We start from the raw sequence: 72089 nt of genomic DNA on the forward strand, positions 1-72089 counted from the left end.
AGCATCGGAGAGCTCCAGCTTCATTTTGACTCTCCTCTCATTCCCATGAACGCAAATACCTATCGAGCAGTGAACGATGGGTTTAGAAACTCACTCTATAGACGAAACTCCAAGTTAAAAACTATAGACAAGAAGCAATGTCATAAACCAGATTACCAAACATTTGAACAAAAAAATCCTAAAGAAAATATCAAAGGATTTGAATTTCTATGGAACACTTAATTTTGATCAGAAACATCAAATTTTGGAAAAAACAAAGAAAGCAATTTATACCAATCTATAATAATAGTCCGAAAGTCAAAATAAGCAAATAAATAAGTAAAAGGACAAAACAATACCTTAGAAGAAACCAAAAGCAACAAGATCTGACAAAATTTCTTGATGATATTAATGCAAATAATCCATGAGCATCTTCACACTTCAAGTGCACGAGAGGTAATTTTAATGTTTCTAAACAAAAGAAAAGGAACATATCTCAGGAACCGAAAAAGCAACAAAGACAATCTTAACCAAAACCAGTAAGAATAATTAAACCCAACAGGATAATGCATCATCAGTGGAACAGTTCAATCAAATAAAACTTAGATCTTCAGACATATTCAAAGTGTAATACATTTGAAATTATTCTACCTAAAGCAATAGTAAGCTTAACCTATGATGTTCCTTATTCCTCCTTGTTTTGATTCTAAAATCATCTAACTAATGCCTTGAATTTTTGTGGCACTATACTTTTATTATTACTTTAAGCTTTGAATTGCATTACTTTAAGCTTTAAATGTACACCACAAACGCTAATTTTAGCAAATCCAATGATAATTAACATTGATAACCCAAAATATAGCTCTTCTTGTACCTAATTCCCACAAATTGAAATGAAACCCCAAACCAAAAAGTATAAGTGATTCTACTATCTACCTTATCATTTGAAAGCTATTAGAATCCTCACACAATCTTATCAAAATCAAATCTTATTGTCAGTATAATAAATAATTGCACAATGAATAAAACAACAAAAAATGAAAACTCAAAGCAAAAACAATTTGATGTGATCCTAAGCATTATCTGATCAATTACTTTCAAGCTCTTACCATCTACAATGAATCGATCAAAATCCAATTTTTCAATCATTCAAATAACTAATTCTACAACCATAGATGCAACTCACACAAATTTTTTTTCAAAAAAAAATTGCTTAGGACTATGAAATTTTATTATTTCTTCTTTCTTTTTTGCTTCAGATTCAATAATAGAAAGTTAGGAATAAAAAAAAAGGCAAACAAGAAAGAAACTCAAAAAACTGCTCAAGTTACAAAGAAAAAGTAACAGAAAAAACTTACAGCATTCAATCAAACCAAAGATCTGTTCTTTCCCTTCATCTGTTTCACCTCATTTTCATTTCAAAAACTCAGACAAAAATGTATTTTGAACTAAAATAAAACCTTACAAAAACTGCTTAAATTAAAGAGACTTATAGACCTGATTAGGCTGAAGATCCATACTTTTCTCTTCATTAGCTTATTCTTCTTCTCATCTTCTCCTTCTAATCAGGGGAAAAATTAAGCAAAAAATACTTACAGAACCAGCTTAAATTTCACAAAAAAAGTGAAAACAAAAGCATACATGTTCTGATGAAGATCCATTTTTCCCTCCCTGCTTCTATTCATGGCCTTCTTTTTTTTTGTCCCATTTCTCTTGCTGTTTAAAATGGGAACTTGAACATAATCAAAGCAAGGCCATTAGATATTTGTTGCAATTGTGAGAAGCTAATACAAAGAAAAATCAAAGATTCCTTAATCTTGCCTTCAAACCAAATTGTTCCATTTTCACCAAAATTATGCACGAATCTAGTTTCTTGTTTTCATGAAGCTCTATTTGTACTCTCAAAAGTTTCCATTTAACCATTTAATGGTGAGATGAGGAATAAAACCCGTAAAGTAAATTTCACAAATTTAAATATGTAAACAAATCGTTATAATTAACAAAATAAGCAATCTTGGCAATGGTTATTCAATGCACACCACAAATGTCCACTACCTAAGGCATGACAATGTGTATGTCAGACGCATCCAAACTTGGCAACAAAATATCCTAAAATAAAAACTCATATGCTATCTTACCCAAACAATACAGACAGTCTAAATGAGCAAGAAATATAGAGTAAACCTCTTGAATGGCAATAATTCTTAAAAGTTTTCTTACAATAACAGCATAATGGTCAACAACAAATTCAATAAGTATTAAGTTTCGCGTAGTTGTATAAGCCCATAATGCTTAAAAGTAAGAATTGACCACCATTTTTTCTTTCTTCCCTCTCTTGACAAAAATCTGAGCAGAAAATCATAGAGCAAATCATTACATATATGACGAGTAAAGCCAACAAAAAATTGCCCACTTAAACATTTTTTTCCTCAGTAAAATTTGAATAATTGTTCACGTTTCTTGCTGTAATAAAAGATAATTAAATAAAATAAGAGACCAAAAAAAACCTTCTATATCAAACAAAGTAGTATTATGATTCCAATACAATGAATTAATGGTGTGCAATCGTTCCCTAAAAAAATCAAATCTGTGGTTAAATAAAAAAAAAAAAAAAGTTCCCTGCAGAGAGCACGTGGTTAAGTTGGAGGGTTATTAATTCACATGAGCAACTGCACCAAGAAAGAAATTTGAAAATTCACACGAGCAAGACAATCCCTTCAATTAACGACGGGCATTCACATGAGCAGACGACTATCAATCGGCCAATGACAGCGTGCCACATCAGCAATTGGAACCCAATTGAAAACTCCCCCATTCCCCAATAGACTAGATATGTTAATGATGTTAATCGAAATGCGCGTTCAGATGCTTTGTTGTTCTCTATCTTTGTTCTTTTATTCATTCGTTTACCGAGTTGGTAGCGTGATTTATTCTTTAGTTGGGAAATTATACTCATTTTTGTTGTCTGATTCAAGAAATGAGTCTGATTCTTTATAAATTTCATGAAATTACTCTAAAGTTTTCTTATTCTTTAGTGGATAAATCAATAATTGTAAACTTTCTGTAGAAGTCTTTTTTTTTTTTTTTTTTGAAAAATGTAGAACCTTTTCCAGATTAGAACTTTCCGGGTCTATTTTGCGTAGTTCTACGTTACCAACTATTTTTGAATTCTAAAGAAGACAAAATAAAATAAAAAAACAGTGACCCGGCCGGTTTAACCGTTAAAAACCAGAACAAACTGCCAGCCGGTTGACTTACCCGTCCATGTTTTAAAACATTGCTTGCCACATCTAGGTTGATGAAATACTGCAATGTCATGTGCACAAGCTCAACTGGCTCCTGCAATCTCATGCATACAACTATACAAGCTCAGCTAGCCCTCCAGGTAGTGATGGTTTGGGTTTGTATGTGGAAGTAGCATGTGACATTCCATTGCCAGATTGATTTATCCCTATTTTGAACAAAGCAAACCACCGGCATTGACTTTTGCTACATTAAAGGAATTTGTCTCTATATATAGACGGTATCTATATGTTTCACGGCAATGCAATTGCATTTATAAATGACTTTTGCTAAATTAAAGGAATTGGTCTTCAGTATTAGTATAGCAAAGTATTCTTGGTTCTCATACTCCCTTTTATTTTTTCCAACTCAACGCAATTGACTTTTGTCAAATGAAATAAACCTAATCCCAAAGCTAATACCAAAAGCCGACAACTCTTGGTACAGCCCCAGGCACTTATCTACCCAACTATCTCATACTCCCTTTTATGGAAGATTACCAAATGCATATCATGTTTCACTGCGCTCAAGAGGCCATTTGGTATGTAAGGATGTCAATCTTAGTCTGGAAGTAGATGACCTACCAAAAGTTCAATAAGCTATAACAAGATCCACAGAAAACTTTCAGAGTTTACATAAGCACAAGTAGAATTAGAAACTAAAGTAGCTGAAATGTCCAAGAGATCCCAAGCTTCTGCTTGCTAACTGCTAGCATATGCTTTTGTTTGATGTCTTCAAGTGGTTACACGTGTAATAGACCAATCACAGAGAAGAATGAAATTATATTGCACTTTGTGAAAAAAATTAAATCACAAAGGATTGAGACCAGAAGTTGCAGGCAAACGAATTTAGATCTGATCATTTTTAACTTCTGGCATCAGTTTGAGGGACTATTATAGGACCTTGTATGTGCTAATCTGCCAAAAACAAGGCAGGTGATACCAAAGTCACAGAAAAAAGGCTAGAATCCCTTAAAAATCATGTTACCATAGCATAGAGCATGGGCTAAGCTGGATTCGGATACTCAGACCCAAAAGTAAGACAGAGCAGGCTAATTTCTCAAAACCTGCAAGCTGATTTGAGGAACTACAGAGGACTCCAACCAAAATGACCGTCTTTTTAAACTGCTGCTGAGCTACCATGGAATCATCAGAGTTCAGGTATCTACACCTGCAGTGTTCCTACTTTCTAAGTAGACTTCAAAACTTCATCGCAGATAGAGATGTCATCCATCCAAAGAGACACGGTTTAAAGGCACCTCAACTCAAGAAAGTGCAACTTATAGCTAATTCTGAGCTGATCAAGAAGCAAAAATTGTTAACCCAAGCTACCATTTAATGCGCATTTAGCATCTTCAAGAGCAATGTTAGAATGTCAATTCATTGGCAAATGCACAAATATAACAAGATCCAAACTATTCTTCAGTAAGGATGAGTAACAGGAATGCAGAATTTCGTTCAAATTAAGCAGTAAGCCAAAGAAGATAGATATTGAGTTGCCTTCTATCGACAGAACATGTCAATAAAAAGAAACGAAAACAACTAAAGAAATTTGTACAAGAAGAAAATGGTAAGTAGCAAAATTCATTCAGCTACAAGAAACAAATCTTGAACCTTTCCCCTCTAAAATCATAAATAACCAATAGCTCCCATATAAATTCACTAATCCAAAAGATCCAAAATTTGATTTTTCTCGTTGATCTTGGTAAGTTCGAATCAAATCAAGAATCTAAGCAAAAAAATAGCTATAAATTATGCATCAAACAGTAGAAGAAGAGCAGTACAACAACATCTAACTACTATTAAATCTAATATCAGGGCCAAAGGAAATGATCATCTAAGATCAGAAAAGAACAAAAATTTCTAGTACCCACAAAAAATTAACTAGCTCAAGAACACATTTCATCACCAATCTTGATAGATCTCTGCCTCCGATTTTTCAGCATCCACGTCTGAAGAACAGAATCTTGATGCTTAGATGGAAATCCCACTGCTCTGCTTTGCCTTCTGGACATTGATCTTGTCCTAGATTTCACTTGATTCATCATCTCTTCTTCCTCTGGTTCCCGATTAAGAACTTGAAATTTGCTCAAAATAAGTCCATGATTGAATTTCACAGCTGCTTTTCTTCTTCTGACAACTCTTCTTTGAATATAAGGGACTCCCACAACAGAGCCCGCTGTAACAAGGTGGATTGCCTTGACAAGCAGATCAAGGCCTTGGCAGCGTTTAGAACTGGAAGAAGCACTTATACCTGATGAAATTGGACAGAAATTTGGTGGGGTGGAGGAGGATGATGAATCTATGGAAGAAGCTAAGGAGTTGGTGGTGATTGATGAACTTGAACAATTTGAAGATGCTGATGTAGGTGATGATGAAGAATAGGAAGGGGATGATGATGGAGAAGCAGAGATTAATGATGATTTTCTTCTAATCCTCATAGGAAAAGCTGTTTTAAGAGGCAAAATTTGGGTTCAGAGGAAGACAGATATGAAGAAGAGAGGAGGAGCAAGGGAGGAATGGGGAGGCAGGGGAAGGTCTGTTGGGGGAATTTTGGGAAATAGTGTGTTAATATTTGGATCTGTACTTCTGTAAATTGTACTGTTTCTTTTATTATTATTTTTTTCATTTCCCTGATGTTAAATTTATAACAGCAGCATTAGAGAGAGAGAGATGATAGTATGATACATTCTTTTATGGGTTAATTCCACTTTGTCCCCCCAAACTTTGGACGATTATCCACTTAAGTCCCTAAACTTCAAAATGGGACACTTAAGTCACTAAACTTATAAATACGTCCCACTTAAGTCCCTGAACTTATAAAATGGGACACTTTAATCCCTAAACCCTCATAAAATGGGACACTTCGACCACCAACGGCATTCAGGATTTGTTAACAATTTTCCTTAAGTGGGAGGTATTTATAAGTTTAGGGACTTAAGTGTCCCATTTTGAAGTTTAGGGACTTAAGTGGGTAATCGTCCAAAGTTTGGGGGGACAAAGTGGAATTAACCCTTCTTTTATCTTTCCCTCCTTTTTCTTTAACCACCTCGTTTTTAACTGCCATTGTTTACTCAAGAGGCTGAACTAACTCGTGCGAGGCAATTTGGCCCCCAAGTTGCAAGACAAGTTGAGGATTCAATATCCCCTCTTTGAAATTAAAATTTTTCTGAAAGATGTATTGGTGCATTCCTTTGGTTTGATAAACCTTTCCCTATAACTCGTGTATGTAGAAAAACTCAATTCAATTCCTTTGATTAGAGAAAAAAATAATAGAGGTTTTGCCCTTTGACAGATAACTTAAAAAGAAAAAATGTTCATTGAAGAGGAAGAGGAATAGAAACCCTTTATTGATTTAAGTGGAAAGTAACTTTTACACTTCCAACAATTAAAGGGTTCGAACATGCTAATCAGAATTTGCAACTCGTAATCGTGGTGATTACATATTATTACTTGTTAATTAAAACTTTATTAGGGTTAAAAAAGAGAAAGAAAGGGAGGGTTTTAGATCACCTAACCAATGTTTTTATCATATAAATTATGCTTTTGGGACAAAAAATGAAGAGTGACCAAAAAAACAAAAGTGTTGGGTTTCGTGAATTGGCAAAGACTTGGGGGAATGTCAAGAATCAAGCTTTAAGCGACACAGTCTAGATCAATAATTTAGTATATTAGTAGAACGGTGTAATTTTGGTGTAATTTTGAAATAAGAATTTAGTTAGAAGTGGTGTAATAGAAGTGGTTATGAGATGCTTTGTATTATCAATGAATAACATAATTGTTTCCTTCTCATTCTCTCATGTCCTCCTCAATTCTCATATATTTTCTATTCTTCCTTTCCTAATTCGTCTCCCTAATTCATCTTCCCAACTTCACTCAAATCTCTGACAAATTGGTATTAGAGCTCTGCAATCCTTGGAGATGGAATAATGGCGAAAAGTACACGTTTTAAATCAATGGACGAACAGGTTAAAAGACAAGAAACAAGGTTGCAAGAATCCATGGAGTTCTTCCAAAATTCCCAGTAGCAGATTCATCTGGAGTTTGGAAATGGCACTAGGGCGGAAATGGCACTAGAGCAGAAATGGAGAATTCCAACAAGAGAATGGAGCCAATGGAAGCTACCGTGGCCAGTCTGGAACAAAAAATTCAACTCTTTTCTGAAGCTGATGTTGAACAAAGAGAGGACGGCCAATGAAGAAGGGATTATGCCTACTCCACCAACACCTTAGAGGATACAAAATTTGGAAGAAATTTCTGGAATAGTTAAGAAGGATGAAGGTAAGGTAGCTACCAAGTTACGAAACCCTCCTAAGATAGAATTGCCCCTTTTCTATGGAGAAAAACCTCAAGATTTACGAAAATGTAATAAATATTTCCTGAGCTATCAAGTTCCTAAAATCCAAAAATTAGAAGTCGTGGAGATGTTTCTAGAAAGGAAGGCTATCCAGTGGTTTCAAGGAATTAAGTTGGAAAAACAAAAATTATCTTGAGAGTTTTGAACATTGTTGTGCAAAAGGTTTGATGACAAGATATGCAGAGATATAGTGGAAGAATTTAACAAACTTTAGCAAATAAGGAATGTGGAAGAATACCAGGGGAAATTTGAAGAATTGAAACCCTTAATGTTGATGAGGAATTCCAATTTGAGTGAAGAGTATTTCATATCTAGCTTTGTTAGTAGTTTTTAAAGAAGAAATCAAGCCTATGATTAAAATGTTAAATCCAGAAAAGCTATATATTGGGTCAATTGCAAGAATATTCTCTCAAGATTCAAGAAAAATCTGTAAAGGTTACTTCCACTAGTAGGAAGTAACAATTACTACAAAATTCCCCCAAGAATTTCAAAGAAAACCACTTCAGAGAATGGTGGAACCAAGAAAATATCAGTGCAGAAAATACAATTCAAAAGAAATATCGGATTATGTTTCGGGTGTGGAGAGAAGTTTGGGATAGGGCATCAGTACAAAATGAGACATTTGAATTTTTTGTTTAGTACAGAAGATGATGAAGAATCTGAATTTGAAGATGCTGTGGGAGAGCAAGATGAACACATAGGAAATCCAAGTCAAGTTATAGATATGTCATTGCATGCTTTGTCAGATGCAATTTAAAGAAAAAAATATTACCTAGGTTGGCAATTTAGCTGGTGAAGAAGTGCTAATATTAGTTGATACGGGGAGTTCTGATAGCTATATAAGCAGTGAGTTAGTGATTGCCTTGGATGTACCATATTAGATGATTTAGTCATTTGCAGCAATCATGGGAAATAGATCTTGTGTTACCAGTAATGCAATTTGTCCAAGGGTGACCTGGAACATTAAACAGTACATATTTAATTTTGATTTGAGAGTTATGAATCTTGGTGGATGGGATATTATTTTAGGTGTGGACTAGATGACTCATTTTTTTTTTCAACAAACTAGATGACTCATTTCATTCCTATTATTTTTTACTTCCATCAACTATCCATTTCCATGTTCAATCAAGGAGAGTCAATTCATTTACAAGAAAGGAAAATTGCAGAAACCTCCCCTGGAACTACTGACACTTGCACTGACCTCCCCTCTAAGTTCAGAAATGGCATACAGCACCCCTGAACCGGAACAATATGTTGCAGAATCAGTCCAGGCAGCTTGATGTTCCATTAAAAAATGGGTTAATTCCACTTTGTCCCCCCAAACTTTGGACGATTACCCACTTCAGTTCCTAAACTTCAAAATGGGACACTTAAATCCCTAAACTTATAAATACCTCCCACTTAAGTCCCTAAACTTATAAAATGGGACACTTAAATCCCTAAATCCTTATAAAATGAGACACTTCGACCACCAACAGCATTCAGGATTTGTTAACAATTTTCCTTAAGTGGGAGGTATTTATAAATTTAGGAACTTAAGTGTCCCATTTTAAAGTTTAGGGACTGAAGTGGGTAATCATCAAAAGTTTGGGAGGGCAAAGTGGAATTAACCCTTAAAAAATTATTTGTAGAATTGAGATAAGAAATTTCTTCCAAATTTGCCCTGATCTTGTTTGACAAGTAGTATTAACAAGGGAGGGGCATAAACATTAATCATCAAGTAAGTTCAGGGGGTATAAATGCAACATCATGCTTCCAGATGCAGACCTGCAACAACTTCATTTGCTGAGAAACCAACGGCTACTTAACGGCTAATTCTGCAGTTCCTTGCACTAGCTTATAAATGATGGTTAGTCATGCATGAACACCAGGATTACTACAAAATAATGAGCAGCAATTTTCCAACTCAAAACACAGCTTGCTTGATACTCAGTTTGGCAGCTTCAAGTCATATTGCAGTCCCTAGAGAATGGCTTCTTCCAGTCACAGGAGAGTATCATGGAACTCCCCAACATCCTTCACAATACAAAGCAAATATTACTGGTGCAATCGAAAGGCAACATTGAAGATTTCTGAGACTGAAAACAACCCCAACAAGTTATATTTTTTTTTGTGCAAAATGCAAGTACTTCCAGTGGTATGAGGGTCCTGAAGAAGAAGAGGTTAACAGTAGAAATTATGACACCAATTCAGTGCTACAATCTCAACAACAGCTACAAAGGTCTACAGCAATGCAAAGGAAAATGCCAATTGTTCTGACAAGTGCAGCGGCTATAAATGTAGCAGTCAACATACTTTTCATCATCAATCTCATACTTGTTGCTGTTTATGTTTTCATCCATATTGTGAAGTCAATAGGCTGATGCTATCCAGAAATGTACATTAGTGAATATGTAGATATAGCTGCAGTTCGAATTGAGGTTGTAAGACATAGGAGAAGAACAAGTTATTCATCATGTATGCAGTAGCATTTGTAGTTTACATTATAAATGCAAGCAGTTAAGTTTATATCTACTGTCATCAATACAAAATTCACTTCATCCAACAATACAAAACAAAACAGTCACGAATCATACTTGCATTACAAGACTAATCCATTAATACAATAAGTCTGATCAGAATTGTGATTGAATTACTGCAAAAGGGCATCACAACATTCCATTAATACAAAAGCACTGAGTAATCCACTTCAGTTCAAAACACCATCATTAAAGGACTTAGTACAGATGGTGAGGATTGCAAAGACCTGAGATGCAGAAACATATAAATCTGCAACAGTAGAGTACAAAATATTCTTTTATGTACCTAATTAATGGCATACTACTAAGTTGATACTTTTAGCAGTAAGCATTCACCTCCCAAAACTACAGAGTATGCATCAGAATTGCATACTGAAACTGATGTTGTTGCTAACATTTGTTGAGTGCAGTGTTGTAGCTGCATTTATTGATTCAGATGCAGCTGTAGCAACTTGAGATGTAGCAATTTGCTGAACTGCAGCTTGTTCCACAATTTGAGTGATCTGAATAGTATTTGAGTTGTTTCTCTTGCTGCTCCCTCTAGCAGATGCTCCAGTATTGCTTAAAGACCTTCCTCTCTGTACAATCACAGAGATTGAACATTACACTCAAGCATTTTATTGAAGCATGTATAAAATGCAATCATTTGAATGAACCTTTTTCTTTGAAGTGGTTGTTGTGCTCTGAATCTGCACATGCATATTCACAGTTACAGGTTGGCTTGAAGGAGAAGGATTGCTTTCTTGGCTTGAGTGTACAACTGGAACATCGCCAGAGGCATGATCCTAGCAGTAAACATGGACAAGTAGTATTAGCATCGACAAGGCTAAGGCTGTAAATGTTACAATCAGAAGCTTAAATAAAAAAAAAAAATCTTACCCAAAGAGTTGCTCCTGACAGGCCTGTGTTTGTAGTCCCTCTTCCTCGTTTGCCTCTTCTATAGCTCTGTTGTTAAGCAATAAGCTAATATTAAGTAATGAATTGAGTATAAAATAATCAGATTCAGTAGCAAATTCAGCACATATAACACCTGTTGGCCAGAAGTTCTATTGCCATTCTTCTTATTCTGGACAGGTGCTCCTTGGCATGACTTCTTGTTGTGACCAAAAGAGCCACAATTTCCACACTTGAACCTGCTCCATCTTTTTGGTTGTGATGCAGACTGTCCTTCATCATGTTCCCTTCTCCTTTTCACCTTTGGTCTACCTGGAGCTCTCCTCAATGGAGGAGGCAGGACTGTTGCAGGGGTAACATGTGGCATAGGTGGCCACATTTTTTCATCAGGAATTAGATGAATCATACTTGCATATGTCTTTAAGTACATATCTCTTGAGAACCAATGCTCACAGTAGGATTCCAGCTTTTGTACAAGGAAGTCTTGAAATTTGAAGTGCTCCACAATCACAACTTTTAACTGGTAAATTGACTATGTAAGACCTGTTCATATCCTGCACTTCAAATACGTCATCAGAAGCCATAGTGAGTTCACATTGTCTTGATGCTTGTCCTATTTTTTTGTAGTTTACCAACTATCTTTGGTGTGATGGCAGTGGTGAGCATGCACCCTTTCTGATATCACTTATGCATTTTGTTCATGAACTTCTTCCTCAGCCCATTAACTAGTGTCAAGATAGGTTTCCCTCTTAGCTCACCTATCTATGCATTGAAGGACTTAGTGCAGTTATTTGTGACATGATCACATTTTAGTCCAATATTAAAGGTTTATCTACACCATGTTGTTTTGGGAATTTTGTCCAAATATTTCCATACTTCTATGTTTAACTCCTTTATGCTGGCCATGGCTTCATTATGTCCTGCAACATCAAAGCTTTTTGCGGCTCTCCAGAACAAGTTACTAAGCAGAATACCAGGAAATTGAGCTTTAAAATTGCTGCAGATATGCCTACAGCAATGCCTTTCACTAGCAACAGGCACTATCTCATCATAAGTTATATTCAAGCCCTGAAATGAAAACCAAAACATGCAAATAAGTTACACTGATGCCTAACAAAATCAAAATTAAGTACAAAACTATTCTAGAATCTGCAACTGTTGCATACCTTTTGCCTGTCACTCATGAAGGTTAGAGGACCATTTTCTCTAAATGGCCCAAAAACCTCCTCAAAGGAATGAAAAAACCAACTCCAGGTTTCTTTATTTTCAACTTCAGCCACAACAAATGCAATAGGAAAAATGCTATTGTTAGCATCTAAAGTGACTGCTGTGAGAAGCACACCACCAAAGGGACCTTTTAAAAAACATCCATCAAAACCAATAAAAGGTCTACAGCCTTCAACAAATCCACTTCTTTAAGATTTGAAATTAATAAACATTCTTAGAAATCTAGGTTCAACAAGAAGAGTAGGCCTATCATAATGTATTTTGCAGATATTTTGTGGATTGTATTTCCTGATGAGCTTTACATGCTTTGGCAATTTGGTGTACGATTCACTGTAATTGCCTTCAATCTCATTTCTTGCTTTAGTTAGTGCTCTATACATCTGCCATTTGCTTGGATGCACACCATATTTAATCATCTCTGCTTCTACCCCTTTGGTGGACATGTTAGGGTGAATTCTCATGACTGGTACTAGTTTCTTAGCAATCCAGTCAGCTGTAGCTTCTGTGTTCTTCCTATCCATCACACATGTGTGTTTGATAAGTTTTAATCATAAAGGTCATGGAATCTATAACTGGTGATGCATGGATTCTCCATTTGCATCCTTCAACACCACAAATAGCAGTGACTCTGCTCTTCTTATTCTTCAGTCTCATAATTGGAAATCCTTTCTGAATTACATAGTCCTTTAAAGCTGCTCTAAATGCATCGACATTAGTAAACAGTAGACCTTTCTTAAACTCTATGTCTGCTTTTGGGTTATACGTCCACATTTTTTATTTCAAAGCTTGCTGAACAGGGTCAGTTTCTTCTTCATTTTCAGAATCAGGAACTATATCACCCTTTCTCATTGTCATCAAAATCAGAAAAGGACATATCAGTTTGATCACTACCTGCCACAAAGGCACTATCAACATCTTATATCCTTCTCATTGTCACTATCCATGCTGTGCAACCAGCTTGAATCAGAGCTGGAATCACTATATTCACCCTCAGAATCATCAATGGCAACAACAGGTACATTGTCCTTTCCTTTTTTTTTCTAAGTTCAAATCAGTGTTATGACCATTTTCATTCATCTAATTGGTTTTATCAGATGGAATAACATCCATATCCAGCATATGCACATTAATCACCATAACAGACTTATGCATTTAGAACATTTCACTAACACTATCATCATCTGTAATATCAAACATGTGATCTGTCTTAGGAATCTGGCACCTCATGTGTATTAACTTATTTAGATGCCCAGGGACTTCACTGAACACCTTCTTAGCAACATCAAACAGCAAATTAATGTAACAGTAACTAATTGGATCGACATTTGAAATTCTCACTTGTTTCTCCTCATAGTGGACAGCTATGTTATAAGCAGGAAGAAGAGCCATCCTACGTTTCAAAAGTGACAGTTACTGAGCAAAGAGGAAATCACAACAGCAGACAGTTGTATCTAGTTTGGACACTTATATTTATACTGATGACCAGTCATGAACTCAGACTATTGTTGCATACACCATGTTTATACAAGTCTTAAAAAATCAAAAAATTGATCATGATACATTATCCATTGATAAACATGTCTAAAACAACTAAAATAGCAGAGCAACAAGTCTTAAAGTACAGGCATAGTACATCAGCAAGTTTGAAAACAACTCCAATATCATCACATTTGGCATTGATCATTACTGACAATAACATCACATTTGTTTATGATGATTACTGACACATTCAACTCATGATGCAAGAGCAAACATGCATTCACTGCAGTCAGGTATTGCCTTAGTATCATAAAAGAGCTAACGTGCAAATTTTGTGCCTTCAAGTGACGACATCAGAAATTATTCACCTACTCAACTTCAATTCTTGAAAATTAACTGCAGTAGATGTTCAGAATTGGTTCCTATCTCACAGTCACATGTGCTGTTTATCTCTCACGGATCATAAACCTCCCATGAACTAAGCAAAAGTTCCAAATTTCTTCTCTTATGTTTCCTTTTCTCAATGGTCAGAATTTTATCAGCAAGTCACACTCTCTTATGTTGCAAGTAGGCAGCTTATCACCTCAAGAGCAACTTGTCACAAATTGGCACCAATTCATGGCGCCATCTTCCTCAGCAATTGGCGCCCTGTGGTTGCCTCTACAACTAGTCTCAAACACTGACTAAACTCTGAATCAGAGCTAGACGAACAGACAACAGCTTTAGTTAGTTAGTTAATTAGTTAATTAGTTTAATTAGTTTAACATGCAAATAGTTTGTTTAGTTTCGGACATACAACAGCTTTAGTTAATTACTTAATTAGCTAATTAGTTAATTAGTTTAACTATGTAGATATCTGATTTTTTAGTTTAATTTGTTTAAGAAAAGATTTGTTGGTTTTGATGAAAGTAAGCTTTAGTTAATTAGTTTAACTATGCAGAAATAGTTTGTTTAGTTTAATTTGTTTAAGAAAGGATTTGTTGGTTTTGATGAAAGTAATTAAACCTTTCATCTGGTAAAGTTAAATCTAATTGGGGTACTCTAGTAAATTCACACACTTTTACCTTTTAAATTGGCTCCAACTTTTTTTAGGAGAGGTCAATGCTATTTCAAAATTGATAGGGGAGGTCAATACTAGTAGTAGAAACCTCAGGGGAGGTTTCTGCAATTATCCATTTACAAGAACATGCTGATAACTGTGATTTGGACTTGATGAGAGGGAAGGATCTAAGGCATTTTGTAGAATACAAAAAGAGTTGTATGGCTATGAAGGGGGTCAATGAAAGAAAGGGATCAGATGTATTAGATGGGACACAATCTAAAGAAATCAAGGAAATCTTAGAGGAGTTTTCTGAAGTATTTCACACTCCAAATTCATTACCATCTACCAAAGCAGAAGATCATGAAATTCTACTCAATCTAGGGGCATAGCCTTTCAAGTTTAAATCATACAGATGCCCACACTCACAGAAAACATAAATTGAAAAGCAAGCTATTGACATGCTACAACATGGTACAACGAAGTATAGCAACAGTCCATTTGCTTCTCCAGTTTTTCTGGCTAAGAAAAAAGAAGGAACTTGGAGATTTTGTGTGGATTACAAGGAGTTGAATGAGATCACTATCAAAAACAAGTATCCTATTCTAAATGTAGATGAATTGCTGGATGATTAGCTAGTGCAATATTATTGCCTAAACTGGATTTAACTATAAGCTACCATCAAATTAGAGTCAAACCTCAAGATGTGCCAAAAACTGCATTTTAGACACACTGTGGCCATTATGAATTCCTGATCGTGCCTTTTAACTTGACCAATGCTCTAGTAACATTTCAATCATTGATTAATCAGGTTTTGCAGCCCTATCTCAGAAAATTTGTTCTAGTTTTATTTGATGATATATTCGTCTATAGTCCAACAAGGGAATCACATATGCAACATGTGAGAGTGGTGCTAACTATACTTAAAGAAAACTAGTTATTTGCAAAAAGAACCAAATGCACTTTTTCTCAATAAAGAATAGAATATCTAGGCCATACAATATCTTCTGAGGCAGTTAGGATGGATCATATCAAGGTTGAATGTATTTTGACTTGGTCTATTCCTCAGAATATTAAAGAACTAAAGGGATTTCTAGGTTTGATAGGCTACCACAGGAAATTTATCAAAAAATTATGGGCTTATTTGTAGACCTTTAACTGATCTTTTAAAGAATGATGGGTTTTTATGGAACGATTCTGCTCAAGTGGCTTTTAACACTCTAAAAAAGGCAATGAGTATAGCTCTTGTTCTTAAAATTCCAGATTTTTAGAAGCCATTCATTATTGAGACAGATGCTAGTGGGAGAGGTATTAGAGCTGTGTTAATGCAAGATGGACATCCTATTGCTTTTCTGAACAAAGCATTGCCTGCCAAAAATTGGGAGCCTGTTTGTGTATAAGAAGGAATTATTAGTCTTGGTAATGACAGTCACTAAATGGAGACATTACTTGGTGGGATTTCACTTCATTATTAGGACTAATCATCAGTCTCTTAAGTACTTACAGGATCAGAAATTAACCACTACTATACAACACAAGTGGCAAACCAAATTATTAGGACTAGATTATGAAATCCAGTACAAAAAAGAGGATCTAATAATATGATGGCAGATGCACTATGAAGAAGAGTGGAGAACTAGGAAGCCGAAACTACAATTGGGAGCTTTTGTATGGCCTTATCAATAGCCGAACAACTATGGATGGAGGAATTAATAAAAAGCTACAAAAATGATGCTCAATGCAAAGACATTATAGCCAAACTAGTGCTAGATCCTGATGCACAACCTCCATACCAATTAGTGGAGGGAATACTGAAGTATAAAGGGAAGATATATGTTGGCTCTAGTAAATGATTTGAGGTTATAGCTCCTGCAAACATTACACTCCTCAGCCATTGGTGGCCATTTTGGACAAGGAGGATGTTGGCAGAGAATTAAATCAATTTTCTATTGGCCAGGACTCAAGCAGGATGTGGTCAACTATGTGCAAACTTGCGATGTGTGCCAGAGAAATAAGTCTGAGAATGTCCCTTACCCGGGACTTTTACAACCACTTCTATTGCTTTAACTCGTCCATTTTCAGCAAGGCAAATGGCATAAAACTTCACTGACAACACACATATATATATATATATATATATTACATGGCATTCCTGAGTCTATTGTATCTGATAGAGATGGAGTCATCATCAACAACTTTTGGAAGGAATTATTCAAATTGACTAGAATTGATCTTCTCTATAGATCTGCCTATCATCCTCAAATTGATGGGCAGAGTAAGAGACTAAATCAGTGTGTAGAGGCCTATCTAAGGTGTATAACTGGAGAACTGCCTACTAACTGGAGCAAATAGATCTCACTGGCAGAATGGTGGTACAATTCAACATACCATTCCACCTTAAATCTTACCCCATTTGAAGCCTTATATGGATATAAGCCAGTGCCACTACCTATGGGACCTCATTTAGACTCTATTATTCTTACAGCATCACAGATGTTGCAGGAAAGAATTAGGATATTTGCAAGTATCAAAGAGCACTTGATGAAAGCTCAACAGAGTATGAAACTATTTGCAGATCAGCACGGGATAGAAAGGACCTTCAAGGTTGGAGATTGGGATTTTCTAAAACTGCAGCCATATAAGCAATAGTCTGTGGCAGTAAGGAAGAGTCTTAAGTTGGCAGTTAAGTTCTATGGACCTTTTGAAATAGAAGAAAGGATTGGAGAGGTTGCATACAAACTGAAGTTGCCACTGGGAGCTAAATTATACCCAATGATTCATGTGTCCTTGATGAAGAAAAGAATAGGAGCATCACAATAGATTACACCTACATTGCCACAATTTAATCTGCAGGATCAATGTCCTCTTGAACCTGAATTGATTTTGAAGAAAGGAGTGATAATGAGAAATGGTAATCCAGTAGTAAAATATCTAATCAAATGGGAACAAATAGCTATAGATGAAGCCTCATGGGAACACAAGGATTTCATCCAACATCAGTTTCAAGTTTCTAGCCTCGAGGTCAAGGCTTATTTTGAAGAGTAAGGCAATATCAGGTATCAAGCATTAAACGATAGAAATTAGATCAATAATTCAATGTATTAGTAGAATGGTGTAGTTTTGGTACAGTTTTGAAATAAGAAGTTAGTTAGAGGTAGTTGACATGAATGGTTATAAGATGCGTGTATCCGATTGATGGATTATCAATGAATAATAGAATTGTTTCCTCCTTATTTTCTCTCTCTTGTCCTCCTCAATTCTTATCTATTTTCTATTCTTTATTTCCTAATTCATCTCCCTAAATTCTTCTTCCCAACTTCATTCAAACCCCTGACAGGGAACCTGGTCCATGAGCCGAATTATGCACCGTGTGATTCCTAAACAGCCACAACATCCGCCTACATTGTTTATGAAAAAAATGATTTCTTCTTAGGTTAATTGACCAACTAGTTGAGTTAGCTTATGTTGCTAGCTCAGATGCACCGCCCAATTTCTTCTCTTCCTTCATCTTTTTCTGTTTACCTATTTACTCGACAAAACTTTAGCAAGTGAACTTCTATCACAATCTCCTCCTTTCTTTCTCTCGTTTTTTCCTTTCCCCCCACCCAGAATGTACTAATATTTGTTCCAAAAAAACTGAGAGATTCATATCTATCAACCACTTCATGGCCATAGATCGTACATCATCTAGACAATCTTGAATATTTAGATTCAACCAAATTTGTAGATTACTAGCTTTTGATGGACTGAAAACTTTAAGCGATTGAAAATACATGCAAGGCACTTGATATTTTTAGGAATTTTCTCTATTTTTTCATCAAAAAGAGGAGAGGGACTAGGATAGAAGAGGCTTCAGTGGCTACAAAAAAGTTTGTAGATTTGTGGGCTGTGTACTTGGTTTTGGCCTTGATGGATTTTATGTGTTTGTAAAAATACCCAACAAAAATTTGATGAAAATTGTGTTATGGATCTGAAGATTCTTTTCTTTTTTTCCCAAATTTCAGGAAAAAGGAATGTTGCTCTTGAAGATACAAAAGAGTGTTTTTCCTCTTGTCGATGTAGCAACTTCATTCAGGCAAGCTACCTCTTCTATTCAAGTGGCTTCTCTAGGTTGATCGATGGTACCAATTAGATATAAGTTGATCCAACGGTACCAATTAGATCACATGGTCGAACTATTTCTGCCTCTGCTCCAAGAGAAAGGAGAGAAGAGGTTGAAAAAATGTTTAGAGAAAAGTTTCAAAACTGTTACTATTGTCCGGGTCTTTTTTTCCTTCAAATAAGTAAGGAAAATAGAACCTTGGTTAAGTGGGTATGGCTATTTAAGAACCATAGGCGGAGTTCACTCAAGTTTTTGCCTTTTGAATTTAGTGGGGTTACCTCAAAAAAAAAAAGGCTTGAACAAGTATAAGAGATACTATGAGTGGGCTCAAAAAAAAGGTAGTTTAAAAACTGGAATTGGACTAGGGCTATCGAAAGAAAAGGGCCATATCCTTCCTATACCAAAAGATAGAATGTTTAGGGAAATTCATCAATTTGGTCCCTAAATTTTTACACTAGAATCGATTTCATCCTTCATGATTTTTCTATCCAAATTAGTCCTCAAACTATTTTTCTTTTTCTAATTTAGGACTTGTGTGGTGGCAGTATTACATTTACATATATTGCATGACCAATCAAGGGTAAATTTGTCATGTTGGGTCACGTTTTCGGATTAAATTTGAAAAGTTTCGACAAATATTGAGTAAACTCGATCTGACTGAGTCGATCTGACTGAGTGATACAAAACTTTACACATAACTTCTTTTTCTACTTTAATACTAAAAGTTATTGAAAATTCGGGGTTTTCTCTCTCCTGTTTATGACTAGAATTTAACCCTGTTCTGTGGAAATTTTGTTTGCTTCAACCTTCAACCTGTCATATTTTTCTTAAGTTTGCTCTTTCTGACGATCACAAGTCACCAAATCAAACATTTCAATTCCTTTCCCTTTTCTTAACCTTTTTCTTTTTTGTAGAATTTGCAAGCCAAATTCTTCAGTTTTTATATTTGATTTATTAAATCTTCTATTTGTTCATCAACCAAACTATGAAATAAGAAAAACGCCGAAACCCATGAAGAAATATATAAATTCATGCTACCATGAAAAAGAATAAGATGTATGGGACGTGGACTTCATGATCGAAGGGTTCTTCATGGTCACAAAAATCTTTCCGCTGCAACTATTCACAAGATTGGCTCCATCATTCCATGCTTCACATCCACTAGGCTTCATTAAAAAATTTCCCTCTCTGCCTTTTGGTTTCTCTTTGCAAACATCATAACCTCTTGATTTTATTCGGAACTTTTGGATCTGGGATCAAGATTTTGGATCCGATGGTGGCTTTGCTCCGCCTGGGCATGCTGATAACCATTTGCATTTGTAGCTTTGTTTCCCTGTCTAAAGAAGTTCCTAGTTTTGTTTTCTCTCTCAAACACATAATGGCAAGAAGAATTTGTGAGGCCTTTTGGTATTAAAAAATTAAAATTGTATGGAAGGAATGTGGCCTATTTAATGACTGGGTCTGGCAAGAAGATTTTGCCGCTTCTAAATCCTTAATATGGAGAATGTGACTTGACATGACAAATTTATGGTTAATTGGTTGCATAAAATGTGGTGGCATCACCACAGAAGTCCTACATTGGAAAAGGTAAAATAGTTTGAGAACTAAATTAGTTTAAAGAGAAAACCATGAAGGATGAAATCAATTTTAAGGACCAAATTGACGAATTTCTTGAATGCTTATGGGATCTTTGCATTCACAATACTTATCGTAGATTGCAATTAGTAATGGAGATGATTTGATGGAAAATTAAATTGATGGGATTAGATGTAGAACAAAACTTTCAAATGAGTCAGTATTTGTTGTACATTTCAACATCGTTGTCTTCATATTTACTTGCATATAATGTGTTGGTGCATATATTATTACATACAATTGTATCTATGATTTTACAATCTCTAAATCAGCAAAATGAAAAGAAGCGATTGGAGTTAGGAGCCTGGGGCCTTCAACGTTTTCTTTGTCGTTGATTTAGTGAAGGGAGGGACTAAATTCACACCCCTCCATATTAAATCTGCACCCTATACATTCTTTGTTAGATATTGATGCTCTTAGCTTTTAAAAATTAAATCAAAACTTTATATAGTAATATCTTTTCTAAAGAAAAAAATCACACCCTAATCTTTATGTAAGTTTTATATACAAATTCCTTGTTCTTATTTATTTCATTTCAAAATTCATCTTTCTCTAAAGTTGCTTTAATTTTGTTCTTCTTTCCTATTATATATGATTTACTACCTTTATTTTGTTAAACCTTTTTTAACACTTACACATAACCAAATAGTAAATATTCGTATGTAGTTAATATGAATGCATATTGCACCTTGAAAATTGCTTAGATTTTGATTTTATGGTATAGAAATATGTAGATATTGTTGTTTACATCATTATTAATAATTGAAAATTTTTTTATAGTTAGATTAAATTATAAATTATTAATATTCTCAGACAACTTGTAAAATGTTTGAAATGTTCCCTATTATGATGCAAACACTTGTTTTACACCTCTTTTTTGCTCTGTAAATATATGTTTCTTAAAACTATAAAAAAGCATCAAATAAACTTACAACTTAAAAGCTAAGACTATTTTTGTCCAATAAGTGCATTTAGTATGGAGGGTGTGTATTTAGCCCCTCTCTTTAGTTAATTTTAGTTTCTAATCTATCGTGAAAAAGCCATCTATCGTGTCTCCATTGTGCCTGCATCTCCCTTGAGCAATATATTGGACAATAGATTGGGCAAGTTTTAGTGTTTATTAAACTTTCAAGCTCACTCACATATAAAATCTGACAACTATATTTACAAAATTCAAGGACACTCAACCAAGACCCACATAAACTAATTGTTGACCAGGAATAGAAGGAAACAATGCTAGCTTTAAGATAGAAGAATAATAAGTGCAGCTTATGCTATTAGCTTTGATGAATCAATTTATGCTATTGTAAATATGCTACTTCAATGGCAAAATCTCACATTTTGATCCTCCATACTTTGGATTTCTCTATGTTTAACTGCACAATATTTAATCACCATTCTCGTCTAAATGTATTTCCTTTTATCGACAAAAAAAAAAAAAGAAAAAAAAAAGTAGGCCTATAAAGTTTGAGGTTTAAGTTATGACATACTTGGCATCGTAGATTGGTTCTGATATGAATGGGCTAATTTTCTCAAATGACAAAATATGACATTAATTAGAAACCTAAAGGTGACCAAACACACACAAAAGAATAAACTTGGTCAAACATACAATACAAGTAAATCACTCTAATACAAGTAAATCACTCTTACTGAGATGAGAATAAGAGAAAATAAAGCTACGAATTGATTTAAGAGATTGGAAACAGAGACTGAAATCACTCAAACATGGCTGTCAAGATGTGAATTGGCATGTTTCTTCAACAGTTGTGAATTGGCATGCAAAGTTCCACTCACCATCAGCACATAAAGAGCGGAGCAGAAGACAGAGGCTTGTTTCTTGGATGCATTGGATACCTACGTATGTATGCATCTGCATTTTTGACACATTACAGTATCTTCAGGACCTACTTTTTAAGAAAGCAACATGTATAAAAAAACTCAACCTATTTCAGCAATCAAAGACGTAATCTAACCTACACAAACGTTCATCCACAATCAGATGGATAGATCTGCACATGAAATTTGATTTAATGGGTTGCGAAACTCCTAAGTAAGTATGTCTTAGAAACCATAAGCAAATGAAGGGAAATAACGTTGGAGCTCATCTACTAACTATGTGCTCCAAAATGATCTAGAAGTCCACAGCCCAGGCATGTAAGTCAACCATCTAATAAGTAGTAATCCTTTCTTATGGCAATTGATCCATTAAGTGATTCAAAGGTTCAGAGTACTGGTACTCAATATACTAAAGGGCTTTGACATATTGTAGCAGACTAAGGATCAGAATGGACCTCTGTAAGATAAGTTGTATACTATTCTTAACTGTATGCATCAGCTTAAGCTACAGAAAAGTCATCGAATCTTTCATAGCACAATGCATATAGCAATATGAACTGATAAAATCCATAGAATATGTAGGCAGCACGTCACCAAAAGACAGCCCCAAGCCTGATCCGGAGTCCCAAGAATTTGTTGTTACCTTTTCCAAACCTTGAGAAAAGCAAACACGTAAAACTAGCTAATATTTTGATTTTCATGAATAATGACCCATTGATCTTTGAAACTCATAATCTTCAATCTACTTCTGGAGCTGATGCTTGACACAGTTGATAGTAGAAGAACCATAGAATTATAGATTTTACTTCTCAGCACATGCAATGATATTCTAGGATAAGTACAGGTTTTCAGCCAGCACCTGCAGATTTATATCCAAGTTTTCATGGTAACATAGTATACACATCTCAAATGATGTTTGCAAACAAGCTTACTGATGAAGTAAAGCTTGCTTTCCACATGAGTGTCTCTTAGTTTAAAAAGGTGAACGAGAAATGAAAAGTAATAGGCAATAACCAACAATATAAAGTTTTGCCTCGAGATAAATTCAAGCACCTCAATTTTATAGCATGTAAAATGCATAAATACCTAAATCAGTGAAGTAGGTAAGGAATATCAAATTTTGTGCTGCAAAAGGTTACAAGTAAAGGGAAAAGAGATTGATGGGAATGTTGGGAAAAGAGATTGATGTGAATGTTTGGAAAACAGAGAGTGAGGCATTCAAGGCTGGAGAGATGGATAGAAGGAGATAAGGGAGATAGAGAGAGAGCAAGAGAGAGTACTGTACCTGTTCTTTTTTCACTCAATTTGTCATAGTAATCTGGAGGTCCCTTGGACTTGAGCACTGTGCTTGCCTCTGCACACAAGCCACTTGGACTTAAGCTCAGGGTCAATAAGTACAATGACAGTCGAATGCTTTCCAAGTTAAGCAGTCAGTAACTTATGAGAAGCTATGTCTATATGCAGCCAAATATCTAATCCTAGATAAGCAGTTTTACCTTTTATGGTCAATTGGACAATTTATACAAGCTTCTGAATCAACATTATGTAATCCTAAGGAGAAGCACCAGGATGGAATGAACATTACCCAAACCTGTAATCACAACAAAGATACCCCTTAAAATCAGTCTGCATTCATTAACAAAACATTTCTCTAAATCTGCACATGAAAATGTTTGTAAAAGTGACTGAACTGAAAGACCGGGCAAGCCAGGAGCTTCAGAAGGACGCCCAAGGTGTTTTAACTGAGAAGTCCTCAGTGAAGAATATCAGGACAGACTAAACAGTTTTCGTCTCAGCATACTAACATGGACAATTAGTAACCTCAAGATAATGAACTTCGTCAGAAAATGATGGAAATGTGTCTTGAGTGAATGTGTGTGAGAGATGAGAGCATAGGATGGTATTTAGGAAGCTGTGGCAGATGAATAACCAGCCGCCTTGGGGAGCCAAGCAAGGGAGAATACCCAGCCAGATGTTCTCAAGATATTTCCAAACAAAAATGTGCATTAAACATTCTCCAGCACCTCTGGATTCAGTGAACCAGTTTGCAAGCAGGCTGTTCAAAGAAATTCAAAACAGACATTGCCAAGAGTAGCCCCTAAATGGGTACACAAGTTGATAACCAGTAACACAGAGAAGTTCTATGAACTAGTATTACAGTTTGGGTTCAACTTTAAGCCAGCATATGAAACCCAAACGACCTCCTTTTGGTTCCAAAAAATGACAACTTTCTTTTTATTTTTGCCTCTAACTTAGTTGGAATGTAATTTCTGTTGGCCAGCCTTTCTGCTGGATTCTCTATTGTTAAGTTTTCTGTTAAGATTAAACTGCTTTAATAAAGAATTCAAAATGACCAATGAAGTTGTATTATGAACTTAGAGGAAGATAATGGATCAAAGTGCTGAATATAACACAGAGGAAAACCTAATAGTAGCACTTTTTGCTCAACTTAACCCAAAAAAAAAATCAATAAAAAGAGAGAATTGCATCAATATGCTTTTATACTTATTTTTTAAGGTTAAAATGACAACTTTCTTTTTATTTTTGCCTCTAACTTAGTTGGAATATAATTTCTGTTGGCCAGCCTTTCTGCTGGATTCTCTTTTGCTAAGTTTTCTGTTAAGATTAAACTGCTTTAATAGAGAATTCGAAATGGCCAATGAAGTGGTATTATGAACTTAGAGGAAGATAATGGATCAAAGTGCTGAATGTAACACAGAGGAAAACCTAATAGTAGCACTTTTTGCTCAACTTAATCAATAAAAAAGAAAGACAATGCTTTTATACATTTTTTCTACAATTACATCTAGTAGAAATATCCAACAAAAAAATTCCCTTGAGATATAAAGCCTGATTTTCCAACCTAGCCCAGGGGAAAGAGCAGCTACACAGGCTTTATCTCCATAGAAAAGTTGAAGAGATGACGTGAGAAGCAGAAGGATCAATGAACATTTCTGAGCTAGAAAAGATGAGATTGACAGCAGAATAGGATGCCAAAGATGAGATTCTAAACAGGCCAAAGCAAATTATAGGGGATCAGGATGTCTCCACAGCTCTTCTCCTTTCCTCTTCTTCAGCTTTAAGCCAAGCAGCCTAATGAGATTGAAAGAAAACATCAGAAGACCAAGAGAAGTTTTGGGTCAGACTCAGAACATAATGAAACCAAAATTACTACTAGGGGGCAAAAGTGATAGTTTTCGATTGAAAAAAAAAGGAGGAAAAAACAAGAAAAAAAGAAAAGGAGAACTTGCCTTGTCCCTTTGAAGCCTAGAGAGATGAGGACGCATAGAATTTTCAAGGCTCATGCCTCCCCATGCTTCTTGTAGCTCTTTCTGCCTTGCCTCTCTGTGAGCAACTGAATGCCTAATGTGATCCTCTGATTGCTGAGCAGCTGCCACCATCATTTCTCTTTCAAATCTAGACTTGTGTTTAACCAAAACCTGATCCAAGCTGCTTTCCTGGCCACCATACTTGTCTAACTCTTTCTTGGTGTCCTTCCTCAGAACACTCATTGCTGCTTCTTCCTCTGATTGCTGAGCAGCTGCCATCTTTTCTCTTTCAAGTCTGGACCTGTGTATAACCAGAACCTGATCCAAGCTGCCCTCTTGACCACCCCCCTCATTTAACCCTTTCTTGGAGTCCTTCCTCTTAACCTTCGTTGCTTCTTTTTCCTTGGCCTTAAACTCCATTTTCTCTCTTTCCAACCTTGACACATGCTTCACTAAAACCTTATCCAAACTTTCAAAGTCTGTTGTACCATTTCCTCCATTTCTCAAATCTTGTTTCTGGATATAGCGGTGACTTCTCGATGATACTTCTTCCACTGTATCGCCCATTTGACCAACATTATCTGGTGTAGCAAGGATCTTGTGATGACAATTTCCTGCTTCTTTCAATCCATTATATTCACCTTCATGTGACAACTCTTGTGCTGCCTTCAAGGATGGTTGCTTATCCTCTCCAAGGACATTCTTGTTCAAGTCAATGCTTTCGGTCCCCTCAGGAGCATCGTCTCTTGCCGATAATGATAAAGTTTCTTCTGGGACTCCAGAAGAAGTCAAAGATCTAGCCTTTCTGCTCTCAGCAACCTTGCCACCTTCAAGTGGCTCAAAATTTCTTCTGCTCTTTGCTTCCTGGACCTCCTTTTCCAGTCTAGATACATGTTTTACCAGAAACTTGTCTAGACTGGGCAATTCTGTAATATCTTGCTTTGCAGGACAGAATCTGTCCACTTTTTTGGTATTCATTTTGGAACATTTTTCATTTCTCCTCGCCTCTTCAATCTCCTTCTGAAGCTTAGAAGAATGCTTCACTAGAATAGTACCCAAGTCAGACACACTGGTATCTTTACCAACATTCTTGTGATCCTCTTTAAACATTTCCCCTGATTTCTTCATGGCCTGTTCAATTTCCAGTTCAATCATTGGAGAAGTCCTCTGAAGATTACTTCCAGAGTCTGGGTTGTTATGGTCTGAACTTGTGTAATCAAGTGAGCATAATAACCTATCATCATCAGGCTTATTGTCTAGCTTCTGCTCACTCAAATTGTTAGCTTCTTTCATCCTAGCATTTTTTGCTTCTAGCACCTCCTTTTCAAGTCTTGTAAGTCGCTTCACCAGAAACTTGTCCAGGCTTGGAAATTCTGTTTCAGACATCTTTTTCTTCAACTGATCCTCAATGTTAGATTTGCTTACTGATCCTGCTCCAGAAATGGACAATCTGCTACAAGCATGAAGACGTGAGTAATGATTAGCAGCAGCACTGTCTAAATTATGCTTCTTATAACCTTCTACTTCAGCAAGAGCAGCATTCAGACCACAAGTTGCTACTATAGTCGCAAGTGAAGCAAGCTCATCTTCTTGCAAACCTTCAAGCCTTTCCAGCATCATTTCCTCAAGTTTAGTCATATTAAACTTTTGAGACACTTGACTTTCCTTGTATTCCTTTTGCATCACTCCAGAAATTTCTTTCTCAAAATCTGATCCAGTATCTGATTCACATTCAGAAGAGAACTCCGAGAAGTCCTGGAAGTTTTGATCAGAATCTGGATTCTGACTGATTTTACGTAGGAGTTCTCTGAAGTCATCCTTCTTTATGGAAGGACAATTTGCAAGCTTGGTTAATGCTGCCTTTACTGCACAAGCTACTTGTTTATCCACCTCAAATGGAGTTTCAAAAGATGCTGAAACAGTATGAGTAGACGAATCTCCTCCTTTAGCAGCTGTTGTCTCAATTTTGCAACGCTTTTGAGGGCAATCTTTTATGTCATACATGGTTACACCAAGGGCAGTTGCAGCTTCAAATGCCTCTGCTGCAGTTTTTTCTGCTTCGAACATGTGAACTTCTGCACCTTTACAGTCTATCCTGTAAAATTACAGTAAAAAAATGATCAGAAAATATTCTAGACATGTTTTTCCAATCTGTCTAAGAGGGAACATGCTTCACTTCGTTTCTTAGTGTCTTATGAGGATCTCATAAAAACATCAGTACCTTGCTGCTTTAAGTATTCTGCACCAAGATGCTTCAACCATTGCAGCCTTTCGAGCCTCAATTGCCTTACTTGCAGCCTCCTTTACTGCAATTTTTTCTCTTAGTACTCTTGAGTAATGAGGATTTGAATCACCCAAAGTCTCATCCAGAGTTAAATTCATTCCATCTACTTCCTGTATACACATTGTCCGAGTCAAAAATTCGGGCAAAAGACAAACCAATTCAGGAGATGGTTGGTGCACATCAAACTACCTGCAGCAATTTTATTTTCCTTTTCAAGTATGAGTCCACCTTCTTCCGAGGGAACCAGTTTAGAGGTGAAGTTCTCCGATGAGGCGGCTTTCTAATCTGTGATGTACATTTGTTTAAGACATTCCAATTGGACTGTCCAGATTCTTTAACTGCTTTATTTTGCTACATAGCATAAAGAGAAAATCAGAAAATGCTAAAGGACAGCAAATCAGTAATAAAGGAATTTACAAAATCCGTCCGGCAATTTTCAGAAAGCTGTGCTCCAATAAACCAGAGGCGTCATCATAAACTACCAATGTACTAAACATTGTTCAATATGCTACTTAGCCTCAAGTTGATTTCAGGGAAACAATAAGAGTAACCATGTTCCTGTAAGAAGGATGAAGTTAGTCTCTATTGACACAGTCATTTTAGATTCTGCACTCCATGATTCTATCACATATCATAGGACTATGCATACTGAAAGGGCTATACTTGGGGATTAACTGATCAAAACTATACCTCTGAGCCCTTTGTTGTGTTATAACATGGTATAAGCAAACATGACAAGTAACTCAATTTAGCGATAAACAGTTGAAACAATTAACTTGTTAAGAAACTAAGATACAAATTCTTCTCATAAGAAATAAAGATGAGATGCAAAGTAGAAAAGGATCAACACAATGGGTTACTCCAGTAGTTCCAACCTAGAATCCTTCTTGTTTTTTAAAACGGTACAAATTTTCTAAACCGTACAACTTATCACTGATGTAGAACCATTTTCCAAGATGTCAATGACTATCTGCATTTCCGTACCCTTCTATAATTCAAAAAGTTAGCGGACTTTCAAAACTTTCTTCTATTTCTTCACCCACTCATGGTAGATTTTTGTTTGGTGGGGTTGTGATAGCAGAATTATATTAGAATCCCATCATAGTGAACCAACAAGAAAATCAGAACCCCCAGTCCCTACAATTACATATATGAAACCAAAAACCCATATTAAATTAAAAATCTTAACATCCAATAAAATACAGGATCTAAAGTTCCAAATAGAAAGATAATCAATTTTCAGAAAACAAAACAGACTGTTAATCAAAGTTCAGTACAACCCTGATAAACTTTACAAATCAACCCGCCAAAACCAGATAAAAAAGAACAAATCACAGAGTCAAGAGATGTCAACTTTATAAATACAGACACAATCCACAAAAAAAATCCAGGTAGTAGAAGCCAGGAAAGCCAGTAATTTCTTTTCATTTTTCTCTGATTAAAAGAAAAATGAGTAGACAGAAAGTACCTTTCCGATCTTAGAAGTAGCCATCACAGAATCACTTGAACTAGTACTACTACTGCTACTCTCTTTCTCAGGGGAAGCATCTTTTCTTTCCGTTTCGATACAACCCATGTCGAAGCATCCAAGATCCATTTGCCTCAGATAGATAGCTTTTCAAGATTTTGATGATCGATCAATGAATGCCCTGCTATATTTCTTGATGGTCCAAGAGATTGATTCACGTATACTACTAAAATTCTTGGTTTAGAGAAGATGGATTTCGTGAAAATGGAGAGTATGAGAGATGGAACTTTTCTTGATTTCTTGTCAGATGATGAAATATTGAACGGGTTTCTTGAACTGGAATGAGGTTTTTTGTTTTTAAAAGGAAAACTATCCGTTACGATTCTTTCCTTTCCAACGGTCAATTTTTATTTAGGAGAAAAGATCCGAAAGAGATCCGGCGGATATTAGGTTCTAATGAAGTGGATATTTCCTAGACCCGGGTATGCCCTCTTTTGAGATAAGCTCAATTAAAGGCTAATCAATACATTCGGATTGATTCCCCCAACAAAAATACATTCCAATTGATACTTTCAGAGAACAAGATCTTCAGGAATGCAAGACTTAGGGTTACTTCTTTGTTGGATGATTGTATACAAAATAAATGGCCATTTATGTTACATTTTTTAGTCCTATTTTGTGTGATTCTAAAGATTAAATTGGCAGGTAATGCAATGGACAAAATAAAAGCTAGATTTTCTGGGATGAGAAATCATGGTTAGAAATAGAAGCATTCCTTTCAATAGGGTTTTTACTACACTCGTTAATACACATACATGGTCTTTTTTTTTTACTATTGGCTACAAGTTTCAGTGACCATTAAACTATTCCCTGTGTCTATTTTTGAATATTAAACTATTTTTTTGTCTCAATTCAGTCACTCAATTAACTAATCAGTGCACCTATAACCATTTCGTCAGATTTTGTTCTTAATCTACAAAAAAAACCTAACATGTGCAAGTCACGTGTCAAATCTAAGGGTAAATATGTCCATTGAACTTCCGACCCGTAGAAATTTCAATGACCACTATTTTGATCGTATACTAATCACTCAATTATTTTTTAATTCAAAATGGCCACTCAACTCACAAATGTCTATGTTAGTGGTCATTCCGTCTAAATTCGGTATTAAACCTAACGGAATGAGTTGTATGTGCACTACACACACCTAAGACCATAGGAAAAATCATCCAAATAGATAAGACAAAAGTTTTAAATAGCATATCCTAAGAGCTTCCTAATATATTATCGGTTAAGTGAATGCTATTATTTTGGTTAGTTATGGCGTAATTTCCTAATATATGTGATACCCGCTTTCGCCGGTGTATCCACTATACCTATACTTAATTTATATCTACTTTCGTGGTTATGAAACTAACTACAAGTTCATTTCTTCTATGAAATTACATAAAACAAGTCACTAAAGTCACAAAGGTGCACCTCTACTTTCGTGAGTGTACTCCCTAGGTTTATCATTTCCTTGAACTAGTGTTAAATTTCAATTCGCATTGCAAACTTAACACCTTAAAATTATCACAATTAATGGCCAGTTAATCATGATTAGAAAAGCAAAAGTGATAAATAACTTGTTCAAAATAATATCATCAAATAATCAAGTAAAAATCACTAACAAAATATAGAAAGTTCATCCATAACTCTAGGCATAAAATTTAGCAAAACATATAAAAACACAAATCCAAAACTTCCATATTAACCATACTTAAGAATTCAATACAAAAGATAAAGAGTTAGAGAAGTGATAGCCCTTGTCACATGAGTTTCAACCTGATACGAAATATGGGCCGCTTATGGGCCATGTTTTGGGTTGCAAGACATTGAATCTTTTAGTAATAGTTAGTAGTTTATTTTCTAGATTTCTATTTTATTTGCTAGGAATAAATTCGGTCCAAGACCTCATGTTGAGTTGGATCCGATTTATAGAGTCTAGGCTCACTATTACTTAAGTTGGTTAATTAGCTTTTATTCGGTTATGTTGGGCCAGCTTAAAGCCTTCATTGGATCGATTATAAGCTGACCATTAGATAGTGGATTTGAGTAGTGGAATCGGGCCAAAGGCCTAGCCTAGCGGAGTTAGGGTTTTCAAGTCACTTTAGGTTTTCAAGTTGTATGGCTATATATAGCCAAGGCAAGAGACCTTCAGGGGGGAGTTTTTTGACGATTAATAAAAATTACATTGAGAGTTCTCTCAAGTTTCATTGAAGCACCTTGAATATCTTAGATTTGTATCTTAGGTATTCAATTGACTTATCAATCTAGGACCGCGCTAGATTGTGGCGTCTTCTACAAGTACCGAGGTTCGTTGACCACGTGATCAACGGGTTTAGGTGATCCGCTGCGTTCGTCGTCTTCAACGTGAGTCTTTACCTTCTAGATCCAAGCCTTTTTGTACGGGTTGCATCACACGGTTGGTGCCGTTCGTATCAGAGCTAGTTGAAGGTATCACGCATATCCTTGTTTTCTTTTCTTTTGGTATCGTTTCTAATCTGTCCAATCTGTCCGCCATTGTTTGTCTTGTTTTGGAGTCAACAAAATTCTGTTCGTGTAGTCTCTAATCTGTTCAAGCTTTGTCGCATCTGTGTGGATCTTGTTTTGGGTCGAAAATTGGTCGAAAATTCTGAGTTGTTGCTCCATTATTGTGTCGTTTGGTCTCTTGTGGTTTTCTGCCGTTTTGTCCTTAATTCTGTCCGCATCAAGTCTGAAGTTATTGTTGTGTTTGAGGGTCACAATTTCAGTCCAACAAATGGCTACAATCTGTTGAGGGCAGTCCGCAATTGCTTCCTCTTAGCCGTGTGTTAAAAATCTGTTTTGTCTCTCGTTGGTTGTCTTGCATTCGGATTTGTCCAACGTGCATGTTGAGTTGTGTACGGCTGCCACAACTTTTGGGGTTGTCCGTGAGGGGGCATTAGGGTTGTTCTAGAGGTGTCTTGAGTCAAAAAAAAAAAGAAGAAGAAGGAAAGCTAGTTGCGGTGGTTAGGGTTTCTTCCCTCTTGTTGCATCTCGTGTTGCCGTGAGTAGTAGCCTGTCTAGGTTGCGATCTCTGTTATTTGCTGTTAGTGGTGGTCTATCCGGGTTAGCAGTTGTGAGTTTGAGTCGTGTGCACAACCCAGCAAAGTCGAAAAAAAAAAGAGAGAAGAAGAGAAAAGGAACGGCTGCCATACCTGTGTTTCCCTTGCTGTCCGAAATTTTCCTTGCGAACCGTGAGTTGTGGACTGATTTGGGTGTAAACCGTTAATTAGGAAGTTGCAATCATCTCACAGTCATGAGTTTGGAAATAGCCCAGGGGTATTTGGTGTAAATTAGCAAGTGCATGAAATCTGAGTTGTCCTCTGACAAGTGAAATCTGAGTTGCATGAAATCTGATTACTTGTTTTTGTCGGCCATACACAAATATTTCCCTTAGCTGAAGCTGTTTTGCATGAAAACTGATTGCTTGTTTTTTTCGGCCATACACAAATTAAAAAAAGCGGCCAGCCAAGTCCCAAGCGAAGAACACTCTAGCTGACCATTATTTCACCTTGTTGCTATAAAAAAAAAAAAAGAAGAAAGACAGCAAGCAACATAATTGTTTCGGCCAAGCCAATCAATTGCCAACCAAGTTAGAAATTTTATTGCCAACCAATTGAAGTGCTACATAGTGGTCCGAACTTTAAAACAAAAGCCAAAACAAACACAAAAATTCAAAAGTTTTGGTCCACTACTTCTTGAAATTCTTGACCACTTTGAGCCTTGGGAATTTGAGTTACTTTTTTAGCAAAAAGCTTCTTGTACTCCCTTGCGGTGGTAAAGGGTTTTCGTGATTTTGGAGTAAATTTCTTGGGCAAATCTTGGGTAACCCGTTTGGGGGGAGCCTGAGAAGGGTTAGTTGCACCATCTCAGTTGTCCATAACTCATTATTCTTGTCTTGATCCTAGCCAAAATTGCCAAATTGCCTTGACCAGAATTTACGAGCTTGTTTGCGGTTTTTGGGGTTAAAGTGCATGGCCATTAGGGTATGTAATAGCCTAGGCCAGTCGGGCCTTTCATTGGGGTTTTCCAAAACCAAATTGGCTTCCTATCCTTGAGGTTTCCTAATTGTGAAAGCTTCCAAAACTCAATCTCCTAAATTTTCTCCTTATTTTTTTCTCACCACTTCCTACATTATAGCTGCCCTTGTCCCTACCTTTTAGGGATTACTTTCCCACATTTTGGAAACATTTCCTCCTATCTTTTAGCCTCCATTCCAGCCTTTTAGAAACGCCATCCAGACCTACTAACAAGCAAGGCAGGTTGCGGTTCTCAAAAAAAAAAAAAGAGAAGAGTATTTTTCTTTTTTTTAGGTTGCATCATTTTCTTCAATTCCTTTCTGTGTCTTAGTCTTTTGTGTTTCCTTTCATTGGAGTCGTGCCATTTTATTGTCACTCGAGTCAATCATTCCATTATTCTCTATTCCATTGAGGATTGCCACATTCTCGTGCTCCAAAATTGGAAGTTCATTGTTTGCCTGGGAGGAGTTCTAATTTCTTCAAGGTAAGCTATCAAGAGGGCTTGAGAGCATTGGCGAGATTCTTAGAGTGCTATTTGAGTAACATACACGAGAGCTGAGCGAAAACACGTAAGGGAGCGAGTGAGGACTGTTCTACTAATGTTTGTTGAGTTTTACAGGTAATAAAAGTATGAGACAAACGAATGCTCAACTGGAGCTTCACCATCTTGTGCCTAAAGGAGTAAATACTGTGGCATTGCGTAAAATAACTGAGCAATTGGAAATCATTGAAACTCAAAAAAATGATTGGTTTTATACACGTTGCCACATCAAGGATAAAGTTTGCAGCTTAGCCATTGATAAGGGTTGTGAAGTTAACCTCGCAAGTACTGTCTTGGTTGAGAAATTGAATCTTCCAACCATTGATCATCTTCGACCTTACAAGTTGCAAAGTGCTAGTGGTGATATTTGGATTACTAAGCACACACTTGTTCCTTTTCGTATTGGCCCATACCTGGATGAGGTGTTGTGTGATGTAGTTCCCATTCAAGTGACACATGTGCTGTTGGGACAATGGTGGATGTTTAATCGAGAAGTCAAATATGATGGATATACTAATAAGTATTCCTTCACATTTAATTGCCGTCGTACCAGGCTTGTGTCGCTTAATTCTAAGCAACTTTGTATTGATCTAGCATACATGAAGAGTGAGCATGAGCAATATAGGATGAAGAAAGTGTTAGATGAGAGAATTGTGACTGAAGAGGTAAAATTCGAGGGAGTTGAAAAGGAGAAAGAGGTTGAGAATAATGAGGGAAAAAAGTCAACTACTGAGCATGAGAAAGAGATTAAAAATTCTAAGAGTAACCTGATTGTGAGAAAGGATGTGAGATCATATGTTTTTTCTAACGATCTTAACTCTACTTTGTTTAGTGTTTCTACTTTTATGCAGGTTAAGTAAGAAAAAATTGAGTTGATCTTGGCATGTTCTATGCCTAAATCCATTGGTGAATATCAAACTTTTCATGGAGTTGGCATCTTAAGTGTTGTATCTCTTTGTCACCCATTGATGTTCAACTTCAACCATGAGCCTGATTTGCTTGTTGGGAGGAATAATGAAGTTTCAAAGGGGGTTTCTACACTTGAAACTTGTTATAAACTTCCTTCTTATTTCGTTACTGATAATTCTTTTCTCATTGGTCCAAATTCTGATTCCTTACAACCTGATTTTATTCTTTAATTTGAAGGTTCAAAGGTTGCCTATCTCGATCTTGCTCCATTTATGCAAGATAGGCCATACCAACAACAACTTGCAATGAATTTTGTAACTTTGAACAATCATGTCCGAGCCTGATTGAGTATCACTATGAAGATCCTTATCTTGCGAATGTGAATGGTAAGCTGTCAAGTGATTTTATACCTACAAATGCTAATAATGTGATTTCTTGTGTAGGTCCAAATTCAACCATTCATGACATAAGGCTGATTAGAGAGCTTTGGAGTGGTTCGAGTAAAGCCTTGAGTTTCCCATGGCGGATTGTGAGCATTTTCAAGCTGACCAAGAGACATGTGCACCGAATTACAATAATCATGACGTATGCAAGTATCCTTCATTCTAAGAGAGCCAATATGTGGAGATTTGAGATGTCGTACTGCCAACTCTTGTAGTACCATTCATTTCCAAACACGATTTGAGGACAAATCTTTTTTCAAGAGGAGGGAAATGATACGAAATATGAGCCGCTTATGGGCCATGTTTTGGGTTGCAAGAGATTGAATCTTTTAGTAATAGTTAGTAGTTTATTTTCTAGATTTCTATTTTATTTGTTAGGAATAAATTCGGTCCAAGACCTCATGTTGAGTTGGATCCGATTTATAGAGTCTAGGCTCACTATTACTTAAGTTGGTTAATTAGCTTTTATTGGGTTATGTTGGGCCAGCTTAAAGCCTTCATTGGATCGATTATAAGCTGACCATTAGATAGTGGATTTGAGTAGTGGAATCGGGCCAAAGGCCTAGCCTAGCGGAGTTAGGGTTTTCAAGTCACTTTAGGTTTTCAAGTTATATGGCTATATATAGCCAAGGCAAGAGACCTTCAGGGGGGAGTTTTTTGACGATTAATAAAAATTACATTGAGAGTTCTCTCAAGTTTCATTGAAGCACCTTGAATATCTTAGATTTGTATCTTAGGTATTCAATTGACTTATCAATCTAGGACCGCGCTAGATTGTGGCGTCTTCTACAAGTACCGAGGTTCGTTGACCACGTGATCAACGGGTTTAGGTGATCCGCTGCGTTCGTCGTCTTTAACGTGAGTCTCTACCTTCTAGATCCAAGCCTTTTTGTACGGGTTGCATCACACGGTTAGTGCCGTTCGTATCACAACCCCTCCTTCTTCATCTCCATCTTCATCCTAATCTAGCCAATATACAAGAGTAGATAACACACATAACTACCTAAACTATTCTATTCTAACTAATGAACTAGGGAAATTCTAATAAAGACTACATCTTTTGTGAATTTCTCTAGCCTTCCAAAGTTGTGAAAATGTTCTCCAAAACCTCTATTTATAGAGGAATTCAAGCTCATGGTGACTTGTTAAAGTTGATGTAAATTACTCCTTGGAATCACCAAAAGATGCTTCTTGAATTCTCTATATTTGCTTGCTCAGTTCCATCCGGATTTCTTGTAGATAAATTGGTCAAAAAGCTTGTGTGAACAGAGCATAAGTTGTAGAGCAAGTTGTAGAGCCGCAATTGGGGATCCGAGGGCAAGATCCGAGGTCAGATCGCTCAAAATACCCCTCGGATCTCATTTTTCTTCATTTTTATCTTCACTGCACATTAGGATCCGAGCTCGGATCCTCCCCTCAGATGTAGCCTTCTGATTACAGAAGTTTATCAGAGGTCGGGTATAGTACAGATCCAAACTCGGATTTACTTACTCTATTTTTTGTACAACCTTAACTGATATTTTATTGATGATAGAGGTTGAACTGACTCTTGTGTAAAACATAAAAGTTATAGCTTTTTGAGTTAGTTTTTCAATGTATCAAGCATAATCCAATTTGGAGGTCTGTGGACTGAGAAATGACCAAAATACCTTTGACTGGTCAAAACTCTATTTCAGCTTTTGACCATGAAAATGCACTTCTGTATTTCGACATTTTGACAATGAAAACAACTGAACTGTGGGACGACCCCACCGTACCCAGAGGCGTACCAAAGGGTTTAGCGGATAGTTTGTCTAACTCGCGCCAGGACTCAATACTTAAAGTGAGAAAATCGATTTCACGCTAAAAGAAAGTTCTATTTATTCTATTGCATCGTCAAAAGTTGTGCAAACTATTACATTAAACCATACACACCACTAGTACCAAGAAGCAAACCCTAGAGAAGCCGATAACTATAACCACCACGACAAATATATACATCTTACTAGTCAACTTATAACAAGTACAAATTCAACTATTTTATAACTCAAGTCTATACACCTTCCCGAGCTTTCCCCGCATCGGCCCCCTGCTAAGGAAAACAAATAGAATGGGGTAAACTATACACTTAGTGAATAATCATGGATAAAAATATAAACTCACATCCAAATAAACAAGTAAATCCGGATATTTCACATCAATAACAGAAAGATAACATCACAATGGTAGGATACGGGTGGCTCCAAAGTCAGTTCAATTCCCCGAGTTTGAACGCCTGTTGACACTCCGTCAACCAAAGTACTCATGGTCCTAAACTCCACTTACTTTTCCCGTTCACATTATCAACCCCCGCTAGCCAGCCAACAGTACAAAGCAGCTCGAGCGAAACAAAATCACTTAACTTTAATTAAAGTTTTAACAAAGAACGAAATCTCAAAGTTAGCATGGAATTAATTTCGACCAAATCTTGGCTGGTTCGAATAGTTCGTTTACCCTTGGAACCGGGTTGGAACCAAGTCTTGAGATATCCAATCCCTCAATAGATGATATCTCTCAACAAAGTGCACAACAAAGTACTTATCCCAACAACACACAGCAAAAAGGGGTTCAACTCAAATCATGTAATCACCCCCATCAGCACACAGCAAAAGGGTGATACTCAACATAAGGCATGTATTCTCACATATGAAATCAAAACAAATGATGGGGTTAGGTCGAGTGAGATAAAGTACACCCTCGCCTAAGTACCGATTTAACATATACAAAACACTTTGACAATTTCACATCAATAAACAACTTAATTACTCACTCAAAAGAGTTAGCTTGTAAATCAAGGCACTTTATACGGGTCCACCGACTCCATCCGGTTCGTCACTGCCTGTGATAGAAGATTATACTCAACTATCAGTGAACCGACCATCACAACTGGAAATAAGGACAAAAATGATCAAAGCGGCAAAACGGCAAAGGAATGCATGCGCGCGTGTGAGGAAATGAAAATTGTGCAAAACGGGTTACACGATTTTGACCATGACTGGAGCTGTGGTTATCGGATCAAAATATACTAGATAGTGTCTCGAAATTTAGACAAAGGGTTACAACTTTCATGAAAACACATCAACCCAGTTTTCAGTGTATCCAAGTCAAATTTGCAGATTACCGAACCAGAACTTCAAAGACCGGTTTATACCTCTAGTGAAAATTTGGGCGGCATGCCCCCTGTGTTTACCTATTTTTCAGCCATTTATGACTTCAATATTTTTCTCAAATCAGTCCCAAAGTTACACACAAAATAATCTCATTTCAATAGCCATTCAATAGGCTCAATGTCGTACATGCACAAAATCAAGTTAGAAAAATGTCTGGAAATGAAGTTTAAGTCATAAAACAAAAGACAGATTCGAGTTGTTTAGCGTATCGGACACAACCGAAGCTACGCTTATCGGATTGGGGTGTAATTTATACCGTTACGAAACTAAGATAAAGGGCTACAACTTTGAAGAAGACTACTCAATCCAATTCGTAGTGTATCTAGGTCAAAATTTCAAATTACAGAACCAGAATCTCACAATCAGGCTAGTTAACCGCACTATACGTAAACGACAATAACTTAGGCTACCGAAATCCGATTGAGGCGTTTTCAGGGCCATTGGAAAGCTAAGACATAGCACTACAACTTCTGTGTTTTGGCTAAATACTAATTCAGTACGAATCAGGGTGAACAGACGCAGTTAGATTGGTGAAATGTCAAAACTGGCCACAGAGCTCTACCCATGGCAGTCAAGGGGATTTTTGTCTTTTCATATGATACAGTACTCGGATTGAGTTGAAATTTTACAGACAGTTATAAAATATCATTCCCTACAACTTTCATATTTTGTACTAAGTCTAATTCGGCCCCCATCATGGTCAAACAAAATCGGGCAGAACAGAACAATGAACAATCTCAATTCTGGAATTTAAGGTATTCAAGGTATAACTTCCCATTTCTAACTTAAAACCACTACTCCTACCTCCTATACAAGCCTACATGCACCATATACCATCCAAACAACAAGAATTACAAGTAAACCATTCAAAATCCTAACTCAAAATTCATTACTACAATCATCCAAATCACTTAAATTAGATATCACCAAGCATGAATTCAAGCTACTACATAACTCAAACAAGAGTATGGAAAAAGGAAAGGATGGTCAGCCATAATACCTCAATAAAAGGGTTTGAAGAGTTATCCTTCACCTCTCCTTGTGAAATTTAGCTCCCTAATCTTCCCAAACTCTCAATCTGCAAGTTAATCGGTTTAGTTTTCTTGTTTGCTCACTCAATCAAGAAAAATCCAAGATAGATTTGAAGTTCTCTTCTCCCTTTTTTTCTCTCCTAGGTTCGACCAAGTGGAATGAAAAATGAAGGGGAAATGAAGTCCAAGAAAGCTATAAGGCTTAGCCATAATTTGGGTCAAAGATGCATTGATTGATGCCACTTGTCACCACCAATTTCCATCTCAATTTTGTTTCTTTTCCTTTGGTTTAAATGGTCAAAAATTTCGGCCACCTTGATTAGCTTTAGAGCTGGTATTTTGGCTCTAATAACAATGAGATTAATTTGATAAAATGTTGGTCAAATGGTGTGTTCAATTGGTAGTGAATGGTACCCGTCGGTTCGAGTCGATTTTCCTTAAATCGCGTATACTAGGGTTTTATCTTTTAATTCACTAACTTATTATTATCACTTCTAATCACACACTTAATATCATCTAAAATTCACTTTTAATCACCAAATTTGATACACACTCCGTACCGAATGGTCACACTATGAAAAGGTGAAAAAAATCCTAATTTGCGATAACTCAAAAACGAAAGGGAGAACCCTTAATTCTATGGTTGATTGCAATTATTGAGGGTGTGAATGAGTAGTAAAACTATTAGAAAGGAATAAATGCCAAATAAAAGGAATTTTAAGCAAAATGTGAGGGATTTTACAATTCCATTGATTACAATTAGGGTTTCAATTAAAAATGAAAGATTTAAAAAAATCGGTTAGTCACAAGTAAATTAGGATTTTTTATTAGACTTTAGGGTTTCTAGTCCCTTTAAAACAAATTTAAGGTTTTAAATCAAATCAAAAATAATAATCTCCTAACATTCGGTGCATCATAATCTACCTTCCTTAGAAGAATTTCGTCCTCGAAATTGCAACCTTTAAGTCAAATCTTCTTAATTCTTTCACGGGTTAAGGGTTGGAATACTCTAATATCTCATTAACGAGTTCATCATGGACAATAAAATTTCCTTCAAAAGTTTGTCCCTCTATGTATTCCAATCCAAGACCCATCCGTGTAATCGTTAGCTCAAAGTCTCAATGGTTTTTAGTCTTAATGAACTTCAAATGTCTCGTAGATCAGCTTTAATGGTAGTAATCTTTTAAAACGAATAAAAGGAACCTCAATACGATGGAAGATAGGGGGTACATTCGATGATTGCCAATGGGTCTGTCACCTCTTGATGTCCCATTGCATAGGTCATTGCTGGCACTTTCGGTCGATTACCCGTTGCATTGGTCGGCTTAGATGTGTTCCCTTTTGCCCTTGGCAAATTTCCTTCTTTTGGCAGGTGAGGGCACTGAGCAATTAGGTGCTCAGCACTACCACATCGGTAGCATTTCCAAACTTGTCCTTTCTTCCAACAATTATTTTCCATGTGGTTAGCAGCCCCACAAAATTCACATGCCATTCTAGATCCTGATATTGGATCTCCTCGTGAGATACCCTTTTGGGTCTCTCTTCCTGCCTGACCCTTCTCAACGTATCCTTGGTTCGGGGTCCCTATTGATCATGATCCACCTATTTCTCGACCCCTCTTAGATGGTGGCTCGCTTTCCGAGTTCTGTCTCTCAATATAACTACTGGTGTCAGGTTGTCTTCATTTTCTATCATGAAAAACCTTTACTTGAATCTTGGTATTTTCAATTCTTTGTACTTTTTCAATAGCTTGACTATAGGTCTCCAATTGAGCAGCTGTCAGTGCCTCTTGAATTTCCACATTCAAACCCTGGACAAACCAACGAATTCTCCTTTAGTCTGTCAGCACTAACTCTGGAGCAAAACGAGAGAGTTTGGTAAATTGCGTCTCGTACTCCGCCACACTCATAGTCCCTTGACATAGGCGTATGAACTCATCCTCTCGCCTTTCTTGAACAAGTGGCGGTAAGTATTTCTCATTAAACTCAAGAGTGAAATTAACTCATGTCCATGGGGTCTGCTCTCTATCCTATTTGGCTTGAATCACATTCTAAACACCAGGCACGAGCCGCTCCCTTAAATTGAAAAACGGTGAAAGCTATCTGCCGTTCCTCCGGGTATTCTAATGCAGCAAATATATCTAACATTCGATCTAACCAACTCTCCGTTATATCAGGGTTAGGTCCACCCAAAATTTTGACGGTAGAAACTTGTGGAACCGTTCTAAGGCACGACCCTCTCCCTCATGATTTCCGGGATGCTGTACCTGGTTTTGACTCTGTTGGTGGACTATTCGTTCTAACAAATCAGTCATTCGCTATATGGCTGTAGCTGCTTGGGTCTCAACTTGTATATTTACATTTTCATTTGTTACCCCTTCGGTTTCTTGTTCTCGCCATCTACCCCCACCACGAGTCTCCATTTGATTGTTTTATAGATTCTATAATTGGGACAAAATATGGTACGAGTTCAAAGCATTGAAAAATTATAAATGCACGAATTAGCCAAGATAACAAAATATCATACACGAAACTATATACATATATCTACAATTCACGCCAAAATATACACATATCAGTTCACAGCTAGCCATCATTCAATCAATACAAAACATATTAGTTCATGAGCACACCGGCTCCAAAAAGTCAACAAAACAATTCTGAGGAACGGCTCTAGCGAAAATCCCCTACAGAGCCTATAGAGTCTATCGCATCCATCGGCTCTACTCCGCCAACCCTAAGTGGCGTCTCGACAGCCATATCTAAGAGAATCTCAAAATCTAGTATACCCCGCGCTCTCTCTCTCTCATCTGCCCCTTCAAAGCGAAGAGGTGGCGGTGGGTCTTCTCAAACTGACGATCAAGGGTATGCGTCCGCTCCTCCTCAGCTCGTAACCCTATCTGGAGGTCACGCAGGCGCATGGCCTGTGCATGACTTACTCCTCTGGTCTCATCCAACTGTGCCCTCAGACTGTCGACCTTCCTACCTAGGTGACGACGCTCGTCATCTACAGCCATAACAAGCTCGTCAGGGTATGTATGTCGACACTCACACGATCGACTCATCTGACCGAAGGAAGAATATAGCCTATAGGGTTCTCCGACCCTCCTCTGATATCTAAGGACTCGTCGGCTCACCACCCGATTCACCGGTTTGCCTACACTCGTATCACGTACTCCGGCACCACTAGGTCCACCGGTATTGCTAGGTCCACCAGTCTCCATACCTACACAACAAAATATCACCGAATCAGTTCTCCGGTATTTCATCTTAATAGATACGATTCAATTTAAAGACAATCGAATACTTATATGTTCTATAACACATTTTTCAACAGTCCAAATTCTCTAATTAAGGCGCTCTGATACCACCTGTGACGATCCCACCGTACCCAGAGGCGTACCAAAGTGTTTAGCGAATCGCCTGTCTAACTCTCGCCAGAACTCAATACTTAAAGTGAGAAAATCGATTTCACGCTAAAAGAAAGTTCTATTTACTCTATTGCATCGTCAAAAGTTATGCAAACTATTACATTAAACCATACACACCACTAGTACCAAGAAGTAAACCCTAGAGAAGCTGATAACTATAACCACCACGACAAATATATATATATTTTACCAGTCAACTTAAAACAACTACAAATTCAACTATTTTATAACCCAAGTCTATACACCTTCCCGAGCTTTCCCCGCATCGGCCCCCTGCTAAGGAAAACAAATAGAATAGGGTAAGCTATACACTTAGTGAATAATCAGGGGTAAAAATATAAATTCACATCCAAATAAACAAGTAAATCAGGATATTTCACATCAATAATAGAAAGATTACATCACAATGGTAGGATACGGGTGGCTCCAAAACCAGTTCAATTCCCCGAGCTTGAATGCCTGTTGACACTCCGTCAACCAAAGTATTCATGGTCCGTAAACTCTACTTACTTTTTCTGTTCACCTTATCAACCCCTGCTGGCCAATCAACAGCACACAACAGCTCGAGCGAAACAAAGTTATTTAGTTTTAATCAAAGCTTTAACAAAGAACAAAATTCCAAGGTTAGCATGGAACTAATTTCGATCAAACCCTGACTGGCTCAAATATTCCGTCTACCCTTGGAACCAGGTTGGAACCAAGTCCTAAGATATCCAATCCCTCAATAGATGATATCTCTCAACAAAGTACACAACAAAGTACTTACCCCAACAACACATGGCAAAAAGGGGTTCAACTCAAATCATGTAATCAACCCCATCAGCACATAGCCAAAAGGTGATACTCAACATAAGGCATGTATTCTCACATATGAAATCAAAACAAAGGATGGGTTTAGATCGAGTGAGATAAAGTACACCCTCACCTAAGTACCCATTTAATATATATAAAGTACTTTGACAATTTCACATCAATAAACAACCCAATTACTCACTCAAAAGAGTTAACTTGTAAATCAAGGCACTTTATACTGGTCCAACGACTCCGTCCGATTCGTCACTGCCTGTGACAGAAGATTATATTCAACTATCAGTGAATCGACCATCACAACTAGAAATAAGGACTAAAACGATCAAAGCGGCAAAACGGCAAAGGAATGCATGCGTGCGTGTGCGGAAATGAAAATGGTACAAAACGGGTTACACGATTTTGACCATAACTGGAGCTGTGGTTATCGGATCAAAATGTACTAGGTAGTGTCTCGAATCATAGACAAAGGGTTACAATTTTCATGAAGACACCTCAACCCAGTTTTCAGTGTATCCAAGTCAAATTTGAATATTACCGAACCAGAACTCCAAATACCGGTTTATACCTCTAGTAAAAATTTGGGCGGCATACCCCTTGTGTTTACCTATTTTTCAGCAATTTATGACTTCAATATGTTTCTAAAATCAGTCCCAAATTCACACACAAAATAATCTCATTTCAATAGTCGTTCAATAGGCTCAATGTCGTACAAGTACAAAATCAAGATAGGAAAATGTCCGGAAATGAAGTTTAAGTCATAAAACAAAAGATAAATTTGATGTCGTTTAGCGTATCGGACACAACCGAAGCTACGCTTATCGGATTAGGGTGCAATTTATACCGTTGGGAAACTAAGATAAAGGGATACAACTTTGAAGAAGACCATCCGTCCAGTTCGTAGTGTATCTAGGTCAAAATTTCAAATTACAGAACCAGAATCTCACAATCAGGCTAGTTAACCGCACTATACGTAAACGACAATAACTCAGGCTACCGAAGTTCGATTGAGTCGTTTTCAGGGCCGTTGGAAAGCTAAGACATAGTACTACAACTTCTGTATTTTGACCAAATACTAATTCAGTACGAATCAGGGTGAACAGATGCGGTCAGATTGGTGAAATGTCAAAACTGGCCACAGAACTCTACCTATGGCAATCAGGGGTATTTTTGTCTTTTCATGTGTTACAGTGCTCGGATTGAACTGAAATTTTACAAACAGTTATAAAATATCATTCTCTACAACTTTCATGTTTTGTGTTAAGCCTAATTCGGCCTTCATCATGATCAAACAGAACCGGACAGAACAGAACAATAAAGAATCTCAATTCTGAAATTTAAGGTATTCAAGGTATAACTTCCCATTTCTAATTTAAAACCATTACTCCTACCTCCTATACAAGCCTACATGCACCATATACCATCCAAACAACAAGAATTACAAGTAAATTATTCAAAACCCTAACTCAAAATCCATCACTACAATCATCAAAATCACTTAAATTAGATATCACCAAGTATGAATTCAAGCTACTACATAACTCAAACAAGAGTAAGGGAAAAGGAAAGGATGGTCAGCTATAATATCTCAATAAAAAGGTTTGAAGAGTTATCCTTCACCTCTCCTTGTGAAATTTAGCTCCCTAAACTTCCCAAATTCTCAGTTTGCAAGTTAATCGGTTTAGTTTTCTTGTTTTCTCACTCAATCAAGTAAAACCCAAGATGGATTTGAAGTTCTCTTCTCCCTTTTTTCTCTCCTAGGTTCGGCCAAGAGGAATGAAAAATGAAGGGAAAATGAAGTCCAAGAAGGCTATAAGGCTTAGTCGTAATTTGGGTCAAAGATGCATGGATTGATGCCACTTGTCACCACCAATTTCCATCTCAATTTTGTTTCTTTTCCTTTGGTTTAAATGGTCAAAAATTTCGGCCACCTTGATCAGCTTTAGAGCTGATATTTAGACTCTAATAACAATGAGATTAACTTGATAAAATGTTGGTCAAATGGTGTATTCAATCGGTAGTGAACGGTACCCGTCGGTTCGAGCCGATTTTCCTTAAATCGCGTATACTAGGGTTTTATCTTATAATTCACTAATTTATTATTATCACTTCTAATCACACACTTAATATCATCTAAAATTCACTCTTAATCACCAAATTTGATACACACTCTGTATCGAATGGTCACACTACGAAAAGGCGAAAAAACCCTAATTTGCGATAACTCGAAAACGAAAGGGAGAACCCTTAATTCTATGGTTGATTGCAATTACCGAGGGTGTGAATGAGTAGTAAAACTATTAGAAATGAATAAATGCCAAATAAAAGAAATTTTAAGCAAAATGTGAGGGATTTTACAATTTCATTGATTACAATTAGGGTTTCGATTAAAAATGAGAAATTTAAGAAAACCGGTTAGTCACAAGTATACTAGGATTTTTTATTAGACTTTAGGGTTTCTAGTCCCTTTAAAACAAATTTAAGGTTTTAAATCAAACAAAAAAAAAACAATCTCCTAACATTCGGTGTATCACAAGCTGGACTTCGATATTTTCATACCAAATGTAGATATATCTCTTAGTTTTAAAATGGTACAAGAATCACCTCAATTTGTAGCTCAAGATATTGCCGAAATACCACAAGGTGTCAAAGCTAAAAAACTTACATTTCATCCTTCAAGTATTTTGCACTTCATGTTTTCTTTTTATCATTTCAAACTATCATCAATCATCCAATTATCTTCTCAAATCACTCCAATTGATGATTGAATTTTTAAACCTACAAAAATATGAAATTTTCACCATAAAAATCCATAGAAATGAAATTTTTATCAATTAAACCACAAAATGCATATTTTCAATAGAATCCTAACTAATTAGTTATAAAACTAAATAAAACACACTAAAACTAACTAACAAAACATACTTAAAACATGTAAGCTATGCACTTATCACAACTAACCAAAATAGTATATTAGCAAGCTTTCCTTCAAATTTTGTTATTAGACCTACCATTTTCATTTTATTTCAGGGTTCTTGGGAATAATTCACAAGAACTTGAGCATATAATTTAGATTTTTGTTGAAACTTGTAAATTAGAATATATTAAAGCAAATATTAAAGATTCTAAATTTTTTTGTTAATTAAAAAATCTAAAAAATTGACCTTATGAAATTGTGCTTGTTTTTGGTACGTGAAATGTACATGGAGCTCATTCCGTTAGCATTAACAAAAATATTTGATAGAATGACCACTAGTATATCGATTTAAGAGTTTAGTGACTATACTAAAACAAAAAATATTTAAATGGCCAAAAGTGTACGAGTGAAATAGTTTAATAATCTTAGGAGTTTTTAGGTTTAGATTGAGAAGTTCAATGGACATATTTATCCTTAAATTCTGACACGTGATTTGCATGTGTTTGATTTATTTTGTAAATTAATAGCAAAATCCGATGAAATGACCACGAGGATATTGGTTAGTTAGATAAGTAGTTAAATTGAGACGGAAAATAGTTTGTGGTCAAAATTAGATGTAGGGAATAAGTTAATGGCCACCAACGGTTTTTACCCTCTTTTGGTTAAATTCACACTCATATTACCATGTGAGTGCACAAACTCATATTTATTATCTTCTTTTGTATTTACATACATTTTAAATTTCATTTTATTTTTCAAAAGAGCAACATTTGAATTTCATTTTAAGGAATGCCCAATTTCAATAGACCCTTTTCTAGATGGATTTTTTTCCTATTTGATGCCTAAATAAGCACGCAAAAAACAAAAGGATGGCCAACTAATAAAGCTTTAAGATTAGCACCCAATCCCTGAATTGCCGCACTTCTCTGAAAAAAATTTACATTTTGTAGAAAAAATAACATTGAATCCACTGCTTATTGTTTGCCCTTAGAACGCCAAATAGACAAATACATACTATTTTAATAAAATTTAATAGTTAATTATTCTTTCCAATCTTACCTTAAATACTTTCTATATAATCTCAATCAGGTTTGAAATTTGTAAATTTCTAAGTTGATAACTTGTTACTAATTTGGGTACGAACCTGGAAATTTGTTTGAAAAGCTTGTATTAAGGGCTACGTAGTGCAGACACTAACAGATACAAAGTACAAAACTAAGACTCAATGTAAACACTTATATAACAATATGTAAAAACACAATAAATTTTCTCATTTATCTAAATTTCTACCCAAAAATAGTGTTAGTGTCTATACTTGTTTTTAAGTGTCAATATTAATTCTACTAGTGTCTATACAAGCAATTATAGAATCCATTGATTTTCCTCTGGAAAGTCTGATGAATTGATGGAACACATTTCTAACAAGAAAGTAGGAAATTTCAACATTACTCAAATCATCCATGAAAATGTAACTTTCAAAAAAAAAATTAGGAAATAAGTTGGGAAAAAATTAGGTCGTATAAACAAGATGATCATGTCATAGATATATATGTTGCATATAAACTAGCACTTTGCTATCATACCTGCTTAAGGTACAGCATACACAATATACGATGATATATGCCAACAGACATTCTTCATGATTACCAAGAATAAAAGATAATCCAAGATTATTATGCCAGACAGAATTCTTGGCTATAACTCTTCATTATCGTAGCTACATAAAAGGGAGAATAGCTTTGAATAGTGTTTGGATACCCTATGGATTTCATCATTTTGGGAAGTTATTGAGGGATGAATTGTTTTTAGAGTGAGTTTCTAGGGTTGCCTGTGAATGTTTATGGGTTTGGAACTCATAGTTGTCGTGTTTCCATATACTAGCAGAAGAATACCAAGCTCGTGCATGGTAAGAAATTAAAATCATGCTCACAGTAAAAAGTTAAAAACATGCATAGAATCGTACTCATGACGCCCAAAATGATTTGATTATAGTGTAAAATAAGAAGTGAAATTATTGATGTCGAGATTGTTAAATTGACATTGTTTATATTAAAAACTTCATCTGTAAAGTAAGAAGTGATTATATTGTAGGTGGCATATTAACAGGCCTAAACTTGGGATGAAAAGGTTTAATGCAACATGTAATCATTCTTCCATGCAAATTATGCCCGACAAGGCTGATTAGATAAAGTTTTTTCTTTTGTAATAAAAGGAGACAGCATAAAAGATAATCAATCAATTACAAGTTGTGGAGTACTAACTCCACAATAATCCTCCTACAAAAGTCTATTAAGTCGTAAAGGCATTACATCAAAAAATAAAATGGTACCTGTCTGATACAACCCTAATCTAGTCAATGTAGTTGCACATCTATTTGCTTCATGATAAGTATGCTTAATTGATGCGTGTCACATGGAAGAAAATGTCAAGCAAGCATGCTTATTAGTGAAAATATATGCTAACTGAATCATGTTAATAACTATAGGTGCATCTGGTTCAATTTCCAAAGAAAGTAGATTGAAGGTTTTGCAAGCATTAAGCCATCTCTAAGGCCCCAACGTTTAGTAGAAATAATTTTTGCATGTTCTAGTCTTCGACTAAAGCCTTTTGTCCATCTACCATTGTGATCTCTAATCAAACCACCAACTCCAGCAAGTACAGGATTGCCTTGAGCAACTCCATCTCTGAATGCTCTTGATCCAGGGCAATAATCTTCATCCCTTTAGTATGGCGTAACCTTCAAGATTTAAAGTAAATTTTATTCAATTTCAATTTAAAAAAAAAAGTGCAACTGAGATATCAAAATAAAACAAGAAAAAGAAAGCTTGAATAACAAAACACAAGGTGGGGCTGGCTATGCATACCACTGCCACCAGATTGTGGTATCATTTTTTCTTTCCAAGAAGCTGATTAGATAAAAGAATGAGAACTAATAACATAACCAACACAATTTGGTCCAATGCTGGTATATTCACATGTTGTAATGAAGACCAAAAGGTACATTATTACATTTGTCTATTAAAAATAAAAAAGTACTATTTAAGTTGAAGCAATTCTCATCACTTTGAAGTACCAAAAGATACATTATTACATTGGGCAAAAAACCGCGGTGGTTCTCGAACTTTCAACTTTACGCACTTTTAGTCCGCCAACTAATAAGTGCGTAAATGTAGTCCTCCAATTAATAAAAATGTATAGTCATAGTCCTTCCATCCAATTTGACTATTAAGATGGATGGAAAACACATCACGGACTACTCACATGACATTTATTTGGGATAATCTCGTTATCACAACATGGGGACTTTCCTCAAATCTCATTCTTTATTCCAATCGGGAAAGAAGCTATGAGGACTAGTAGCAGTAGATTGAGAGGACTTCAATTGATCCAAAAATGAGAAGATTCAACACTCCAACTCTCTTCATGTGCACCTATGGTAAATTGATGAAGGTGGTGACTTCATGAAAATCTCGGAATCCTGATCAGAAGGGTGAATTTACCATAGGTACACATGAAGAGAGTTGGAGTGTTGAATCTTCAACTTCATGTGCACCTATGGTAAATCAATCCAATCGCAAAAAAAGGTGGTGTCGTTAGTCAATTGAGGTGATACCTGGACTTTTAAGAAGGGTGAATGCAACTGAGGAACAAAAGGATGAATTGCAAGATTTATTGAACAAATTAGAGTCAAAAGCTATAAAGTTGAAGGTGAAAGTGAAGGGGATGGAACAAGAATTTGCCAGGCAAAAAAAGATTAGGAAGTGGCTTGTAAGGCTACTAGTACTCTCTTGGGTTTTAATCTTATTAATGGTGGTTTGGCATCGAGATGAAAGATGGACTCCTGGAGTGTTGTAGATTGAAGGAGCCTTATGAAAATTGTGTTCATGTGAAAGTTGTGTCCATCGAGATAATGATGAAGTAATCTGGTCTATTGTGTTTATGTAAAAATTCTGTTGTAATCCTACCATATTATGTTGGCCTTTTGTAGTGTTAGTGAACCAATTTGAAATTGAAATGTACTCCATACTTTTGGAAGAATGGAAGTAATGGAATGAAGTTTGATCTGAACTAGTGTTGCTTTAAAATTGTTATAGCAGCCACATAAAGACAGTAGAATGAGACCAATTTAATCAATGTTAAAAATAACAGAAACATATATAACCAGAATGCCTGTTATACTCATTCATTCACAAGTGGATAAAAGCCAACATAGCAATCAAAAGGGATACAGTAGTCAAGCTTGACCATTTAATGATCAGTAAACAAAAAAACTAATCCATTTATACAAAATACTAAGCTGTTGGACAAAAAGCTAATTACTTGGTCAAAAGCTGTCTATTTACAATTACAAAATATGTTTCCTAGTCAAAAGAAATCCACCCATCGTTCAATAAAGTGGTATTGACTATAGCAAAAAAAGACTAATTTATGGCCTTGTTGGACTTTTAAGCTGCACCATTTTCTTTTCTACCTCCAATTCTCCTTCTTCTACCTGCTCTTCCTCTGCCCCTTCCACTCTATTTTTTCGTCCAATTTCCAATATTGAAGAGAGGTTGCTTGCCTAAATATGCATGGTTCCAATTGATAACTCCTTTATCAGGATCTGTTAAAGGCTATTTTGAAGCTCTTTTTCGCTTCTGCCTCTTAGGAGTTGGTTGTTGTGTTGAGGGAGTAGAGGCCTATTGTTCTTCAAGATTAACATGGTGGAATGAAGATTGGTGGTCTTGCTAATCCAGTTGTTGTTGTTGGTTCTCATTCTGATGCTCATATTGGTGTACAGATTCAAATGGAGACTATTGATGCTTATTATGATCGTGGAGTTGAGGTGATTGCTACCACATAGTCCTCCTTGGATTACTTTGCTGGTTTTTTCTATGACACCCCACTTCTCCCGAGGGTGAACCCAAGGGTATCGGCGGAACGCCTGCCCAACTCTCGCCAGAACTTGGTACTAATTCAATTTAAACTCAATAATAAACCATTGATACTAAAAATCGAAGAGATATAGGAAGGTCAATTCCTTTATAACGTCCAAGTCTTATAACATAATCTACCCAATTACTTTACATCCCCAAAATATACACCGTTCAAAAGTTGTCTAAATGAATACATTCAAAATTCTAATCAAATGAGCCATCCAGTAAGCTTCTCCAGAATTCCTCCCATTTCAGCTCCTGTTAAGGAAAACAAATCTAACGGGGTGAGCGGATGCTCGTGAGGCCAAGAAAACATACAAGACAAGTAATTCGATAGCAACAACACTTGAACAATAGTGAAAATATTACTTTAAAGAAATTCACAATTTATAATAAACCCTCTTGAGAAAGGCGCAGGAGTTCTCAGGAGCTAAATCTTTGCTTACTGTTCCCAAGTTTAATTCAATACCTTCTCGTGACGACACTCCGTCACCCGAGTAGATAATTAAATTCATAGCACTTTACGTATTCCATTCATGTTTCTGAGACGACTCGAGAGGCACCTCCCACCCAAATCGGTGTGGTACTTACTATCGTTCAATTTATAGTTCTGAGACGATTTGAGAGGTATCTCCCGCCCGGATCGGTGTGGTATTTACTATCGTTCAGAAGTCGATGAGACATCGCTCCAATCGACTTAGAATGCTTTAGGGTTCTGAGACGACACGAGAGATACTTCCCACCCGAATCGGTGTGGTACTTGCTATTGTTCAGAGGTTTAGGATACTGAGACGACTCGAGAGGTACCTTCCACCCAATCGTTCAGTTTATAGGTCTGAAACGATTCGAGAGGTACCTCCCACCAAATCGGTGTGGTACTTGCTATCGTTCAGAGGTCGATGAGACATCGCTCCAATCGACTTAGAATGCTTTAGGGTTCTGAGACGACATGACCTCCCACCCGAATCGGTGTGGTACTTGCTATCGTTAGAAGGTTTAGGGTACTGAGATGACTCGAGAGGTACCTCCCACCCGAATCGGTGTGGTACTTGCTATCGTTCAGAGGTTTAGGATACTGAGATGACTCGAGAGGTACCTCCCACCCGAATCAGTGTGGTACTTACAATCGTTCAGTTTATAGGTTTGAGACGATTCGAGAGGTACCTCCCACCAAATCGGTGTGGTACTTGCTATCGTTCAGAGGTCGATGAGACATCTCTCCAATCGACTTAGCATGGTTTCGGAAACTGAGACGACTCGAGAGGTACCTCCCACCCAAATCGGTGTGGTACTTACAATCGTTCAGTGGTCGATGAGCAACACTCAAATCGACGATTCCAAATAGGAATCACAAATATGAATCACATCCATATTACTATGTACAAGTCGAATATGAATTCACATAGTAAAATACGAATATAATTTCGTTCGAAAGAGAACGAGTGCGGTAACGTACACACTCATCTCAAAATTTCAAATTCACATACGGATAAGAAACAGTTAACCACTTAGCAACAAATTCATGCACTTGACACTCACCAAGTCAGTCAAGAAGAAATATTGATTGAAATTCAAGCATCCACCGTAGGATCCTCTTAAAGGTTCTCGTGCGAGCCTGAGCAATTAATAGTGAACAATTACTTATAAACCCCAATTATCAAGGAAGATTGCACTCTTGTACACTCTTAGAAGATCTCACTAAAATGAGCCTAAATTACTCGCGAATTAAAGCTCAAAAGTGGGGTTTTAAAGTACAAGAGAAATCGAGTTTTCATCTTTGAAATCAAGTGTAAAACGTTCAAGTAATATCAAAGGAATAAGGAGAATTCGAAAAAACTCCATTTCCTTAAGATTCAGAAATTTCAGTTTTGATACGAAATTTTTGAAAAATCGTATCTCACTCTTTACAAGTCCAAAATTAGAAAACTTGATACCGTTGGAAACTTCTTCCAAAGTACTAAAAGTTTCTAGAATACACTTTCCCATGATTCCAAACATAAAGTATTCAAAAATTAGCTCAAAGTCACTGTTTTAAGCTCGCTAGACAGTTTCGAGGTTGGTTTTTCGCCAACTTTGGAAATTCGGTGAAATGCACAGGATTTGAACTAGCCTTTCAAATTTGAAACTCAATTAGAGTTGCATTCAAAGTTTAAAACAAAATAAACGGAACAAGATTTGGAGTTTTGAGTACCAAGATATGGTAGCTCAAAATTACTAAGATTTCCTTGTTAAACAAGGGTTTTCCAAACTCGAATCATGAATTTTGAAAGTTTAGTTGAGCAGCGAAACGAACTCGGAATGGCACCAAATTTAGCAGTATAATACTACCATATAGGAACTATTCCTCTGTCAATTTTCATAGAAAAATATGTACGGAAAGTTGGTTAACGAAACCATTGAAATCACAAGAAATTCCAAGGCTAAGCTGCCTTTGAACTTCCGTTTTGCCGTTTCCAAACATTTGGTCAAGAAATATCTCAAACATGATCCATTCCAGTGGGTAATGTCTAAAATATGTCCAAGATACATTTGATAGGTGATTTACACTAAGAAGCTTCGGATAACAAGTCCCAAATCATTGTTAGTTTCAAATCTGTCCAAATGCATGGTATTCCTTCACAAGACCAGATTCGAATTTTGATCATAAATCACTCAATTCAACTCGGAATTGAGCATGGTTGGTGATTTTGGAAAATAGACTCATAAGGATATATTTTCTCAGAAGAAACTATTTTCAAAATCTATCCATAACTAGCTCATTCGTGAGCATCAAGTTACAGCTCATGTGCTGCCTTCCAGGAAGCAATGAATCAGGACAGCGAATTTCAAATGAATGGTTTTGCTTGCTCAAGTGGAACCAGGATATACATTTTATACCAACGGAAAATTGGAAATTTCTAGTTTCCAATGCCGCAAACGGCACTCGATTTCGACATCGGAGCATCAAGTTATGGCCGAAACAAGAAGACTGCCCGGGCAATCCGGGAACAAAATTCCAGTTTTCTAACCTTTCGAAATTTCAACATTTGAGTGACCAAATCAAGTTATTTTTCAATGAAACTTTTTACACAACCAATATAACATGTAAAAAACATAAAAAAGCCATTAGAACCTCAAAATTTTGCACAAAAGTGGTCGGACAAGGCAGGGGTAAAGTGGTCACTTTTGCTCCAAGCACCTCTTTTGATTTTCTACCAACAATACAATATTAATCCACTAATTTAAGCACTAAACCACCATTAATTTCATCATCAATCATCAAATCAGTCCTTCCATCAAAAGTGGGAGTTCATAGAGCCCACACAACAAAAATCCACCATAAACAAGACTACCCACATGCATACAAGAGTTTATACGTGAAATTCCACTTCCAAAAACCACGATTTGAAGGTTGGATCATCACCTACTTGTGTGATGAACAAAGGCAGAATTTTAGCTCCTTCCTTGTCCAAGAAAACCGTGGATTACAGCTCTCCTTTGTAGCTTAATGTGATCTCCAAGTATTAAGCTAAGTGTGTGGGAAATTTGGAAGGAATTGGATGAAGATTTTGTGAAAGAAAATTTTGAAGAACTTGAGTTGTTTTTGCACAAGGATGGCCGGCTGCTTTGTGAGGAGGAGAGAGAGTGTTTTGGTCTAAATTTGGCTTCCTAAGGAAGCTTCATTTGTGTGGCTAGAAGTGGTGCGAAAGTGAATTCTCTCTCTCGCGCGCACGCGCGCGTTTCGTTCTCAATTCCTCTTGCATTTGTTTCACTAGTGCACTAAATCTCTTGTATTCATATTAATATTATTCACTCTTAATTGTCCCAAAATGAGGGTCTAAAGTCTCTCAGTTAAATCGCGCGTGTGAAAACACGTATTTCCAAATTGAGCGCGATAAAGCGAAACCTTCAAGAATTTCTTATAACGATAGTACTAATAACTATCACTTGAGTACTTAAACATAAAATTACCTATTTTAGAACCATTGTATAAGTCTCCAATTTTCCAAACTCATTGTACTCTCAATCGGTTAAAATTTCCAAACACGTTTTCACTATTTTCACTAAACGAACTTCTAAAAATTAATTTTTGAAACAAGTCACTTTAAAAATATAACGAAGCTATAATTCCATGTATTTAGATCTAATAAGGTTAGAAAATATTATTCGGGCCAAATATCCAAATAAATAATTAAATGAGCCAAAAATAGGGGTTTAAAATCTAAAAATGTGCGGGTCCTCACACTTTCTAACTTGTCAAAGGCATCAAATTTAAAAAAGTAAGATTTTAATATTTGTTTGCATGTGTAGCACAATTTCTGAATACTTAGAATCTGTCTTTTAAATGGCCTCATAGATGTACCCTTTGAAGTATGTATACCATCATTAGTATCCTGTGGAGTATGTACGCCATTATTCGTACTTTCTTCTACTTGATTAGATTGGCTAGATCCTTCTTTGCATGTAGCTGCATTGCGACCTACTTTCCCACACTTTCTACAATGTATAACAATTCTTTTTCTCAGTTTTCTGCCATGATTTTTCCTCTTGGTGATGTCTCTTCTTCGAGCCTTTCTTGGCCTCCCAGGTTGAGCATGATGTGCGACGGATCTAGACGAACACCAAGTTGGGATGAATTGCGGAACTTTGACCTTTCTAGAATCACAAACCACGAACTAAGGAGATTCCTTAACCCAAGACTAGCAAATTTAGTGAACCAAAAGTATAGTTAGAAGAACGCCACAATCAAGGAGACTACTTGATTGATAAGTTCAATGAACAGCTTGAGATTGATTCTCAAGTATTCAAAGGAAATTCTCTTGAGGCAAGAGAGAGTGAAATAACTCACATATATTTTATAAAATCTGAATTCCCCTTAATGAATGAAAACCTAGGCTATATATAGCCTTACAACTTGAAAACCTAAAGTGACTTGAAAACCCTAACTCGGCTAGGCTAGGCCTTTGGCCCGATTCCACTACTCAAATCCACTATCTAATGGTCAGCTTATAATCGATCCAATGAAAGCTTTAAGCTGGCCCAACATAACCCAATAAAAACTAATTAACCAACTTAAGTTATAGTGAGCCTAGACTCTATAAATCGGATCCAACTCAACATGAGGTCTTGGACCGAATTTATTCCTAGCAAATAAAATAGAAATCTAGAAAATAAACTACTAACTATTACTAAAAGATTCAATCTCTTGCAGCCCAAAACATGGCCCATAAGCGGCCCATATTTCGTATCATTCCCCTCCTCTTAAAAAAAGATTTGTCCTCAAATCGTGTTTGGAAATGAATGGTACTACAAGAGTTGGCAGTATGAAACTTCAAATCTCCACATATTGGCTCTCTTAGAATGGATGATACTTGCATACGTCATGATTATTGTAATTCGGTGCACATGTCTCTTGGTTAGCTTGAAAATGCTCACAATCCGCCATGGGAAACTTAAGGCTTTGCTCCAACCACTCCAAAGCTCTCTAATCAGCATTGTGTCATGAATGGTCGAATTTGGACCTACACAATAAATCACACGATTAGGATTTGTAGATATAAAATCACTTGACAGCTTACCATTCACATTCACAAGATAAGGATCTTCATAGTGATGCTCAATCAGGCTAGGAAAGTCTCGGACATGATTGTGCAAAGTTACAAAATTCATTGCAAGTTGTTGTGGGTATGGCCTATCTTGCACAAATGGAACAAGATCGAGATAGGTAGCTTTTGAACCCTCAAATTGAAGAATAAAACCAGGTTGAAAGGAATCAGAATTTGGACCAATGAGGAAAGGATTGTCACCAACAAAATAAGAAGGAGATGTATAACAAGTTTCAAGTGTAGAAACTCCCTTTGAAACTTCATTAGTCCTCCCAACAAGCAAATCAGGCTCATGGTTGACGTTGAACATCAGTGGATGACAAAGAGAGACAACACTTAAGGTGCAAACTCCATGAAAAGTTTGATATTCACCAATGGATTTAGGCATAGAACATGCCAAGATCAACTCAATTTTTCCTTGCTTAACCTGCATAAAAGTAGAAACACTAAACAAGGGAGAGTCAAGATCGTTAGAAAAAACATACGATCTCACATCCTTTCTCACAATCAGCTTACTCTTAGAATTTTTAATCTCTTTTTCATGCTCAGTAGCTGACTTTTTCCCCTCATTATTCTCAACCTCTTTCTCCTTTTCAACTCCCTCGAATTTTACCTCTTCAGTCACAATTCTCTCCTCCAGCTCTTTCTTCATACTATAACGCTCATGCTCACTCTTCATGTATGCTAGATCAATACAAAGTTGCTTAGAGTTAAGCGACACAAGCCTGGTACGACGGCCATTAAATGTGAAGGAATACTTATAAGTATATCCATCATATTTGACTTCTCGATTAAACATCCACCATTGTCCCAACAGCACATGCGTCACTTGAATGAGAACCACATCACACAACACCTCATCCACGTATTGACCAATACGAAAAGGAACAAGTGTGTGCTTAGTAATCCAAATATCACCACTATCACTTTGCAACTTGTAAGGTCGAAAATGATCAATGGTTGGAAGATTCAATTTCTCAACCAAGACAGTACTTGCGAGATTAACTTCACAACCCTTATCAATGGCTAAGCTGCAAACTTTATCCTTGATATGGCAACGTGTATAAAACCAATCATTTTTTTGAGCTTTGATGATTTCCAATTGCTCAGTTATCTCACGCAATGCCACAGTATTTACTCCTTTAGGCACAAGATGGTGAAGCTCCAGTTGAGCATTCGTTTGTCTCATACTTTTATTACCTGCAAAACTCAACAAAAATTAGTAGAACAGTCCTCACTCGCTCCCTTACGTGTTTCGCTCACTCTCGTGTTTTGCTCAAGTGTTTAAAACACTCTAATGATCTCACCAATTCACTTCTCAAACCACTTGAATGTTTCCTTTGACGAAATCAGAAACTTTCTCAAAGATGTTCATTCAAACCTTAATCAAATAGTATCCAATTGTACCAAAGGAATAAGAAGCAAGAGTAGAAACGGAAAGCTCAAGTACAAGTACAATGAATGGAATGTCCAAGTACAATGATGGAGTGTCCCAAGTGTTTACTTAATTTCCTAATTGATTTTGGGAACCAAGTTAGGTGTTGGATTTATTTGGAAAATTCCTTAAAGTCGGCTAACCAAATCAGAATTGTTACCAAAAATTTCCAGATTTCGTACCCTTTAACCTTCCTCAAAATCGGCTATACCAAATCAGGGTTATTTCCAAAAATTTCCAGATTTCCTTTTCCTTATGCCTTTCCTAAAGTCGGCTGGTCAACCAAGTGCAAAACAGATTTTTTTGGTAGCTTCCTATCCTACCCGAAACTATCCTCCAAAATTCCAGAATTTCCTCTTCTTAAATCCCTCTCAAAGTCGGCTAGAACTTCCTAAAAAATTGTCCAGATTTGGTAGCTTCTAAATTTTTCCAGAATTTCTAGAATTTCCTCTTCTTAAAGCCGATCCTTACCCTCCAAAATTTTCGTCCCTTACTCTCCCTTAACAACAAACAATTCGGCCCCCCTCCTCTTTGCTCCACACAAGGACAGATTTGACTCTTGGTCCTAGGCAATGGCTTCACAAGATAATGCAAGTGATGTTACACAAGAATTTCCCAAGCGGCTTGCCCAAGAATCCCCCAAGAATTTTTTCCCAAAAACAAGAAAGCCCTGTATGGATGCGAGAGCGTACAAGAAACTTTTTGTACGAAGAGAGGTGCAAATCTTCAAGAATCAAGGTGGTCAAGATCCTCAAAAATCTCAACGGGTGATACAAGTGATCAAGGCTCACGGTGCTCAAGATTTTCAAAAGGAGGTTGGTCAAAACTTTTGAGTAGTATTTTTTTTTTTTTTGATGTAATTTTCTGGTTTGTTGGAACAATTGCAACAAAACAGAATTTGGCAAATAAAAGTGCGGCTTCCTTCTTTGTTGTTTGCTACCCGAATGCCTTTTCTCTTTTCCTTTTTCTGTTTTTTTTTTTGACTCTAAAACACACAATTACTCGGCTGTTTTTTGGGTAAAATTCCAGAATGTTAATGTCAAACCAATGTTCTCTTTCAATCCTCCAATAATGATCAAGACATGTATCAAAGTTTCAAGACTTCAAGATTAGTTTCAAGAAACTCAAGAAACCCTAGATTATGGTAGTCCCTCTTCAAGATTCCAACCCCAAACAAGTTTATCCACAAAAATCAGTTTAGGAAATTAATTAAAACAACTTGGTGGAATAAACTAAAGTTTGGACAGATTTGGCAAGAAACTTGCGCCCAAGGAAACCCTAGTTGCAAGTGAAAACCCTAGCCGTCGCAATTTTTTTTTTTTTTATCCAAACAGAATATGCAAGGCACACAACTCGGTTACACTTGAAGGCAGGCTTCAAGACAGAATCACACAACAAGTAATGCACGAAGTGGACGCGAAGCAAAAGAAAACAAAGAGCTACGCAACAAGAACAAACAAAGGCGGACAGAATTTGTTTTTTTTGTAAAAAATAATCGGACTTGACACAAAGAGAGACACAACTAGTTTTGCAAGATAAAATTTACTAGAAAGCTTACGAACAAACTCAACAGGATATACTTGATGTCGTCGACTAGCTCTGGATACCAACTGATGTGAGACGGATCTAGACGAACACCAAGTTGGGATGATTTGCGGAACTTTGACCCTTCTAGAATCACAAGCCACGAACTAAGGAGATTCCTTAACCCAAGACTAGCAAATTTAGTGAACCAAAAGTATGGATAGAAGAACGCCACAATCAAGGAGACTACTTGATTGATAAGTTCAATGAACAGCTTGAGATTGATTCTCAAGTATTCAAAGGAAATTCTCTTGAGGCAAGAGAGAGTGAAATAACTCACATATATTTTATAAAATCTGAATTCCCCTTTAATGAATGAAAACCTAGGCTATATATAGCCTTACAACTTGAAAACCTAAAGTGACTTGAAAACCCTAACTCGGCTAGGCTAGGCCTTTGGCCCGATTCCACTACTCAAATCCACTATCTAATGGTCAGCTTATAATCGATCCAATGAAAGCTTTAAGCTGGCCCAACATAACCCAATAAAAACTAATTAACCAACTTAAGTTATAGTGAGCCTAGACTCTATAAATCGGATCCAACTCAACATGAGGTCTTGGACCGAATTTATTCCTAGCAAATAAAATAGAAATCTAGAAAATAAACTACTAACTATTACTAAAAGATTCAATCTCTTGCAGCCCAAAACATGGCCCATAAGCGGCCCATATTTCGTATCAGAGCAACTATGAGTGATAAGTCCAATAAAGGCATGGTGGATGGAAGCCATAGAATTTCACCACTAATTGGTTGGAGGACATTATAATATATCTTCAGAAATAGATTTTTACTGTAGCACCCTTCAAGTTTGTTGTAAGAGTTTCCATTATTCCTATAAATTGTAGCTATTGCATGACAGCAAGGAATTCCACTTACGGCCCACAAGTTGCATGTGCACTGCCTTTTCTTTAGGTCTACAGCATATTGGTGACCTCTTGGGCCTCTCACTTGATAACTAATAGCAGAATTCTAAATAGGATTCTAATGAGTTGAACGCTTGACCCTTTTATCAACAATTTCACTGGGCAGCGGTCCAATAGGACCTTTACGCTTCTCCATGGCTGTCTTTCTTTGTTGAATCCTATCCATAATATATTCTCTGATAGACTCTAGCTGTGAAATTATAGGCTAATCCCTGGTTTCAAAGATATGAATATTGAAAGACTTATAAAGGTTATTAACCAACATATCACATTTGGTGTGAGTTGGGAAAAATGCCTTGCACCAATGTCGAGGATGAGATGCCTTTTTCACACAACTATGTGCTTCCTTGTCATATACCTCCAGATCTGCCATTGCCTTATTGAAGTGCTCAAGTGTAGACAGCATGCAATATTCCAGAATCTTTCCTTCAACACCTCTCTTGGATGTTTTTTCTTGAAATTTATGTACCAATACTGCACACAATATCAATGCTCACAGTTTGGGAGCACCACAACTAATGCTCTATCTAGTCTCTGTAATATAAAACGAAAAGTAAACATTTGTCTTAATGACTGCTTATAAAATGAAATCTAAAAAAATTATAGTACATAACCTTTTGTTGATAAGAGATAAAAGTGTAATGGAATTGGTTTTCTATTTCCAAATCCTCACTCAATAACTTCAGAAACCATGTCCACTGTTCAGTGACTTCTTTCTCCATGACTGCCCATCCAATTGGCCAGTAGTCATTGTTAGGATCCACCCCAAGGCTAGTAAGTAATTGTCCTGGATAAGTGCATTTTAGATAGCGTCCATCTAAGCCTATAATAGGCCTACAACTATCCTTAAAGCCTTGCTTAAGTGGTTGTTAATGCGCAAATTAGGCAATTTATTTGTTAATATTTTCCCCTTTATTTTGACCAAATGTTGTGATAATTTGCTAGATTCTACTTATAATTGAATTTTTGTGTGATTTCTAGGAACTTCAAGTTAATTGAGGCAGAAAAGGAGAAATCGAAGCCTAATTGAGGAAATTCCATTAAGAAAATCTTGATACAAGTTTCTTAGTTGATACTAGAAAGCACGCATCCTATTTGATAGGGAATGAAGCAGAAAACTACCAAAAATGAGGGACTTTATGGAGAATATGGAGACTTCTAAGGGCTTCAAACCTTGGGCCCTTGAATTGGTGGGGGACCACAAAGCTAGTGAAAGATATTTGGTCATTTGGGCTCTTCAAAGAAAGCAACGTAGAGAGACTTGGAAGAAGAAGTAATTTTGGAGACTTTGTCCACATGTGTGGGGACCACCGGAGATAGCTTTTAGTCATCTTACTTTTGGCTTTTTAAGGAGAGGACGTACAGAAGCAAGAGGACACCTCTAGTTTAGCTTTTTAGTTTAGTTCTAGTTTCCTTTCTCTTGACTGGCCTCTGACACACGCCAGGTGTTCGACAATATTCCCCAACGGGAAAAACATCTTTTATTCCTTGCTTTCTAGTAAAAACGCAATGCCTTTGCAATCCATTACTTCGTGTGGTGATTTAATCATGAGGCGTGGCTAAGTTTATCTAGTCAGAGGTTAAATCGAAGCTTTGGTTCGACAAAACTGTGAGATCGAATTCATTTGCCTACGTTCTTTAATTTGCAAGTATTTATATATTTCTTGTTCACTTATGCATATGATTATTTCTTGCAATTAAATACTTGATCACTGTTTAATTGTGTGAGTAATTAACAGCCATCTAAGAGTGCTCAATCCGTAATTGTTGGGTAATTTTAGTGCATGTGGCAAGTGACATGATTCAATTGTAGTAGAAACTTTTGAGTGGTTGTTGTGGAAATATATGATATAGCCTAAATAAACCGAGCATGTATGTTTGTTGGTTATAATTGGTGGCCAGTCTAATGATTAATGCTGTCAATAGGTTAAATTCTAAGAGCGTGTTTAGGACTGCTTAATTGGCTAGGGCAATAACTACAGAGCTTGTTGTGGTTATCGAATCAGGAAGGTTAGGCAGGTTGTCAGAGCTTGTTGACAACCATAACCAGTTTATTTGTAAATGAAGGATTTTATCTCTGCATCTGTGATCAGTGATTCGAACCATTAGTGGAGATTATACCTTTGACTAGAGATTTTCCTTCCGTTAATTTACTTTATATTTATTGTTATTTATTTTATCTGCGATTGTCTTATTTTTAATTTGAGCAATTAAATTAGACAGTTCCATATCAATTCCCCCCATTTTTATTTAATGTTACATTCATTCAAAATAAATTCCCAAGTCCCTGTTGATTCGACCCTGCTCACTGCTATATTCGAATTTTGTCTTTCACGTAATTAATATACTTTGGTATATCGGATCAAGCAAACTCTGGCACCAGGGTGAAGCTAGTAACCCATTGCACAACCTAAGTCCCTGCTCCAGTACCATAGTGGACTTAATTCGTGACTTAAGAGTAGGAATTTTATTTTTGCTGGTTTGACACCCACCAAATTTTGGCGCCGTTGCCGGGGACTTGGTGTCAAAATAAATTTATTTTCTTTGAATTTTATTTTCTTTGTTTATTTTTTATTTTTATTTTTATTTTTATTGTTACTGGTTTATGCCTAGATCTTCTCGTACAGGTGAACTGCAATATAATCCTGAGATAGAGAAGACTGCTCGTGCATTGAGAAAAGCAACAAGAGAACGAGCAGAGGCATCCTCCTCATCTACTGGACATAATTCAGTAGTAGATTTTGTGGATTCATTTAGTGAGACAGAAGAGATAGATAGCACCATGGCTAATGAACGGAAATTGAGAGAATTGGCTGTACCAGATTTAAATCAACAGCCTCTATGTATTACTTATCCTACATTAGAGGTTGCACTTGAGTTAAAATCTGGACTAATCCATTTACTTCCTTCTTTTCATGGCTTACCAGGTGAAGATCCCCACAAGCATCTCAAAGAATTCCATGTGGTTTGCTTGACAATGAAACCCCAGGGAGTCACAGAGGAGCAAATTAAATTAAGAGCCTTTCCATTTTCCTTAGCCGATAAAGCTAAGGATTGGCTCTATTATCTGCCTTCTGGGTCAATATCCACATGGACAGACATGAAGAAGCATTTCCTAGAAAAATTCTTTCCTGCATCCCGAGCTGCAAGCATTAGGAAAGACATCTGTGGAATTCGACAATTCAATGGAGAGACTCTACATGAATATTGGGAAAGATTCAAGCAACTATGTGCTAGTTGTCCTCATCATCAAATTCCTGATCAACTCCTCATCCAGTATTTTTATGAGGGTCTGTCCCAAACTGACAGAAGAATTATTGATGCTGCCAGTGGGGGCTCCTTAGTGAATAAAACACCCACGGAGGCAAGAAATTTGATATCGAGTATGGCTGCAAATGCTCAACAATTTGGAGACAGGCAAGATAACACAACTCGTAGAGTCAATGAGGTAAGTAATTCTTCAATAGAGCAAAGATTAGATTGTCTAACTTCTTTGGTTGAAAAGTTAGCTATAGGACAAATGCAGCAATTGAAAACATGTGGAATCTGCTATGGTTCGAGTCATCCAACAGATATGTGCCCCACACTCCAAGATGATTCGACTGAGCAGGCTAATGCAGTTGGATTTCCAGGACCACCTCAGAGGCGGTATGATCCCTATGCAAACACCTATAATCCAGGATGGAGGGATCATCCTAATTTTAATTATGCAGCAAGGCCACCAGGATTTCCACAACAGTCACAATATCAACCTAGACCTCAACTTTCACAGCAACAATCTACTCCTAAATCAGGTATGTCACTTGAGGATATTGTGAAATCTTTGGCTACTAACACTCAACAATTTCAACAGGAGACGAAAACTAGCATTCATAATTTGGAGAATCAAATGAGCCAGTTAGCTTCCACAGTCAATAGATTGGAGTCCCAATTATCTGGAAAGCTACCTTCGCAGACAATTGTCAACCCCAAGCAAAATGCTAGTGCCATCACATTAAGAAGTGGCAAAGAGTTGCCTGAGCCGAGCAAGAGAATTTCTGAACAAGCAATCGAGGAAGAGCTCGAAAAAGATGGGAATGTGTCTCAACCTAGGGCCTTAGAACAACCAGATTTTGGAGAAAAATCAACACAAGTGGTTACACCTCCGCCTCCATTTCCTAGTCGACTGGCAAAGTCCAAAAAGCAAGAACAAGAACAGGAGATTTTGGACACTTTTCGAAAAGTTGAGGTAAATATCCCTCTTTTAGATGCAATTAAACAAATTCCTAGATATGCTAAATTTTTGAAGGAGTTATGCACTGGTAAGAAAAAGTTGAAAGGAAATGAGAAAGTGCATATGGGAGAAAATGTCTCGGCAGTTCTGCAGAAAAAATTGCCTCCTAAATGCAAGGATCCGGGTATGTTTACTGTCCCTTGCAAAATAGGCAATATTAAAATTGAAAAAGCTATGTTGGATTTGGGTGCTTCGATAAATGTTATGCCTCGTTCTATTTATAATTTGATGAACGTTGGGCCTTTAAAAGAGACGGGCGTAATAATTCAACTTGCTGATCGATCAAATGCCTATCCTGATGGAGTTTTAGAGGATATTTTAGTGCAAATTGATAATTTGATTTTTCCTGCAGATTTTTATGTGCTTGATATGGAGGATGATAATTCTAATTCATCTCCAATGCTGTTAGGGAGACCATTTTTGAAAACTGCTAGAACAAAAATTGATGTTTTCACTGGCACATTGACTATGGAATTTGATGGTGATGTTATTAAATTTAATATTTATGATGCTATGAAATATCCTGGTGAATCTCATTCAATTTTTGTTATAGATGTAATTGATTCTTTGGCGCAGCAAAATTTTGAATTTAATAATGACGATGCGTTGAAGGTTGCTATTTCTACTGGTCTCTGTCAGGAAAATTTGCAAAAGATAAAAGGGAAGTTTGTTTTTCCTTTTGAATTGCAGGAAGTTATTTTTGAATTGAATTCTCTTTGTCCAGAATTTTCCAATGTGTCTTACTTGGAATTACCTTTGTCTCATTCACAGCTTTTGCCATCTATTGTGCAAGCCCCGAAGGTGGAATTAAAGCAGTTACCGGATAATTTAAAGTATGCATTCTTGGGAGATGGAGATACACTCCCAGTAATAATTTCCAGTAAATTGACTGCTTTAGAGGAAGAAAAATTAATTCGGGTGTTAAAGGACCACAAGGAGGCAATAGGATGGACAGTGGCTGACATAAAAGGATTAAGTCCAGCCACTTGCATGCACCGCATCTTGTTAGAAGATGGTGCTAAGCCTTCGAGAGAGGCTCAAAGGAGATTGAACCCACCAATGATGGAGGTAGTGAAGAAAGAAGTTTTAAAACTTCTTGACACAGGTATAATCTATCCTATTTCGGATAGTAAGTGGGTAAGTCCTGTTCAAGTAGTTCCTAAAAAGACAGGAATTACTGTTATTGAAAATCCTAAAGGTGAGTTAATGCCCACTCGAGTTCAAAATGGATGGAGAGTTTGTACCGATTTTAGAAAATTAAATGCATTAACTCGTAAAGATCATTTTCCATTGCCTTTTATTGATCAGATGTTGGAAAGGTTGGCAGGAAAATCTCATTATTGCTGTCTTGATGATTTTTCAGGTTTTCTACAAATTCCAGTGGCGCCTGAAGATCAAGAGAAAATCACATTTACTTGCCCTTTTGGTACATTTGCCTATAGACGAATGCCTTTTGGTCTTTGTAATGCGCCTGCTACATTCCAAATGTGTATGGTTAGTATATTTTCTGATTATGTGGAGAATATCATAGAAGTGTTTATGGATGATTTTACTGTCTATGGTAATTCTTTTGATGAATGTTTAACTAACCTCACAAAAATTCTTAAAAGGTGCATTGAAACTAATCTTGTCTTAAATTATGAGAAATGCCATTTTATGGTAGACCAAGGCATAATTTTAGGCCATGTGGTATCTGCAAAAGGAATTGAGGTAGATAAGGCTAAGGTAGAAATTATCAAATGTTTACCTTACCCTGCAAGTGTGCGGGAAGATCGCTCTTTTCTTGGCCATGCAGGTTTTTATAGGCGTTTCATCAAAGATTTTTCAAAGATATCCCATCCTCTATGCAAATTACTTCAAAAGGATGTGGTATTTCATTTTGATGATAATTGCAAGAGTGCATTTGACACGCTCAAGGGATCATTGACTTCAGCACCAGTGGTTCGACCACCAAACTGGAGTCTTCCTTTCGAGATAATGTGTGATGCCAGCAATTTTGCTGTTGGTGCAGTACTCGGCCAGAAAGAGGGCAGAGCTTCTTATGTCATTTATTATGCCTCGAGGACCTTGGATGGTGCCCAGTGCAATTATTCGACTACGGAAAAGGAGCTTTTAGCTATTGTTTTTGCTTTAGAAAAATTTCGTTCTTATTTACTTGGCACTAAAGTCATTATTTATTCTGACCATGCAGCTTTGAAATATTTGCTCAACAAGAAAGAGGCCAAACCACGACTTATAAGGTGGATTCTCCTACTCCAAGAATTTGATCTGGAAATTAAAGACAAAAGGGGTGCTGAAAATATGGTTGTTGATCACCTCAGTCGTTTGATCAATAGTGAAGGACCTGCTCCCTTGAAGGATAATTTTCCAGATGAGCATCTTTTTGTAGTTCAAAAGACAACTCCCTGGTATGCTGATTTAGTGAATTATCTTGTTACTAGAACGCTACCTAATGATTTGTCTAGAGCTCAAAAGGAAAAAATTAAAAGTGATGTTAAATATTATGTGTGGGATGAACCATACTTGTGGAAATATTGTTCTGACCAAATTATTCGCAGGTGTGTGTCTGAAGAAGAGGTTCCATCAATTTTATCTTTTTGTCACTCATATGCGTGTGGTGGACATTTTGGCCCTAAGCGAACTGCAAGAAAGGTTTTAGAGTGTGGTTTATTTTGGCCAACTTTGTTTAGTGATGCATACTTATTTTGTAAATCATGTGCAAATTGTCAAAAGACAGGTAATTTAAGCCATAGAGATCAAATGCCTCTTACTCCTATACTGGTTTGTGAAATTTTCGATATATGGGGTATAGATTTTATGGGTCCATTTCCTTCCTCTTTTGGTAATATGTATATATTACTTGCAGTTGATTATGTCTCAAAGTGGATAGAGGCTAAGGCAACTAGGACTGACAATGCTAAGGTTGTAGTTGATTTTATTAAATCTCATATTTTTGTCAGGTATGGCACGCCAAGAGCAATTATCAGTGACCGAGGGACACACTTCTGCAATCGAGTAATGGAAGCATTAATGAAGAAATATGGCGTCACTCATCGGGTTTCTACGTCCTATCATCCGCAGACTAGTGGTCAAGCAGAAACCTCCAATAAAGAAATCAAGTCGATACTTGAAAAAACGGTGAATCCCAATAGAAAGGATTGGAGTTTGCGCTTAGATGATGCACTTTGAGCTTACCGTACAGCTTTTAAGACCCCCATAGGTATGTCTCCTTACCGATTAATTTTTGGCAAACCTTGTCATCTACCTGTGGAATTGGAACATAGGGCATATTGGGCAGTTAAAAATTACAATATGCGGATGGATGAAGCTGGAGAACACAGGAAGTTGCAATTGCAAGAGTTGGAGGAAATCCGAAATGATGCATATGAGAGTTCTAGCATTTATAAGGAAAAGACAAAAGCATTTCATGATAAAGCAATTTCAAGGAAAATTTTTTGTATTGGTCAAAAAGTACTTCTTTTTCACTCTAGACTTAAACTTTTTCCTGGTAAATTGCGTTCTCGTTGGATTGGACCTTTTATTGTGACTAATGTGTTTCCTCATGGTGCAGTAGAAATTCAAAGTCTTCACACTGACAAGATTTTTAAGGTTAATGGTCATCGTCTCAAACCTTTTTATGAAGGATTTGAAGTTAATAATGTTGAGGAGGTGACCCTTGCAGTGCCTGAACCCTCTGATTGAAGCATTATTTTGTCTAGCCAAAGACATTAAAGAAAGGCGCTGCGTGGGAGGCAACCCAAGAGTTATTGTTTTTAGTAGTTTGATTGTGTTTGTTGATTTGTTAAAAGTGATTTACGTGATATAATTTCATTGTGATAGGTAGGATCAAATTAAGCAACAGATGGATCGACGTTTGTCCCGCATGGGTCATAACCTGGCAGCTTATTTCGAGCACGTTCGTTTCCAGCCTCCTTTCCCACCGGAAACTTAGTATTTCTTCAGGGGAGTATTTCTTTCTTTCTACACTTTATTTTTATTTTTTCCTTGAGGACAAGGCAATGTTTAGGTGTGGGGGAGGGAGATCATGTTGGTTTTTAATTTCTAGTTTGGTTTTTAAAAAAAAAATGAAAAAGAGAAAAAATTTTAAGTATTTTTGGTCAGTTTTTGAGTTAATTCGTCTAGTTTCTGATTTTTCAAGACTTTTTGAGATTCGTATTGATTCAGTCAAGATGCAAGTGTGAATGGTATTCTATTGCTAGTGCAAGTAATGTGTTTTCTTGACTATTGATTCAAATGATGGGTGTTTAAAAATTTGACATATTTTCATTTTTTTTGTGAGCTTTTGGGCCTAATGAGCATTCATTTATAATTGCTCTATTTGCTTTGTGAGTGATATCACACATGGTTTGACATTCTAGAACTTGCTTTGTTATACATGTTGAGACCATACTTGAATTTGATGCAGAGGGCAATTAGGTTTAACCCCTTTTGACTTTCTAAAAGCCTACCTTGATCATATTTCACCTAGTTAACCAATCTGAGCCTTGACTGTTTCTTTGTCTGATACCCAAATTTGCACCCTAAGCCTTTTTATTTGAACTTTATTATTGAACCTTGAATCAAAAGAATGCCTGAGTTTTATTGCGGGAAAGTTATCAAGTATTGCTACAAGGATTTGGCAGTTGTGTTTATCTTTCAAGTTAGTTATGTTCTGCTGCAGACAAAAACAAAAAAACAAAAAAAAACAAAAAAATAGAGACAAAAAAAAAACAAAAACAAAAAAAATATGGAAGTGTCCTTGTAGTAGTGTTGAGAAAGTTGGGTTGATGCCTGTGTAAAGGTTCTTATGTTGAGTTGGCTTCGATTGTTGATGTGCCTTGGAGTTAGGGGATTGAAAAAAAAAAGGGCGATTCATTTCATGCAATGAGCTATTGGTATTTCTTTTGACATTATTAGCCTAAAGGTCCATTTTGTCTAACATTTAACCCAAGCCCCATTACATCCTTATTAAAAGACCCTTTGATTTTTGTATCAAGTTCATTAAAGTGGTGGAGATTTGATATATTAGCAAGCATATGGTAAAATCATTCCATGTTGTTGATTTGAGTGATATAAACATCCTTTCCATATTTTGAGTGGTTGAGTGTATACACTGCTATCCATGTGAGCTTTGTCAAGTTTTTAACACCCTCATTTCGGTGAAATTGTTGAGAAGATGTGACACTTGTGCAAGTTTATGGAGCTATTCAAGTATTTGTGATCTTGACTGTGATTTTTGGGTAGTGAATGCTTGAGGGCAAGCATTGTCTTGGTGTGGGGGAATTTGTTAATGCGCAAATTAGGCAGTTTATTTGTTAATATTTTTCCCTTTATTTTGACCAAATGTTGTGATAATTTGCTAGATTCTACTTATAATTGAATTTTTGTGTGATTTCTAGGAACTTCAAGTTAATTGAGGCAGAAAAGGAGAAATCGAAGCCTAATTGAGGAAATTCCATTAAGAAAATCTTGATACAAGTTTCTTAGTTGATACTAGAAAGCACGCATCCTATTTGATAGGGAATGAAGCAGAAAACTACCAAAAAGGAGGGACTTTATGGAGAATATGGAGACTTCTAAGGGCTTCAAACCTTGGGCCCTTGAATTGGTGGGGGACCACAAAGCTAGTGAAAGATATTTGGTCATTTGGGCTCTTCAAAGAAAGCAACGTAGAGAGACTTGGAAGAAGAAGTAATTTTGGAGACTTTGTCCACATGTGTGGGGACCACCGGAGATAGCTTTTAGTCATCTTACTTTTGGCTTTTTAAGGAGAGGACGTACAGAAGCAAGAGGACACCTCTAGTTTAGCTTTTTAGTTTAGTTCTAGTTTCCTTTCTCTTGACTGGCCTCTGACACACGCCAGGTGTTCGACAATATTCCCCAACGGGAAAAACATCTTTTATTCCTTGCTTTCTAGTAAAAACGCAATGCCTTTGCAATCCATTACTTCGTGTGGTGATTTAATCATGAGGCGTGGCTAAGTTTATCTAGTCAGAGGTTAAATCGAAGCTTTGGTTCGACAAAACTGTGAGATCGAATTCATTTGCCTACGTTCTTTAATTTGCAAGTATTTATATATTTCCTGTTCACTTATGCATATGATTATTTCTTGTAATTAAATACTTGATCACTGTTTAATTGTGTGAGTAATTAACAGCCATCTAAGAGTGCTCAATCCGTAATTGTTGGGTAATTTTAGTGCATGTGGCAAGTGACATGATTCAATTGTAGTAGAAACTTTTGAGTGGTTGTTGTGGAAATATATGATATAGCCTAAATAAACCGAGCATGTGTGTTTGTTGGTTATAATTGGTGGCCAGTCTAATGATTAATGCTGTCAATAGGTTAAATCCTAAGAGCGTGTTTAGGACTGCTTAATTGGTTAGGGCAATAACTACAGAGCTTGTTGTGGTTATCGAATCAGGAAGGTTAGGCAGGTTGTCAGAGCTTGTTGACAACCATAACCAGTTTATTTGTAAATGAAGGATTTTATCTCTGCATCTGTGATCAGTGATTCGAACCATTAGTGGAGATTATACCTTTGACTAGAGATTTTCCTTCCGTTAATTTACTTTATATTTATTGTTATTTATTTTATCTGCGATTGTCTTATTTTTAATTTGAGCAATTAAATTAGACAGTTCCAT

General features: G+C 36.5%; 2 protein-coding genes across 2 annotated transcripts; one reads left to right on the top strand and one right to left on the bottom strand.

Moving 5' to 3' along the window:
- Window positions 1-25077: 25077 nt before the first annotated feature.
- On the bottom strand, window positions 25078-29688 carry LOC113768421. Its single transcript, XM_027312769.1, has 5 exons — window positions 29376-29688; window positions 28097-28258; window positions 27845-28017; window positions 25606-27718; window positions 25078-25447 (listed from the first exon to the last, which is right to left on the bottom strand). The coding sequence occupies exons 1-5, from the start codon at window positions 29502-29504 to the stop codon at window positions 25391-25393; spliced, it is 2634 nt and encodes an 877-aa protein (XP_027168570.1). The 5' UTR covers window positions 29505-29688; the 3' UTR covers window positions 25078-25390.
- A 34086-nt stretch (window positions 29689-63774) lies between these two features.
- On the top strand, window positions 63775-68631 carry LOC113769271. The gene is made up of 8 exons (XM_027313734.1): window positions 63775-64963; window positions 65039-66070; window positions 66167-66457; window positions 66548-66640; window positions 66806-66936; window positions 67306-67516; window positions 67634-67850; window positions 68403-68631. The coding sequence occupies exons 1-8, from the start codon at window positions 63775-63777 to the stop codon at window positions 68629-68631; spliced, it is 3393 nt and encodes a 1130-aa protein (XP_027169535.1).
- The last annotated feature ends 3458 nt before the right edge of the window (window positions 68632-72089 follow it).

This window comes from Coffea eugenioides, chromosome 4 (genome assembly GCF_003713205.1).
Source record: "Coffea eugenioides isolate CCC68of chromosome 4, Ceug_1.0, whole genome shotgun sequence".
Classification (NCBI taxonomy): Eukaryota; Viridiplantae; Streptophyta; class Magnoliopsida; order Gentianales; family Rubiaceae; genus Coffea; species Coffea eugenioides.

Excerpts from the sequence above, each read along its gene's own strand:
- LOC113768421 (XM_027312769.1), bottom strand. The coding sequence starts at position 29,504 with ATGGATCTTGGATGCTTCGACATGGGTTGTATCGAAACGGAAAGAAAA. Across the intron at positions 28,018-28,096 it reads GGAAAATAAAATTGCTGCAG|GAAGTAGATGGAATGAATTT; the intron begins GTAGTTTGATGT and ends ATGTGTATACAG. Across the intron at positions 25,448-25,605 it reads CTAGGCTTCAAAGGGACAAG|GCTGCTTGGCTTAAAGCTGA; the intron begins GCAAGTTCTCCT and ends CAATCTCATTAG.
- LOC113769271 (XM_027313734.1), top strand. The coding sequence starts at position 63,775 with ATGCCTAGATCTTCTCGTACAGGTGAACTGCAATATAATCCTGAGATA. Across the intron at positions 66,071-66,166 it reads GAAGGTTGCTATTTCTACTG|AATTTTCCAATGTGTCTTAC; the intron begins GTCTCTGTCAGG and ends CTCTTTGTCCAG. Across the intron at positions 67,851-68,402 it reads GTTCAAAAGACAACTCCCTG|GTATGGCACGCCAAGAGCAA; the intron begins GTATGCTGATTT and ends TATTTTTGTCAG.